Source organism: Gopherus evgoodei, chromosome 12 (assembly GCF_007399415.2).
Source record: "Gopherus evgoodei ecotype Sinaloan lineage chromosome 12, rGopEvg1_v1.p, whole genome shotgun sequence".
NCBI classification, from domain to species: domain Eukaryota; kingdom Metazoa; phylum Chordata; order Testudines; family Testudinidae; genus Gopherus; species Gopherus evgoodei.
Window position 1 is genome coordinate 11,020,594 of NC_044333.1, and position 72,089 is coordinate 11,092,682.

Below are 72,089 nucleotides of genomic sequence, written 5' to 3' on the forward strand. Positions count from 1 at the left end.
AGCATCAGAAAATGGGCTCCTTCTAGCCACAGCTGTAGACAGAGGAAGCGAAGACAGTGACATATGTGCATGCCACCATGTGGCCAAGAAGAGAAAGGCAAATTTTGGAGGCAATAGAAGGATTGAAGGTCACCGAAGCAATCAGTTCTAATAGGGCCAGAAACCTGTCCCATGGTAGGTAGGCACACCCAAAGACCATGTTGATGAACTCCAGAGACTGTGTGGAGTTGGTCAATTTTTTTGACATTTACACTGACGGGGCTCCTGGAGTGAAACCTGGACTGTGTGACCACAGAGCCTTCTGTCACACCACTCTAGTATCCCCCTCACACTTCGATGCTGTTGGCAAGCTACAGACCTCTGGCAGGTACTGCACTTACCTTAGGTAGCAAACAGAGAGATCAAAGTTGGTTTTCTAATAATAAAATAAATTTGCAGTCTAAGTTCTATAAACTAAACAGGATTTGAATCAAACAGTGTCTCGCCCTGATAGATGGTACAAACAGATCACAGATTCTCAACACACAGGCTAGGACTCCCTCCCAGTCCAAAGTCTTTGTCCTCCATACATTTCTTCCAGGTGTTGAGTTGGGGGTAGGGGGAGGAGAGAGAGGCTAAGTCATGATGTCATTTCCTCTTCTTTTAAGATCTTTTGCTATGACATGGGTCAAGCAGTCTCCATATGTATATATACTGTCTCTGAGATGATCGTTGGGCAAGTGGATTCCCTTCAGTGGGCTGTCAGCATGTCTAGCTATTCCATTGTTTTACCTGAAAGCCTGGTTGTGGGTGTTCCCAACCTCACAACATATTTCAGTAACACACACAACAAAACTTCATAACTTCACATACAATGCTAGCACATACAATCCAATAGGATATTAATATTCAACAGATCAAGACTTTTAAAATGATACTTCACAAGGCATACTTTGTACAAAACATAACTACATAGTATATATCATTGGTATGTCATAACAATGATATAAGCATATTATTATATGACAGTGGTGAATATGGAGGTTTCAGGGTGCTGCTTTGAGGTACAGAGTGCCACACATTCACCCCCAGGAAGCAAAGGAGTAGAAGCAGCATGGAAGTCAATGCTTGGGGCTCACATCTGGATCGCACTGCCAGCAGCCAGTCATTAAGATAAGGGAAGATGAGGACCCCTTGATGCCAGAGGTATCTGGCTGCTAAGAAAGGGAATAAGAATTTGGTCACTAGGCAGAAATTTTTACAGGTTGGTGCAGGGAAACTGGATTAGGATGCTTGTCACTGTGGAATGTGTTGGGATGATGCCAGATTGGTGTGACCATGCTGAATGAATGGTGTGAGCATAACTTGACATGACTTAAGCATAGCTGAAAACTGCAGAGGATCCTGGGAGCGGAGCCCCTTTAAGCAGAAGCAGATTTGATAAAGGACTGGCAAAGCCTGCATGTATGATCAATATTGAACCTGTTAGTCAGCAAATATGGGCCCATGCAAAAGTAAATATCACATGCATAAAGTTCCAGCATGCCGCACAGGTTAACCTGGTTGTAGTGACCCTATAAGAACACCACACAGAGAGCCAGAGTGAATGATTGATGAGTGAGTAAACATGGACTGGTCTTTGTTTGGTACCCCTGCAACCCCTTCCAAAAATACTAATCAGCTAAAATTAATAACTACACACCCACTGGGGATGCTTTTGAGACATGTGACTCCTTTGAGTATAAGAATCAAGCAAAGTAAATTACTGGAGAGATGATTCCTTAACTGACACTTGAAGTTGCTAGACAGAGTAGCCAAAACTCTGCTCCATGGGCTCGAGTAGAACTGTGACCAGAAGGTTTTCCAGGCAGCTGGGACTCACCTCAAGGGAAATCTGAGACAGAGCCTAGGGCTGAGACCAGACCTGGAGGGAAGTCATCATCCATAGAATTGGTAACCACAACCTCTGTTTGACAAGCAGGAACTGTGTGAGGCTAGCACAGGGCCTATTTATGTATGTTTGTGAAAGAGAGGCTTGCTGAGAGGAATGTATAGTTATTTAATGTCTAACATAGGAGTTTTGTGCTTTACTAATTGTGTAATTCCTTCTTGAATAAACTGCAGGGTATGCATGATAATTACTGTGGACCATTTTCATTGGTATAACAGTAATCTGATCCACTAGGAGCCATTAAAGATCCATTCAAAGATAGTAGCCCCTTAGTGCCAACAGAATGGTGTGTTTCTATCACAACTGTGACCTTACAACCTCCCTATCACAGCAAAAGAGGAGATCCCAGTGACTAAAAACCACTACAGCCTACATCAACAGTCTTGCCAAAGCTTACAGTCAGAGGTAGTTTTAGTGTTCCTTTTATGGTATTTGCTCTTTGAATAAAATCAAGAAGATCATTTGCTATACTGATGCTAATGAACAGTAGGTAAAGTATACATTGCTTAATTTTTCTTGTTCTAGAATTAATAGCACCACTTCCATTTGGAATCTCCATCCTCACTTTCCCTCCCCTCCCCCCCATGAGATCTTTTCTGCTTGGCAGAAGTTGTTGTCCTGAAGTGTATCATTTAAATGTTTGGCATCGGATAAAGTTTGTTGGAAGGTACCAAGGGTTTAACTATCACAGTTTGAGCTCTCCAGTTTGTTCTCTTAAAATTTATGAAAGGAGATATCAGCTCTATAAAGCTTGATAAGCATGACCGACCTGGATGGAATGGTACACACTGCAGGTTAGTTATGCTTATGTGACAGGTGTGTATGTTCAAGTTCTGATAAAGGTTGTCTGCGCCTGACCAGGAATGCTGCATATTTTGAAACACAAGGTTAGTAAAGACTTGGAGCAAACCATGTTTTTGTGTTCTTTCATTTGCTAGCCGGTGTTTTGAATTTGCTTTGGGCAAAGAAGCCGGCTTCTAGGCCTACAAACATAACCAAACTTTAGATCTGAAATAGGTATGTGTTTATACTAGTCTTACGTACAATGAGCTATTATTAATACTTGGAGGTTTAAGTTAAATTAGTTAAACTACTTGGCAGAAGACAGAGTAAACAGTGCAAGGACTTGCTAACTAAATACCTGTGGGGCTTAAGAGCCCATCAATAAATGAGGTACAATACAACTGGCTGCCACTAGGGGACTTTATTCACATAGTCAAGAGATGTCCAAAATGCCTGGCACATGTCAGGCTTCAAAATGGTTCCCTGCAGAATTTACAAGAGTGTTGTATTAAAGGGACAAGGGGGAGTAGGGAAAAAGAAAATCAAGATTAAGTCCCCAGAAGTCTTCTCCCTGAAACTCTTGTCTTACTGTAAGAAAGCCACACTGGGTCACACCAATGGTCCATCTAGCCCAGTATCCTGTCTTCCAACAATGGCCAATGCCAGATACTTCAGAGGGAATGAACAGAACAGGTAATCAATCCATCTCTTGTAGCCCATTCCCAGCATCTAGCAAACAGAGGCTAGGGACACTTCAGAGCATACTTTTGCATCCTTGTCCATCCTGGCTCATAGCCATTGACGGAACTATCCTCTATGACCTTATCTAGTTCTTTTTTGAACCCTGTTATAGTTTTGGCCTTCACAGCATCTTCATTTTGTTTTAAACCCGCTGCCTGTTAATTTCACTGGGTGACTGACTCCTGATTCTTGTGTTATGTGAAGGAGTAAATAACCTTTTCTTATTCACTTTCTCCACACCAGTCAAGATTGTATAGACCACTATCATGTCCCTCTAACTCATCTCTTTTCCAAGCTGAAAAGTCCCAGATTTTTTTAATTAATCCTCATATGGAAGCTGTTCCATAACCCTAATAATTTTTGTTGCCCTTCACTGTAGCCTTTCCAATTCTATCTTTTTGAGATGGGGTGACCAGATCTGCATGCAGTATTCAAGATGTGGGCACACCATGGATGTATATACAGGCATAATGCTATTTTCTGTCATACTTTCTATCCCTTTCCTATTAATTCCTAAGATTTTTAGGTTTTTTTTGACTGCTGCTGCATATTGAACAGAGGTCTTGAGAGAATTATCCACAATGATGCCAAGATCTTTCTTTAGTGGTAACAGCTAATATACACACAAAATGATGGGGTCTATATTTGGGATTATGTTTTCCAATGTGCATAATTTTGCATTTATCAACATTGAATTTCATCTGATATTTATTGCCCAGTCACCCAGCTTTGTGAGATCTCTTTGTAAGTCTTTGCAGTCTGCTTTGGACTTAACTGTCTTGAATTATTTTGTATAGTTTGCAAATTTTTCAACTTCACTGTTTACCCCTTTTTCCAGATCATTTATTAATATGTTAAACAACATTGGTCCCAGTACAAACCCCTGAGGGACACCACTATTTACCTCTCTCCATTCTGATAATGGACCATTTATTCCTGCCCTTTATTTCCTATCTTTTAAGCAGTTACCAAACCATGAGAGGACATTCCCTCATAACCCATGACTGCTTACTTTAAGAACCTTCAGTGAAGGACCTTGTCAAAGGCTGTCTGAAAATCTAATTACACTATAGCCCCTGGATCACCTTTGTCCACATTTGTTGACCCCCACTCAAACAATTCTAATAGATTGGTGACGCATTATTTCCCTCTTCAAAAGCCCTGCTGACTCTTCCACGTGTGTGTCTGATAGTTCTGTTCTTTACTATAGTTTCAACCAATTTGCCTGCTGCTGAAATTAGGTTTATCAGCCTGTAATTACCTGGATCATCTCTGGAGCCTTTTTTAAAATTGGGGTCACATTAGCTATCCTCTGGTCATCTGGTACAGAAACTGATTTAAATGATTGTGGTTCATACCCCAGTCAGTGGTTCTGCAATTTTATATCAGAGTTCTGAAGGAACTCTGGAGTGAATACCGTCTGGTCCTGGTGACTTATTACTCTCTGATTTATCAGTTTGTTCCAAAAACTCCTCTAATGACAGCTCCATCTGGGACAGTTCCTCAGATGTCACCTAAAAAGAATGTCTCAGGAGTGGGAATCTCCCTCGCATCCTCTGCAGTGAAGACTGATGGAAAGAATTCATACACCTTCTCCACGATAGCCTTATCTTCCTTGAGTGCTCCTTTAGCACCTTAATCATCCCGTGGCTCCACATTGTTTAGCAAGCTTCCTGCTTCTGATGGACTTTGCTGTTAGTTTTTTAGTCTTTTGCTAGTTGCAATTCAAATTCTTGCTTTACTTGTCTAAATATACTTTTACACTTGCCAGAATTTATGCTTCCTTCTATTTTCCTTAGTAGGATTTGACTTCCAATTTTTTTAAGGATACCTTTTTGCCTCTAACCGCTTCTTTTACTTTATTGTTCAGCTGTGGTGGTACATTTATGACCTTCTTACAATTTTTTTAATTTGGGTTATACATTTAATTTGAATGTCTATTATGGTTTTTAAAAAGTTTCCATGCAGTTTTCATTTCTGGGACTGTTCCTTTTAATTTCCATTAAACTAGCTTTGTCATTTTTGTATAGTTCCACTTTCTGAAGTTAAATGCTACTGTGGTGGGCTTCTTTGATGTGTCTCCCCTCCCCCCAGGGATGTTAAGTTTAGCTATATCTCTTGGACCAGGTCATGTGCTCTTCTTAGGACTAAATCAAGAATCATCTCTCTTGTTGTAGGTTCCAGGACTAACTGCTCCAAAAAGTAGTCATTTTTGCTGTCAAGAAACTTGCTCTATCATGCAGAAAACTAAATGGAAGTACCAAGACAGATTTAAAGGAAAAGTGAGGGTGAACAGCTGAAGTTGAGTGGAGAGAAAGCAGGTATAACTTGGAGGAAAAAGTTAGGAAAAAACAAATGACAGTATGAGGAATGAATAAGAGAGGAAATCAGAGCCGTACAAAAAAAAGAGAACAGAACTGAACTATAAGGTAGAATTAAAATAAAGGACATTAAAAACCTGGTCATTTAGGAACAAAGCCATGAGCTAAACTGAAATGACTAGAAAACAGCAAAGGGGATACATGGTAAATACTGTTCTCCCAGCCCACCCTTCACTGATTTCTTAAGAGGGAAGGAAAACAAAAAACAACCACACACGTTTCTCTCCTTTCTAAACACCTGCCTGATCTGCCCAAATGAAACTACTCCTGCAGCCTCTTCCCCAATCCCTATCATGACAGTTTTGTCAAACTACATGAAGGAAGGTAAAAGGGCAGAAGATGAAGGGATATCTCCAGCAATTGCACCCCCACAATTTTTGTGTCACCACTGATCTAAGAGGCCTATAAACAAGTCAATGTATTTGAAGAAAAGCTACTGAGACAAGAGGCCTGTCATAAACAGATAGCTAAGGGTTAATGTCTCTTTCACCTGAAGCACCTGACCAGAGGACCAATCAGGAAACTGGATTTTTTCAACTTTGGGTGGAGGGAATTGTGTGTCTGGGGTCTTTGTTTTCTGTCTGCCTGCTTTCTCTGAGCTTTGGAGAAGTAGTTTCTGCTTTCTAATCTTCTGTTTCTAAGTGTAAGGACAAAGAGATCAGATAGTAAGTTATATGGTTTCTTTCCTTTGGTATTTGCATGAATATAAGTGCTGGAGTGCTTTGATTTGTATTCTTTTTGAATAAGGCTGTTTATTCATATTTCTTTTAAGCAATTAACCCTGTATTTGTCACCTTAAATACAGAGAGACCATTTGTATGTATTTTTCTTTCTTTTTTATATAAAGCTTTCTTTTAAGACCTGTTGGAGTTTTCTTTTCTGGGAAATTTCAGGGAAATTGAGTCTGTACTCACCAGGGAATTGGTGGGAGGAAGAAATCAGGGGGAGATCTGTGTGTGTTGGATTTGCTAGCCTGATTTTGCATTCCCTCTGGGTGAAGAGGAAAGTGCTTTTGTTTCCAGGACTGGGAACGGAGAGGGGGAGTCACTCTGTTTGGATTCACAGAGCTTGTGTCTGTGTATCTCTCCAGGAGCACCTGGAGGGGGGAAGGGAAAAAGGATTATTTCCCTTTGTTGTGAGACTCAAGGGATTTGGGGTCCCCAGGGAAGGTTTTTCAGGGGGACCAGAGTGCCCCAAAACACTCTAATTTTTTGGGTGGTGGCAGCAAGTACCAGGTCCAAGCTGGTAACTAAGCTTGGAGGTTTTCATGCTAACCCCCATATTTTGGACGCTAAGGTCCAAATCTGGGACTAAAGTTATGACAAGGCCTAAGAGGAACAGGTTGGAAACTATGGATGAAAGCTTCCGCTCATATCGAGTAATACTGGCAATTTGTGCTAATTGGTTTGACTTGAGCATTTACTTTAATGCAGAATGATGACAGTATTTGTATTTTCAGTTTCCCTTCTAAAGCAAGAGGTTGCTGTACATTGGAAGGAAGCAATGCTGCTATCTGGTTTAGCTTATAATTTAGATAAATGCTACCTTTTAAGCAGCAATAAGCATGAATACATTCACGACTTGTAGCACATTTGAGAGAGAGAAAGCGGCATCTGTAGTTGTGTTATCCATGACAAAAGGCATTCAATATTAGATAAAGTTTATTGTTATCAAAGTCTGACAATAAAATATGCAAAAATCTGTAACTCAGTCATTCATACACAAAGAGGAAAATATATAAAATGCTGGGTCTCACCAGATCATGTTCCATATAAAATACTGTTAAATTTAGAGCAGCAAAGTAACTGCCAAACATTCCCTGAATTTAAGAGGGTCTTGAATACACCTTGCTCCAAGAAATATCTTAATACCAAATATTCCTTCCTTTGGCCTGCAACTCCTTTGCAATTATTGCTTGATATTAAAATCTTCTGTTCCGAGCAGAATCACATAGGGACCCTGCAGCAGCACTACAGTAACAGCTGAAGTTCCTCCAGCATTCTCTTTACATTTTGTTGTAAATAAAAAAATACATTTTGGTCCTTAACTACTTTTGGTTTCTGAAAATATCCTGAAAATGAAGGTTAGGAGAAAAATAGACATTCACAAATGGTAAGTAATTTTCCTCTTTCCAGCAATAATTATTTCCTCAGACTAGTTTCTCCACAAGAATGTAGAATACTTAAGACTGCATACTTTAACAGTCTTACAGCCAACCTGAAGAAGAGTTGTGTAAACTTGAAAGCGTGTCTTTCACTAATGGAAGTTGGTCCAAGAGATATTACATGCCATCCATCTTGACTGATAACCTGGGACCAACATGGCTATAAAAACACTGCAACCAACCCTACTAAAGTGATTCTAAATAGACTTGGGTTTGCCCTCTAATGCAGAGGGTCATGCAATAAAGAAAACAGACTTCTAGTAGAAAAGAGAAATGCACAATTTAACTACTTCCACCTTTTGGGATGTATACCCTTGTATTTTAGGTACTCCATTTATTTCACACTGAGGACATCTCTATCCCGGGATTGCATGGTAGAGAAAAGAGCAGAGCTCAGGAGGATTTGATGGAAAATGAGAAATCAGAATTGTGATCCATCTTACAAAGCACCCCCAACCAGGTAATCATCAGATGTGTGAATACTTTAACTACGGAGTCCTCCACAGTCACACTTTAATGTAAGAGGTGTGCAATTCTGCTCAGGAAAGGAACAAGGATTTATGCTGACAAATTACAGCATGTCTACAAGTTTGAAGGGCTGTCAAATCCACTTTACCAGTGTTAAGTAAAAGCAAGAAAGCAGACTTATTGAGCACAAAAAGCAACTGGAGGGTCCATCTGTTAATGGAAAGCTAAGTGAGTGTGGACTAAAGGGTCATTGGGATGAAGGTAAAAGTATGAGATGGAATTAGCTAGAAACACAGAGCTGTGCATTTCCCAAAGAGAGAAAATACAGTAAATATCAAATGCTAAATCAAAACAAAATAATCTGGTGCAGCTCTTTTAGAAGTGTCAATGTTTCTGCTTCTTCAAGTGTACAGAATACCAAAGCCAAAGAAACCTCTTGCTGTAGATTTTTAAGCATTTTACAGATTAAGCACACAGCGCTGGACAGCTTCGTAAATAAACCAGTTCTAAAAAAAAAAATCCTCCAGACCAGGTGGAGCCTGAGTCCTTTCTACAGCCCTACCCATACTCTTCAGTCTATGCTGGGAGCCAGTACAGATTCCAGTTCCTCCCATAATGGTGCTAGTTAGCAAGCTTACAGTCTACCTGGGTAAGTATCATAGATTTGAAAAAGCTGGACTTTTGAATCAGTTGCTTTGCATAGTTGTATGTACTGCAGACCAGTCTTACAGTAGTTTGTTCACAATGGAGTTAGACCATATGAAGAGCCTTAGACTAGAACTGTGGTTCTTGGTACAGCAATCTGCAGAAGCATACCAAAAAACAGTCCGACTAAAAGGATTTCATCTAAGATTTAAGCACTCAGCCATGTGTTACACATAGCCAGTGGGCAACTCAGATCTGGCAGTGGACTAGCGCACACAGCTGAGGCAGAAAAGTCTGAGCCATATAGTTGCCGAGCACTAGATCTTGAGTAAGTGATTCCAAGAGACAAACCTTCAATTCTACTGGGAAATGCTGCTCCTCCCTCAGAGACAGGGAGTTAGTCTTATTCTCTCTTCTGTACAGGGAGATATTTAACTTACCAGTGATCCCAGTCAGGATTTCTAGAAGTGATTAGCTAATGCAAAATACATTAGAACCTTGAGCACTCTAGATCCACCCTGTGCCAGAGTGTTAACATTGTGCAGTTGCAAACACTCATGAGAGAAAGCTGTTAGATCAGCACATCCTAATCAAAGATTTCAATGGCAGCAAACAACCTCTATGCACTACAAGAATGGTTTAACTTTACCTTTTATACAACTGCAATCTCCTATCATTAGAAATGAATGGATTCTTAATTCTGTAGGATTTCTGATAAGCATAACTCTTAAGGTAACTTTTTTTCTGAAGAACCCTGCACCCTGGAAGCGTTCATAGCAGTTTTCTGAAAAATGCAATGCCAAGTGGTCTACCATGATTAAGCTACAGAAGTATTGTTTCATGGAGGGGTTGCATGCTATACAATTTTCGGGGCCTAATACATAGTGCCCCTTTTAAATGTTTCTCAACCCAAATTAAGAACTCATTACCCCTACAGGAAAGATTTTACTCTATAAATACTCTACAGTTCTAAGCTTTTTTTTTTCATCTAAACATAATTTTGATCCAGTAGGAGAGATGGTTAGTTAGCTGGAAACTGGATCACAGCAGAATTTTACTTGCTGAAAGCAAGATACATACAAAGGGGTTTTTCCCCATTGTGGGAACTTTAATTTTTACTTGTTTTGAGTAGGAGGGGGCTTTGGTTTTTTTGAACTCTATTACCATTTGAACTAATGGAGATAACTTGTCACTTTGACAAGCGAAGTCAGCACTTCACAAAATTTGCTGATACCAAGTTCCTGTGGATTTCAATGTACACACCATGCAGCCACAGCCATTGTACGAGGAGTGACAACTACTAAGCTTTTATTTTAATTTTTTTAATTAAGGGGGGGAAATCTAAAGCATGAAGCCAGCAGCCTTAGACTCTTGATGCTAAGTCATCAACTTACTAAAGTTAAGGACAACTGGATTCTCTTCAATTTTTCCAAGACATCAGATAAGGAACTTCAGGTAATTAATGCACTTTCCCTCTTCTCCAGCAGCAGTACAAATGAAGAAACAGGTAAGCTGGATATGACCAAAGTCCTGCAATATCTTAACTCCATGTCTATAACACCTGCTTAGACCTTCATATTTACTAGCTTATTTATGGATAATGATTCAGAACTTGTGACCCTTTTGGAAAGTTCCTGTACTCAAAAAATCCTTCACAACCTCTCCCTTGCTTTAGTACAGAACTGACAGTAACCAGCAAGCAATTGTTTTCCTCACCCCAGCTCTCCAAAGATCACAAGTAAAAACCGGTGTAGGCTGCACATATTGCACATAGGGTGTGAAAAATGTTCAAGTGAACTTCTGTATGAACACTGGACATTTGTCTAGCAGCACCAGAATGCACATATGACCAAGCCTTTAGAACGTGAAACACTATGATGCATTATGAACACTAATCCAAGAGGCAAGTGATCATTAAGGACAAACAGCTTTCTGAACACGGCCTGAAAAGAGACCAAATAAATAATCCAAGTGTTTTAAAACCAAAGGATCAAAAGGCATTTTCCCCTCACTTAAGGGAAGGCATCACAGGTGATGGAGGAAAAAAAACAAAACAAAACAAAAACACTGTCCACATGGAGTGTCACAAATCAAAAAGAAGTTTTTTCACATAGGAAATAGTTGTAGCATTAGACAGCATCTCAATATGCTCATTTCCTGATAGCTCAGACAATATCACCTCCTGCTTTTGCATGTCCACCCACTTTTTACATTGTAAGGCACTCTCCAAGTTCACTGTACCATCACCATCGCTGTAATAGATCTTGGGCTCTTTATCAGGAAAGGCCTCATAGTAGAATGAGTCAGGTGTTTCTACACCAGTGCCAAAGAGACAGTGCAAACGCACACCAGGTGGTGTCATCTGGTAGACCAAGGGCTCAGTGTCTTGTCTCATGAGCCAGCCGTCCTCAAAGTTGATGTCCTTATAGAACTTTTGGTAATCCTGGAGAGTGTAATTAACTGTGGGTGTGCTTACAAAGATCTTATCTGGAGGCCATGTGTAATTGTAGGGGAGCAGCCAATTGGTTGAAACTGCAGATCTCTGCTGGTCTCGGATCTTAAGTGAACTGATGACAGGTATCCTGTTGTTGTCACCTACAAAATAGATTTTTGTTTTATTTATTGTACACTAAAATATCAATTACTGCTTATAATGATGGAATGAATGAGGAACCTACTTTCCTTACTTAGAGTTTGACTGGAAATACATTAATCACTAGTAGGAAACAGTCTGGATGTTTTAAATACTGTAGATACAATTCCAATATCTGCTTATACCTTATAAAGAGGAACAAATTACTTGACCGAATGGCATTTTCCTGAGGCTACCCTTCTGACATATTCTTTAAGAAGAAAATATTTTCGACTTGGGCTCATTTGGGAGCTTTGGGCCCAAAACTTCTTCACATCATCAATCATTAGGCAATCGTTCTGGCCATCTGTAAAACTATCTTAAAATTCTTTTTCTAAAGGAATCACAGGTGCAGATTTTGCAGTGATTCACAGGGACACTCTTCCCTTAATGTTTTTGTTGGGAGAACAGGCTGGTGTTACCCCCTGTACGTTCAAGAGATCTCATGAGACAGCAGAAGAAACAAGGTGGACACCCAGGTTTTCACAGTTCAGTGATAGAACAGAGCAGCAGCTCTGGGCCAGTGAGGGAGGAGAAAGAGTCTGCCTTCTTCACAGCGACTGTTGGGCCAGGTCAAGAGACAGATGCTATGGGGAGACAAGACAGTGTGGGGCTGCTCAGCAGTCAGACGGGACTCATAAGGGCTGGTGATGGTGGACAGGCTGGGGCAGGGGCTGAATGGGAGTAGAGATGCAGGGCCACATGAGGTGGGGGTGAGTGGGGGCTGAGTGGAGGCACAGACACATATGGGGACAGGGCCACGGCGTGTAGGGCCACATAGGGATGTGGAGAGAGGGTGTCTGAGTGGGGGTGGAGGGACATGTGGGCAGGAACACATGGGCACAGGGGGAGATGTGCCTGACAATGGGAGAGGGTAGGGGTCAGTCAGGGTCTGCATGGGAGAAGCTCCCTAACAATCCCTCTCCCTTCTACCCACCACCCAAAAAAAACCCTGTTCCATACTTTTCCCATTCACACCCAACAACCCTCCAAGTTCACATGCAGGCTCCTTCCCAGTAATTACTTCCTTCTCCCTCAGTTCCTCCGTTACCCCTGAATCTCCCAAGTCTTTGCACTGCTTTTGAGGGGTGCAGGATATATGGTTCTGTATTGTAGTTAAAAGAATTACTCAGAGTTCTGTATTAATATGCCTAGTAAGGAATCTATTTGTCAAAAAACATTTCCTGAATCTTTTTTGTGGGCTATATTGGTACAGGCATGCTTACTGACAGGTATTTTGAAATAAATGATCAAAAATAATTGAAACTGGTGTGATTATATGGTGTTATTTCAGCAAATAAAATTTGCAGAATTTGAAAATAGTGTGTACAGAATTTAATTTTTTGTTGCAGAATTCCCCCAGGAGTAAAAGAGTGTAAGTAACCCAGAAGAAAGTAAATAGGATGCTCCTATACATGAACAAGTGCACTTTCTGAACACTTACCCATGCTGTACCCCCCAAAAAACACAAAAAAACCCACCATCTTGCAAAATGTAGTATATATACCAAGTCAACAGCTATACAATGCCTTGAAATACCACCCAAAGTGTGCAGGAAGAATGTGAAACAACCAAAAAAAGATATTTTAATTGTTTTTAATTTGCAAAAAATATGCTGTATTTTTAAACTCACTAGATGGCACTATTGATTCTCTGGTACAGTAAGGAGGGCTGTAACACAATACCACTGGTGCCCTAACTATGCTTACCAGCATTTCCATATAATTGCAGCTAATGGTCAACATACCACCACCTGAATCTGATTAAGAAAGGAAACTGGAAGAGAGCAGAGTGACCACCACAAGGTCCTGAAGATACTCCTGTCACATTCCTGAGGAAAATGTTTTCTACCTTGACTAACATGGAAGTTGTTCCTTGTAGCTTATTTGAAAGCAGTTAGTAGACTTGTGCTTAAACACTTTTCCCTTGCTTTATCTTTTTGTATGACATAAAAAGTTCAATTGTGCCTCAAAAGGCACACCTGCCGCTAAAGCCTAACACATATTAATTGCAACATTGTCAGTTACACTCTGCCCACCTAACTTTCCCCTGCACTATTGTTCACTTCCTGTTGATACTGTTTCCTGCTGCTGTACACTGTTAGTGACTACATCCTGTCCCAGTGATGGTGTATTTCAGTAGAAATTGAAGTGATTCTTCTCTTATGCATATGTACGAACAGCCACTTTGTGATGAGATGCTACATACAATAAATATTGCTCATGCAGTAACAAGAAAGCAGCAAAACACTAAGTATGGGGAGATCCTAAGTGGTGCTGTTTAATTCTGCTCACATCCTGTATCACCTGGACACCATGCAACATTAGTTATCCAGTAAAGCCTCCTGCTCTGAATATTTAGAGTACACCACATGAAAAAGTCAGTTTCTGCAGAAGCCTGCAAGCCACAGGATGCTATTTGGGGGAGGGAAATCAATTTTGCAATGCTATGTTGACAAAAATAAACAATTGTAGGCACCCAAAGGATATATGCATTTTCAGCTTTTTAATTAGTGGCTTTGAGTTGTACATTCCCATTCAAAACAAGTGCCTTATTTAAGCACATTAAATGTTTTTTTGAAGCACCCACTCCTCATAAGCACCTTGGTATATGTCCTTCCTAATTTTCTTGATGTAAAAAGTGTTTCAGGAACAAAAACTGCAAACAAACCTATCGTAAGTTAGTAGTGAACTAGAAGGAAGCCAAAGGTCTCAATAGTTAAGCAGCAATATGCAAAAGTTAATTCACCCCTCTGCTACAGGAGATGTTTAGGCATGACCATATGATTCTGAAATTACAAAAGGGTACACTGTGTACTGTATGTTCTTTTTACTCAGGAGCAATTCTTTGAAGATTAGTGATAGAACAGTGTCTGTATTAAACAAAATGAGGATAAGGAAATTTAAATCTCATGGCAGGCGTCTTTGATATTCACTTCAGCTACCAAACAGTATCACCAATATATAATGCCACACATTGAGAGATTTGTTCTCTTAAAAACCACTTTAAAATGTTAAGGTGTGTGCGCCTTGCAAAGACTTTTGCAGGTGGCCATGCTTCTGCCATCAGTCAGGATTCCACATACCTCAAGAACTGCCAAGTCTGCAATTAGAAGCTTCCAAGTCAGTTTTGCAATACAAAATTGAGAATAATAAGAGCTTGGAATAGCCCCTTGTGCCCCAATTCCATCATCCCAAAAAGAAGGAAACAGGACAGCTCAATACTGGGATACAAAAATTCAACCATATTCTATATAAGGAGAATGGAGTTTGGAAATCATGCCTGAAACTGGGGCAGTTATAAGCTTATGGGCTGAAAGCCATTTTTTAATTGAAAGTTGATAGCATCTCAAACTCAGTTCTCTAATGCTATGGTTAACAGTAACTAACATCCTGTGGTAGCTTCCATTTAAATTCAAGTATTTAAGCAGGTTACCTACCTGAAGCCAGCACACGAAGGGTTTTAGCCACTCCTCCCCATGGAGCACCCAGTGACACATAGTCCTTTATGTACTTGTCTTTCCAATCCTGAGTCTGATGGTTGAGGAAATATAGAGTATACATATTACCCATACTGTGGGCAATTAAGACCACAGGACCTCCATTTTGTTCATACATCAACTCAATCATCTTCCGAAGGGCCACAAAATAGTCTCCATTCTCATCTAGAAATATCAAGACAGTATAGTTAAGTAGAGAGGTTGTCTGCAAATGCCAGTCTTTCAACATACAGTGCTTTAAAAGCTTAGTTTTTGATGCTGTAAGTAAAGAGAACAGGTTCATACCATTAATTCAAACAGCATGTTGCTAGAAGCCAAATTTTCCTCACTTTTCATGTGCTTAGAATTGTTTCTAAAAATGTAGAAGTGAATTGTTTCAACCTCAGAAGACTATTTATACTGCTTCTCTCTCAGTAGCATGTATTTATCAAAGGGCAAGCTTTTCAAAAAAGTCTACATTGGTCTAATGTCTCCCGCTGAATTCAGTGGTAAAACTCACACTGACTTTAATGGGAGCAGAATTAGACCAGCACCGAGCACTTCTGAAAATCCCACCTGAAGCTACTTGGAAAATCACCTTTATTCTTCACTTAAAAGACAGTAAGTTAGAAGCCTTAGAAAAACTCCCATTTTTGCCCACTGAGTAAAACCATGGCATTTCAGTCCAGCTGTATTTTTGACCTTTTTAAAATTCTATAGGCAGCAGTTGCCTGCCAACTTGTTTCATTTTGTCAATGGATTTAATAAGATTTAACATGACTAGTCACTGCTAATTTAGAGATCCTGTTAGTGCCTTCTGAGACGATACCACTCCTGTCTGTAACATGTAACTAAATATTCATCAAACCGAAGAAAACCTAATAAAATGCATCTCTCTATCCTCATAATCCTTTTAGGCCAGCTGCAGACCAGTCTGTTACCAAACAATCAGGGTTGTTTATTTTCATCAAGAAGTTCCCTGGATTTCAAAGTAAGACCATGTCTCAGTTCTAGATCTTTCAGAATTAAAAACTCTTCAGGGCAGGGCAACAGCCTGGGACACTAAAATGTTACATGCATGAATGTGCTGCTGCTTCATTTTGTCTTCACATGTAATATGAAGAGTATTTTTTATCTCAAACTATAGACAGGAGATAGTAAAGTCAGACTAGAGTGTGATAAAGAGTACAGGGTGTCTGACCTTCTTACACAGCTAAAGGAATGTGTAAATGCAGCATACAGGTTTGAACATTACCCCTTAGCCTTGAATTTTAATGACACTACACACGGGGGAGCCGATTTCTCCAGACAAAGCAATTAAGTAACAGAGTTAGACTTTGAGGCAACATTGTGGTCCTGTGGATTATGCCTTGCTAATGACCAGGTTTATTTCAGGGAGGTGCTGCAGAACTTTCCAATATTACTTATGGGGCTTTGTTCCATGTGTAATGTCATTTTATCAAAATTCCTGTGGAGTTTTCCCTGAGTTAGGACCCTAACAGTCACTGTAATCAGGATTAGGGTTGTAAAAGGGATCTCATGAAGAAAAGGGTAATAAATCCAGCCAAATTTACTGCCTAGGAAGTCAATAAAATGACTAATTCAGGTAATGAAGCTTCATTTACTTGGTGCCTTCCGCCAATCATAGGGAGCTCCTCTTACATCTTTATCCCGCTGGTAGCCCCAGTCTACCAGACTCTGCACCAATGTGTAAAAGTAAGTGCCTGTAGACAGAAAAAGAAGAGATCAGCATCACAACAGCCTTATTGGGCATCCATCAATAGTGAAACTGAAGTTTAACTCCAGTTAGATTATTCTGCCTCCATACAAATGTAAGATTACTTTAGTCCAAGGGCTGGTCCACACTACGGGGGGGGAATCGATCTTAGATACGCAACTTCAGCTACGTGAATAACGTAGCTGAAGTCGAATATCTAAGATCGGATTACTCACCCGTCCAGACCGCGCGGGATCAATGTTCGCGGCTCTCCCTGTCAATTCCGGAACTCCGTTGGGGTTGATGGAGTTCCAGAATCGATATAAGCGTGCTCGGGGATCGATATATCGTGTCTAGATTAGACGCGATATATCGATCCCCGAGCAATCGATTTTAACCCGCCGATACGATGGGTAGTCTGGACATGGCCTAAGACACAGTTTAAACAGCTGGCTGCATTAGGCAAAGTGAAAGATGTTAGTTAGGTATGTAGCAAAGATACAAAAAGGTTTTATTCTTCTGAAAAATTCTCTAAACTGTTGAGACAATCCCTACAACTTTGTTTTCCCCATCTACCTTCCTTTTGTACATGCTGCACTTAATCATAAATATGGTGGCTTACCAATGTGCAGATAAGAGTGCAATAAACTATTCTCAATTCTAAGAGCTCGTGTACACTAGAGTTTTTACAGTGAGCTGACCACGAAATAACTGCAGGAAGATAACATTTGTACAGACTAGTCTGGGCCTTCCAAATACATTTTTTCCTGGATTTGCTCTATGATAGGAACTACTCTGAAACTAGTTTTATTTCCATCAAAAGATTAGGAATTTTAATCCACTTGAGTTGGCTGAACACAATGCTTTGATAGCAAACAATGGACAGAGTATGTGCAGACTAGTTATCTCAAGTGATAAGGTAAACTGCATTTTATTTAACTTTTTATTTATCCCTCTAGTAAAGGAGTAAGTACAGTTATATCCAAAACAAACACTGCAACAAAAGATGAAACCTGGAGACACAGGGCTGCATATTAGAGCAGAATCCCTCAAAGCCCATTTAACTGGAGGCCTAAAACATCTTTAAGGCCATGAAAATTGGGTTTTTTTATTTTAGATTAGTACCTTCTCTACCAAAGGTCCTATCAGCTGTTTGGGCTGATTTAAATACTGATTTCTAAGGTAACTGGGACTGCTGTTTAAGTGTGTCCTATATTAAAAGGGTCAGAGGGAGATTGTAAATGCACTATTATCCCTTCACGGACTGTTTAAGGCTACAAAACCAATTTTAAAAGATATATATTAATTAGCCTTTCAGCCAAGAAAGGACAATCACACACAGCAAAATCAGTTAGCAGCCGATTGTGCTTTTAAGTACAAGCTGCTCCCATATGCTCTTCTCACCAAGACTTGAATGACAAAGTGCACTATGAATTCTGGTCAACCAGTAAACCCCATTTGTAAAGTAGGCTACTGGATGTTCAAGTATCATCCTACCACCAAGTGAACACAACATTTATTTTCCATCACTGCAAGTACACATTCTGTGAAAGAGCTGCTGTATTAGTCTAAGAAATCTTTGTATCACAAGTGGCAGTAACAGGCTAATACATCAAATCTAACCCCCCATTACTTCAACTTTTGGATCAGAGATTTAAGCATCTCCCAATGAGATTGTGCTATGAAAATTGTCAGTACATCAGATGTATTTTTTTCAGGAATTCATAGTCATGAGATACAGCAGCTGGGGCGAAATTATCCCTCTATTTAGAGTCATTACTGTATGAATTTTCTGAGGGAAAAGGGAAGAAAAGGAAGAGTGCCAGATCTCCCAAATTCATATAGTGGGTATAGAAATCCATTCCACTGAGGGCTACCTGGCCTGGGGCTGCTGCACCAAAGAGAAGGGGTTTTTTATTATTATTAAAAAAGCTTCCTGATTATTTTCACATAGTTTGTCAAGCCCCTCTTGCAGAGGGGTTTTTCTATGCACTCCGTCTCACTTCCTACAGAAGCCTTTAGGATGACTGTTGGAGTTTCATTCTGAGAATTTTAATTCTGAATACATTTTAACAGATTGGCGAGCACTCGGTTCTGCCCCATTTGTTCATCAGACAAAGTTCTCAAGTTAGCCACATGACGTAACATATGCACAATATTTTTTTTTGGTGGTGGTAGTGGTGGTGTGTGGGTGGATATTTCTCTGACAGGACAATACACCGGGGCTTTGGAGCTATGCTCCGGCTCTGCTCCAGCTCCAGGCAAAAACCTGCAGCTCCACTGCTCTGGGCTCCACTCCAAAGCCCTGTGAATACACAATACTAATGTTTATAAGCAAAATGAACACATGTGCTATCCTACTTCATAAAAATGCTACATAGCTTTCCTTGGACTTCAGTAGGGAACTGTGAATTGAAATTGCGGTCCTCTAAAGTGTTGTATATCAGATGTAATGGAAAAGGTATTAAACATGTCACAATGAACAAAACTAGTACATACCAACACTTCTTTTACTAGGGTCAAGGAATTCCAAGGAAAATGTTTGTCCAAACCCTGGGACTTTGACATCCACTCCATCTGGAGGCTCTGTGATCTTACTTGTTCGATTGTATATTAACCTGAGGGGGAAGGAAAAACATAATAAATATGAGACATACCATCTTACTACTTAGCACAGCGCTCTTCGCTATTTTTGAAGTGGGGGCCATTTTGGCAAAAAACCTTCAATGTGAGAGCCACATGGGGTGGGGCTGAGGGGTTTGGAGTGTGGGAGGTGGCCCAGGGTAGGGCAGAGGGTGCAGTGTGGAGGTGAGGGCTCTAGGGTGGAACTGGGGATGAGGGGTTTGGGGTGTGAGCAGGAGCTCAGGCAGAGGGTTGGGTGCAGGGGCGAGGGGTTCAGGATGCAGGAGGGGGCTCAGGGCTGGGGCAGAGGATTGGGATGTGGGGGGGGGGAAAATGAGGCTCTGGCTGGGGGTGGGGACTCTGAGGTGGGGCCAGGGATGATGGGTTCAGGGTGCAGGAGGTGGCTCAGGGCTAGGGCAAAGGGTTGGAATGAAGGGGTGAGGGATGCAGGGTGGGGCCAGGGATGAGGGGTTTAGGGCTGAGGCAGAGGGTTGGGATGGGGGGGCAGCTTTGGCTGGGGAAGAGGGTTGGGATGCCGGGGGAAGAGGGGAGGGCTCTGGCCAGGGATAAGGAGTTTGAGGTGCAAGCAGGCTGCCCCAGAGCTGGAGTCTGAGGACTCCCCACAGCCCTCTCCCTACCAGCAGGCAGCACAGGAGCTCTGGGGAATGGGACCCTCTCTCCCGCCTGCCAGGAGGCAGCACAGGAGCTTCGGGGCCGAGGGAGAGGCCCACAGCAGCCCTGCAAGCCTCAACTTGCTCCCCTCCCCTGTTCCCGCTCACCCCCTACCTCTCTACTCTCCAGGTCCCTGCTGCCTGGCTCTTTAGAGCTGCTGCGTGGCTATTTACAGCCTGCCGCGCAGCTTACAGGGAATTTAGGGAGCCACACTCTGGGTCAATGGGAGCCTTGCAACAAAGAACACCAACTTAGCAGCTCTCAACTAAGATGGGACTTATGTTTGCTGAATACAATAAAGAGGATTAAGAGCTACTTACCTACATGAACAGCACAAAGCCCAGGCACTACTACAAGGGCACTTCAATACACAAGTGGTTACATACAGTGCAAACAGTTTTCTGTACTCTTCTGCTTAGTTTCTGAACAGAAGAGCATAGATCTCTATCTTCAATCTATAGAAACTGGGTGTATGGTAAAGGGCACAAACATCAGTCCCAGGGCGACAGTATGAAATGCCTTGTATGGTCGGGGATGCGTCAGTCTGCGTCTGGCAAGAAGCCAGAGAAACTCGTTATGAATATAAGTAAAGTAATGCAATAGTGGAGAACAGAGCACTAAAAGGAGACTTCAGTATAGGTGCCCTAAATAGAAGTAAACTAATCATGTCTAACTAGGAATAGCCATCCAGCTGGAAGGAATATTTAAAAAGCCATAACCAGCAGTAAAGCAAAGGCCTCTTGGGAAACAACGATTACAAGGACAGACAGACGTTAAGTATTTTGTAGCTCCTGTTCAGGTTCCATGTATCTCAGGAGGGTCTGAAGTGTCTGGAATGCAGATTTTTTACCCCCACAGCAACCAGTCTGCTTTACTTGGTACTTCAAGTCTGCAAGCTAAACATTTGTTTGTCTCTACAATAAGTGAAATAATTAAGCTATTTTGAGTAATCTGTCAGAGAACAAATGCTCAAAACAATTAACTGTAAAATAGACCTCCTGTAGGTAATGCAAACCTAGATTTCAGTTAGATTTCTGTTGGCCCAGGGCCCCAGCAAAAGGGAAGTGTTCTGAGTACCCATGCTTCTCTATTAGGCTCTTCTACTTGCTAGATTTCTCTCTGGTCATTCATCAAATAGCAATGAAATAGCTACAATAAGCCACTTAAGAGTATACTGACACTGCAACTATAACCTTGTTGGGTGACCTGGTTATATTTGTCCTTTGACATAGTATATGTGAAGTGCAGATGAGTCATTACATGTGTTTGAGAACCAATTTAAAGTCTTAGACCAAGGAAGCCATTAACATAGTTAGGTGTCATGTTTACATTACAAAATAGAACTGACTTTACCCAAGTTGTAATAAGATCTGCTTCAAAATACTTATTTGCAGTATGAGGTGCCTTATAGGGAACAGCATTAAAAAAGGCCATCTCTAAGGACATGCCTACGCAGGGACACTCAACAAAGTCAGGGACTACCAGCTCTCGAGGGATTTTAGTCTGCATCCTGCAAGATGGGTAGGTTACCAGACAGAGCTCTAGCCTGTACCTCAAGTCAGGTCAACTAGTCTAGATTAAAAGCACCAAACTTGGTAAGAGCAGTGGTTTTCAAACTGCAGGTTGCAACCGAGTATTGGGTTGTGGAATGTAAGGCACTGGGTCACGGTGGCTCTGGTCAGCACCGCCACCGGGAGGCTAAAAGTCCTGTCTGTGGTGCTGCCCAGCTAAGGCAGGCTAGTCCCTACCTGTTCTGACACCCTGCTGCGCACCAGAAGGGGCCAGCAGTAGGTCTGGCTCCTAGGTGGGGGGGCCATGGAGCTCAGCGCACTGCCCCCACCCTAAGCCCCGGCTCTGCACTCCCATTAGACAGGAACCAGCCAACAGGAGCTGGGGGCGGCAGTGTCAGGGGGCAAGAGCTGCTTGCGCACCTCCGCCTAGGAGCTGGACCTGCTGCTGGCCGCTTCTGGGGCACAGCAAGGTCTGCCGTGCCAGGACAGGCAGGAAGCCTGCCTTAGCACCCCCACAATGCTGCTGATGGGGAGCTGCCAGAGGTAAGCCCATGCCCCAATCCCCTGCCCCAACCCTGAGCTCCCCCCAAAACTCAGAGCCCCTTTCTGCACACCAACCTCTCATCACCAGCCCCACCAGAGAGCCTGCACCCCAATACCCTGCCCCAGCTCTGAGCCCCCTCCTGCACCCCAAACTCCTCATCCCCAGCCCCATCCACAGCCCTCACCCTGCACCCCAACCCTTTGCCCCAGGGCTGAGCCCCTCCCCCACCCCAAACCCCTCATCCGCAGCTCTGTTGGGTCATGGGCATCAACAATATTCTTCACCTGGGTTGCCAGAAAAAAGTTTGAAAACCACTGGGTTAAAGGATTTTAGTGGGGAAGGAGGGGTTAACACTCATGTAAAAGCCCAGTGAATTCAGCAGTGAAAAAAGACACCCTCAGGGTGTGTACACTAGATTATCTTGGAGGTAAAAAATACTTAACACATTTGTAACCTCTGTTGTGCACACTCCCCACTTGTAGGAGTCATCCCTTGAAGGTAAAAAAAAAAAAAAAGTCCAGTGTGGATAAGCCCTAAAGGGGGCCATTTTTGTGTCCAAAAGGTGTTAATGCATACACTACAAGGGAATAGGCAGGGGTAGGCAACCTATGGCATGCGTGCCAAAGGTGGCATGCGAGCCGATTTTCAGCAGCAATCGCACTGCCCCAGTCCTGGCCACTGGTCTAGGGGGCTCTGCATTTTAATTTAATTTTAAATGAAGCTTCTTAAACATTTTTAAAACCTTATTTACTTTACATACAACAATAGTTGTTATATATTATACTTATAGAAAGACTTTCTAAAAACGTTAAAATGTATTACTGGCACGTGAAACCTTAAATTAGAGTGACTAAATGAAGACTCGGCACACCGCTTCTGAAAGGTTGCTGGCCCCTGGAAAAGGGCCATCGAAACTATATATTTTACATTCAAAAGGAAAGTATTTAGTGTTGGGCTATTTTTAACTGAAAGGGATATTGTAAAATATTGGATCCTGACTCTTCCAGTGGGCAGAAAGGGGCAAAATTAGTTTGTTGGGGATGCTTTCAGATCCTCATTTAGGGGCTTCAAGTGACTATGGCCAAAAATGTCTTTCATCTGGTCAATTTCCCTAGTGTAGGTCTTAGACTTTATGACTTCCATACTGGAGTATTGCAAGGCACTCTACCTACGACTATCAAGTGACTGTAAATGCCTACCTACTTGGTAGCATTAGCCAGGGCTGCCAAGAGGATTCAAGGGGCCTGAGGTCTTCGGTGGCGGGGGTCCTTCCACTCTGGGTCTTCGGGGCCCTTCGGCAGTGAGTCCCGGAGCGAGTGAAGGACCCACCGCCGAACTGCTGACAAAGACCTGGAGTGGCAGGAGCCCTCACTGCTGAATTGACATCGAAGACCCAGAGCAGAAGAAGTTCCGGGTCTTTGGCAGCAGGTCCTTCACTCGATCCAGGTGTGTTCAGCGGCACTGAAGGACCTGCCACCAAAGACCTGCCAACAACTCTCATGGGGGTTCCTGAAAACTCTCATGAGGGCCCCAGCAGGGCCCTGGGCAAATTGCCCCACTTGCCCCATCCTCCCCAGCATTAGCCACAGAGAATAAATAGCTTCCTGTCGGTTTCCACATGCAACAGAAGGTGCTGACATCAATCCAGAAATTCCTATATGGTTTGGGTCTTGGCTGGCCTTTCCCTACATCCTGCCAAGACAACAGAGGTGCTCTAAGATTTCCTAGATTTGAGCATTTTGACCTGGAGACCAGACACTCCCTGAAAACCCTTCAGCTCTAGAAGTTGCTTCTCTTAGACACAATTGAGACATTCAGGACATGGTGTAAGATGCCTTGTTTACAGAGGCTTCTGCCTGAGGCAGAGAAGAGGATTGAGAAAAATTATGCTGAGGTGCTTTTAAGTTGCATTTAAAACATCAGATTCATTTCATTAGCAGAAGAACATTTCTGAAAGTCCACTGGCTAAAATGTGGGCTTGTAATAATGTTAAAATGCCATCCCCGACATGGGCAATCCATCTACCAACCCAGGGAACCAAGTTATGGATTTTTGCCGAGTCCAGCACCTTTCAAGTCCAGTACATAGACAACAGCTAGAAATGTGCTAGTGTAGTATTTTTATAGTACTGCACTATACAAGAAGTTAACACCTACTAGCTGGGGATTTTGATTTGGTATATAGTTTTGTATACCTAGTAGTAGTTAGAAGTTTAATAAGGGAAGACACTAATGCCATATACAGATATTTAAAACTATTCGAATGAAGCAGGTTTGGTATTTTAATTGCCAGTTGTAGGTTTCTTTTTCAAGAACCTTCATTGCAAATGTTGAATTCTTTAGAGCCTATGGGACAGTAGAGTTATGCCGTTTTTTTAGAACAAAGGCACTTAAAGGAGACTTTTCTTGATATGCAACCTGAAGATTCCTCACTTTTATCCCATTATCCTACCTAAGGCTTCCCCTCCCCCTACATGCCACCCAAACATCTAGTGAAAAAATCTTCTTGCTACTCCTGAATTGGAAGAAAGATGTACAGATTGCATATATTTATGTAAGGTGTTTGAGCCTGATGGAAGGGTGCAGGAAAAATCTGAAGAACTCAATATTTCTCCTGACAGGGGTGTGGTCCTACCTGATATTGTCTATCCAGCAGTCAATGATGACAGGCAGAAGCAATTCTAAGTTCAGCCAGAGTGTAAAGTAACTGTCTGTCTTCTTGGAGCAAAGGTAGTGCACCACTGTGGGTTTGTCCAATTTGGCTTCCAGCTGGTTACCCAAATCCCCTGGGACTGCAAGAAACACATAAAAAGCAGAAATATACTACTATCAGACTACAAGTAAAAACCTGTTACTGAATTAGTGATTATATATGCTTGTTTTCTATGCTCCTCTACCACTGTATGACTACAGTTATATTACTGCATCAGCAAAGATACTTGCTAGATTTTGTAAATGGATGAAAGGCGTTATTATAGGAAGACAGGGCTGGTGCGGAGAAGCTACATGAATTCTTTCCATTGATTTTGACCGCTGAGGATGTGAGGGAGATTCCCAAACCTGAGCCATTCTTTTTAAGTGACAAATCTGAAGAACTGTCCCAGACTGAGGTGTCAGTAGAGGTTTTTGAATAAATTTATAAATTAAGCAGTAAGAAGTCACCAGGACCAGATGGTATTCACCTATGAGTTCTGAAGGAACTCAAATATGAAACTGCAGAACCACTAACTGTGGTGTGTAACCTATCATTTAAATAAGCCTCTGTACTAGATGACTGAAGGATAGCCAATATGAGTGATTTTTTAAAAAGGCTCCAGAGGCAATCCTCGGAATTCCAGGCCAGTAAACCTAACTTCAGTACCAGGCAAATTGGTTGAAACTATAGGAAAGAACAGAACAGAATTCACATACACACATAGATGAACACAAAAAAGTTGGGGCTTTTGTAACGGCAAAACGTGCCTCACCAACCTATTAGAATTTGGGGGGAGGGATGTTATCTTAAAACAGGAGCATCACAAGCAGATTGTATCGAAGCTTTATCAAAAAACCTCTGTGTCCCGTAGAGAGTAATCCAACAGCTTTTGGAAGACAGAATTTTTTCCTTCAGAATACTGCAACACTAACTGGTGACAATTTCTTATTTAAGATTTTCACCACTACCCACAGAAAAATGAATGTGGATTGTTGTGTGTTTTTTTTTACACTTCATTATTAGAGCTTTATTTTCAGTACTTTGTATCTGCTGGCATAACAGCCTCATTTCATTTAGTCGGGTTATAGTTCACTAATCTGCACATATATCCCTTCTCCTTTGCATCCAGGTTTTAGAACGGATGTTATGATCTGACACTAACGTTATAGTATCTATCCCTAGTCAGCATGCAGATGGGCTACTATTTTTAACCTTTTTTTGCAATTTATTATTCTCTCCAACACAGAAAACTGTCAGCCTTCGTATGCATTTGTCAACCATTAGTGCCAAGACTTGCACAAAGATGACTAAAAACAAGCAAGATATTGAGCAACTAAAAAAAGCTCTGAGACTCAGTTCAGGCAGAATTACATTACTACTTTCCAGTGTGTCTTACTCTGCAAGAGAGGTTATTTGCTCTCTTGGAGAACCCAAGCCAATGAATATTATAACTACCCAGCGCTATTTTAAATTTACTGAATTTGCCTTTTTTTGCTGGAGACATAACAGGCCATGTGCTGCAACAGCAAGTTCCTACTAGACTTAATTCATTCCATTTTACTACACTTGTCAGATTCACTGCTGTTCTAATTCTGACTGGCCATATGGCTGTCTCAAGCACTTCAGGTGAAAAGACAAAAACTAATCAGATTTTGCTCTAGAACAGCTTACGACAACAGACAAATCAAAGACCAATATGGATTAACTTCCACCTATATAACAATTTAAAAAAAAGACTTGCAAAGAGAAAGGTGTGGCAAAGTCAACCAAATAATATTCCAACTCCAAAAGCAGTAGTGGGTTTGCTCAACAGTCATCATGAAACTTTTTTGACTCAAAAAATGAACATTCTGAAATTTCCCTTCTACACTCTTCCCAATCCACTTTCTATTCCCCCTCTTACCATCATGCAAATGAAGTTAAAACAATTAGGGACACTTTTACAAAAAAAAAAAAGCGCAGGACCACAAGTAAAAATGCATGTGCATTTACTGTGACTGAAACTGAGCTTCCAAGTGTAAGTGGGTTTCGCAGATTACCAGCTAGTGGTGCAGCAGTCCATTTAGCATGTGTGTAGCTGTATACTTTCCAGCATGTACACCTGGATCTTGAGACTTTTAAATGCAGGACTGCAGAGTTTAGTTTTGAGGAGTGAAAAAAATCAAACTCATCTAATCAATCAAAACATAGGATTTTACTATTTATAGTGTCCTGTTATCCAAAAAATATTAACTGTGTGCTGCCAAGTTTCCTCCAAAGGCTAACAGGTGGTACATCAACCCACACAATTTTTTTACACAGTACTCTCCCCACATACTCCTTTCCAAGAATTCACACCTCTAAAATAATAAAACAGTAAAAGATTTTTCAAGTATACACATACTTTTTCCTACTTTTGGAAAACACTCGGAAATAATTGGTTTCCCATCTCGGTAGACTAACAGGGAACCATGTATAGCCAAGTGAAGACAGCCATATAATCTGTTTAAAACAAACTTATAATAAAAGCAAGGTCATGCACAGCTTGCTGCAATAAATTGGCAGAACTTGCCTGAAGGCTTCTGAAAACAGCCTCGGAACTTAAGTTTTCACAAACAGCAGCAAAAATTAGATAGAACAGGTTACATAGCTTCCAGGCAACAAGGCAGAGCTGGAACTTCAATTATAAGAGCAAATATAAGTTCTGGCACTGTCTCTAGTCAATAAACAGCTGCATATCTATTTCTTGACTTCTGTATCTTTGGGTTAGACATGTTAAGGAACGGGGCTTTGAAATAGCGGAAATAGCAATGGTTCAGCAATTTGTATTGAATCTTAGGGCATGTTAATTTATAGCATTATTTTATTTTTCCTTCATTAATTAAACCTTCTAAGAAGCTCACTCTGCTAAAGTGCTAGACTGGAGCAGCACTCTGCATGTGCAAGTCACTTGTTTTACTTTCTTGTAAAGTGCTGAAAGAGAGTGATGACCCAGGAATAAGTGTTGAGATAGATAAAAAGAGCTCCTACTTTAAGCTGGCCTACTGAGAGCAAACCACCATCTCATACTAGGATGTGGAGAAATTTAAACTCTCGCCACCACCTCCTCCTCCTCCTCACCACCACCCTCCAGTTCTTTTCTGTGAAAATTTTGGGGTACATATATAGTTTAAAATAGATTCCTAAAGGTATCTCAAAGTCACCAGTGATAAAGAACTTCAGTTGGGTATGCAAGACAGTAAGCAAGTCTGTTCCCCTAGCCCAGCAGTTCTCAACCCATGGCCAGCAAACTTGCTGCTCTGATCTGAATGGGAATGGGGCTGGCTGAGGGGGAGACAGCATCTGGAAACCTGCTGGAGGGCTCCTGCCAGCAGAGGGCTGCTGACACCGGGGGGGCGGGGGGAGGCAGAGGCAGAAGAGAGAGTCTCTGGGCAGGTTTGTGGGGAAGGGGGCACTTGGGCAGTGGGACACTGGGAACTAGGGGTGCCACAACACCCTCAGGCATTAGGCTGCCCGGGTCAGGGTCTGGGTCCTAGCTTCCCAGTTCCATGTCCAGGGCTCCGCTCCTTGTCATAGCAAACTGTGGGGGAGGGTGCTGTGGTTCTCAACCTGAGGGCCACATAACACATTAATAGGTTGAGAACCACTGCCCTAGCCTATTCTGTCAAGAAGGTGTAGGAAGGGGGGGAAAGAATTTGGATCTGTTGTCTCAAATGTTTTACTCTGTATTTCTCTATTAACTTCCCCATCTCTCATTAGACCTGACACACACACACACACACACACACACACACCCCCCAACCACACACACACACTCTCTAAATGAAATTGAATTTTGGGTTATTTCAAAAACTAATATAGTGGAAAGTGTAGCAATCATCAGTAGTAGGGTGTTATAGCACTGCATCACACACTTGAAAAATGATAATGTTCAAGAAGTACTGAAGTTCAAACTCAGACCCCCATAAACTGCTGTTTAAGTCTCTGCTTATAGAACTAACTGGCCACATGTTATTCCACAATCTCGTGCTTTTTTGGCTGCTGCACCAAAGGTCTTCACTAGAAAGAAGCACAAAAACATATCTATATTTAGGTTAGTTACTCATGGCTGGTCAGTTTCAGTGGCAGGCCTGCCAAGATGATATGGTATTTTCCAGTGCAAAACAAAATAGACAGGTATTTGATACTTATTCTCACTCAAAGTTTTGGCTTCTTTTTAAAAAGAAGCTCTTTCAGCGAAAGGTACTGTTTGGAAGCCTGGATATGGGTGAGAGATATTAGGGAATGATTGTTTCTAAAGAGCAGCTCAACAGTCACACTTCTGCACAGATTAGCAAGGGCCACAATTCAGAGGATGAAGGAACAAATTAGACATTTAATTACTAGCTTCACTGTGTTAATGTAAGTTGTACAGAAGTTTCACTTGTGACTACGGAAGAGAAGACGACACCCTTACTACAAAAACCTAACTAGGTTGGTTATAATATTCACTACTGATGTTATTGAACAGAAATGTCATCGTGTTCCACAGTGTCTGACAACGTAGAAGACAAGAAAAAACTGCCTGCTGACTACTGTGAAATCTTTTAAATTAGGGTATGGATGCATAAAGTAGAGAACTAGCAAAGTCGAAGGCTGATAAAATTTTAAAGTCATTCCAACTAACAGTGAAGGCACAATTTCCACAACCCTGAGACACTACACGTTGCAGTTTGAAGACTGGAGCCCATACACACACGTGTGCATCAGGGAACAGCTGCCAAGTTAGTAAATATGAAAACTAGTAATGAGGTAGAACCAGGACAATTTTGGGACAGCTTTTCTCCAAATTAAAGAGAAATCTAAAAGGTCTCCATATTGGCAATGAAGCAGTTTCATCACTATATGCTCACAACTAAAATTTTACAAATATAGACATCAATTTGCAAAAGAAATCTTGTGAGAAGATTCATGGGGAAGTTAGAACGTACACAAAGCCAGCAATGCTAATTTAGATAAATTTTTGGATTAAAAAAAAGTCAGATTTACAATCCTTTACCAACATAGCTGAAGAGTATTAATGGTTTAAGTTTTGGTTACAAGAGCATTAGCTGCATTTTGAATGGGAGACTATGAAGTAGAAAGCAATCAGCAGGAATCAACCATACAATGATAAGCTCTGCAGAAGAAAACCAATAATTTTTTGACATTTTCACAAGAAGATTTGATAGTAGTTGACAGAAGCATTTCCTTTAGGTTTCAGACCACCTGGGAAAAGTAAAATGACTCCAAACAGACTTCTATAAAAAGGTAAATTTTTTACCCAATGGTTTTATTTGTCATACCTTATATTCTTGCATTTACAAATGCGATTTCTAACTTTTTTCACTGGAAAGGTTATATAAAGCTTAAAATTTTTTAAGTCTGCATGTCCAAAACAAATACTTTATTAACAAAAAAGAATGCACAGGTAAAGTTTTAGGAAATGTGAAAGTGCTAGTTAAGATGGGATCTTAAGACTGATACACCTCTACCCAGATATAACGCTGTCCTCAGGAGCCAAAAAAAAAAATCTTACTACGTTATAGGTGAAACCGCGTTATATCAAACTTGCTTTGATCTGCCAGAATGCGCAGCCCCGCCGGAGCACTGCTTTACCGCGTTATATCTGTAGAGGTGTATTTCAAAGGCTTCTCTAATTTTCTGACTGCCCTCTGAGAAAAGACATAAGATTAGGACTACAGACAAGAAAATGAGAGATGCCATAATGAATATATAAAATACCTCAAAGAGAAAGAAAATCAGATGCTCCTCTTTACCTTCTCGTTAGACAAGAACAAAGTGATATTTATGCAGCAAGAGATAACCAATTATATTAGATAAAAATGTAACAAACATAAAAGCACATGGCTTGGGGCATAAGCCAACCAGCCCAGTTTGCCCACAGTAGCAATTTCTTCTCAGTGCCTGTTAGTGTGGTTAGCCAAAGCACTATCACGTCCATGAATCAGTTTGCAGATCAGAAGTTGGGACTTTTATATGAATGTTATTCCAGGAAGCTGTCCTTCCTTTACTGTACTATACTCAGTTTTCCATAAGAACTTATGTGAGTAACTTGCCATAGTTCTCCAAGGAGGAGGGCTCATTAAAGCCACTTTGTACACCCCAAACCAGTTTACCACAGAAAATGCTTGTTTTATTATTAGGACCAGCAGGGCAAAAAAAAAAAAAAGGTCACACAATGCTTCTGTTATTCAAGCAGCAGACAGCTGTTTTTAGAGTTGAACCACCAAGAATCCAGACTTGGTTCTACAGATGTGTTTTATTGTAGAGGAGATAAGGTTGCAATAAATTACAAAGGACTTATTTTGATCCTGTTTGTAATTCCAGGTGAATAAAACTCCCCTTACAACTTCTTGTATTTTGGAGGGGGTTAAGCTACAATTTTCATACAGGTTAACTAAGGCATGGCCAGTAAATGACTTGGCTAGAATGCACTATTGTCTAGGATTATGCTTAGACTGTAAAACTAAGCGTCTGTCTAAATAAAAGATACAGGTGCTTTCAAAGACTGAGTTAGCTAATATGATTTGAAATGCTACTTACTATCCCTTACAGGCCTAGTCTAATACCATCGAGTTTCTCAACCAGCAAACTTGCATTCAAACCACAACTTGCTTTTTCTATACTAGTATAGCAATATGCTGCCCTTAGTCAGCATGTGCTGATAGCAAACCTTTTTTCCCAGTGAAGGATCACAGAAAAAGCAAGGAGAAGAAACCAGAAAGAGATAGGGAAACACCACAATAAGTCACCCTTCATGTGTCAAGATCCAAAATCAGGGACAATTATTCATGCAAGAAACTTCAAAGGATGTGATATACTCTGTTTTAGTGTAAACAACTCTATAGCGACAATTTCACAATTCTTTATTTCTTATACAAGTAGTTTTCAACAAAAAAAATGAGGACACACAAGGTTTCTGTGGAACACCAGTAACTTTGAGTCTAAAATGAGTGACTGTCAAATAAAAGGAGAGCCATTCAAAAGGTATGACACAGTAGCCTACAACAGATATGGTAAAGCTAGCAAAACAGAATTTAGAGGAATACTTTCAGCTTGATTCTCTTATTTAATTAGGCTAATTTTAAAAAAAGCCAATTTCTGATAGAGTACCATTTAAACAGTGTGCTCTGAAGTTTCTTCAATTCCTTTTTGAAAAAAGTAGAAATTTTTTCTGCTCCCCTGTTGATGTTAGCAAGGATCTTTTCATCAAAAGAGTAAACTATGCAGGGAAACAGTGAAACCATACACAAAGTGCTGTAAAACTGAAATTAGTTTTCTTCACCCTTTCATTTCTTTCAGTTACAGTACTCTTCAGTGTTACTTGTAGCAATCATGAACAGAAAGTTTTTAGAAAATAATTTTCACATTGACAGTGTCCTTTAAACATGGTCCATGACAATAAGGCAAAATTATGTCAAAAGCAGTACAAAGTATCACAGTTCACAAGTCAGCTTAGAAGGGTTAGATTTTTATTGATAACTGTCAGTAAACGCTGATTTCATAACTCAAAAAATATTTTCATCTATAAAAATTTATAGATAAGAAAAATGCTTCTTGAGAACTCTGATTTAAGGATATTTACTCTGCATATTTTGACATGATGTTGACAATGTGTGTTTTAACAGTTATAAAACTAACTTTTGAATCAACTTCTACTGTCATTAAATAACTATTTTCAGACACTCCACCTATTTCCCCTATAATTTCCCACAACTATGAACAACAAAAAGTTTAAAACCCATAATTTTGCGAGTTACATCATTCAAAAACTTAGTGGCCCAAAGTTACTAATGAATGTGAATTTACATGACCACACTTACCATAAAGCTACAAGAGTAACAAATCTCCCACAATATATATGGTGAAAACAAGTGCATAAAGGAAAGGCTAAGAAAGCAAGTCAATCAATATATGCCCTGCTCTGAACTGGAATACAAAGCCATCGCACATCTATGTAGCCCTTCATTACATAGCCCCAGCCTATACCTTGAGTTAGTTTCCTTTTCGCCTACTACACTCCAACAATTCCAATTTTAATTCCACTTTTCACCACCTCCTTCAAAACATTTCCATGACTTCCTCCATGTTGCCTCTGATTCTTGTTATGTCCTCACCAAATCTTACTTCCTAGCCATCTCCTTTGTTTCACTGAAATCACCTCTAAAAGCTCATTTTTGCCATGTCACCTATGCAAAATGAGAATAAAAAGAAAGGTAATGATAGGTTAACTGGAATCAAGATGTATACATCCTTTACAGAATTACCAAGAGAATTATCATGGGAATAAGGACAACTGAGGGAAATATAGACCATGCAGCTTAGCTTTGGTACCAGAAAGATAATAGAGCAAATAATCGGTTTGTAAGCACCTAGAAGAAAGTAAGGCAGTTAACAGTCAATTCAGATCTGTCAAGAACAAATCATATCAAACCAACCTTTCTTTGACAGGGTAACAAGCCTTAAGGAGGGGGTGAAGCAGTAAGTGGCATATCTTGACATTAGTAAGGCTTCTGATACTGCCTCACATGACCATCTCAGACTAAAGAAATGTAGCATAGACAAAAGTACCATAAGGTGGGTGCATGACTGGTTGGAAAACTGTACTCAAAATAGTTATCAACAGTTCCCAATCAAGCTAGAGGGCATATCAAGTAGGTTCCTGCTGGGATCAGTCCTGCATTCAGTTCTATTCAATATCTTCATAGAAAAATGTGGATAATGGCAGAGGACACTTATAAGTTCAATAATGACAAATGCAAAGTATTACACTTAAGGAGGAATAATCAATTTCACAAATACAAAGTGCAAATAACTGCTTAGGAAGGAGTACTGCAGAAAAGGATCTGGGGCTATAGTGGATCCCAAACTAAACAACCAACAATACAATACTGTTGCCAAAAAAAGTGAACATCATTCTTAGATGTATTAGCAGGCGTGTTGTAAACAAGACAAGTAGTAATTATTCCACTCTACTCAGCACTGATAAGGCCTCAACTGGAGTATTGTGTCCAGTTCTGGGCATCAGACTCCAGGAAAGATGGAGAAAGTTCAGAGGAAACCCAACAAGTATGGTCAATGTTCTAGAAAACATGACCCACGAGGAAAGACCGGCAAAAAAAAAAGCTTGCTTAGTCTTGAGAACAGACAAATGAGCGAGGACGTAACATTCTTCAAGTACATAAAAGGTTGTTGCAAAGAGAAGGGTGGTAAACTGTTCTCCATAACCACTGAACATAGGACAAGAAGCAGTGGTCTTAAATTGCAACGAGAGATTTAGGTTAAACATTAGAAAATGATGGAGATTCCACAACCTCCCTAGATAGTTGGTTCCAGTGCTTAACTATCCTAACAGGAAGTCTTTCTAATCTGTCCTTAAAAGCCTACAAATACTTGTCATGGATCAATGGTTCTCAGCCAGGGGTACGCATACCACTGGAGGTACAGAGAGGTCTTCCAAGGAGTACCTCAACTTATCTAGATATTGCCAGTTTTACAACAAGCGACATAAAAAGCACTAGTGAAGTCAATGCAAACTAAAATTTCATAGAAGCAAACTGAGAAAGTAAGCAATTTTTCAGTAATAGTGTGCTGTGGCACTTTTGTATTTTTGTCTGATTTTGTAAGCAAGGTGAAACCTGGGGTACACAAGATAAATCAGACTCCTGAAAGGGATACAATCTGGAATGGCTGAGAGCCACTGGTCTAGATAACACTTGGTTTTACCTCAGTATCAGAGACTGGCCTAAATGACTTCTCGAGGTCCCTTCCAGTTCTATATTTCTAGGATTCTATAGTCACCTTCCTTGTCCTTTGTTTATAACCTTCACTTGCTACATCATGTTGAATTTAGACTAAGCTCTTTTGGACAGGTGTTTTTCCAAAGCACATAGCATTTCTGATGCTCCAAAAATAACGCATAGTATTTTACCAGAGTGAGCTATGCAAAATAGGTCCCAACCCTGAAAAACCTAGTATCCTTTCACATATGGCATAGACTGTACACTTATAAAGTCCAGCGAAGAGCAACAAAAATGATTCAAGTCTAGAAAACATGACCTATGAGGGAAGATTGAAAAAATTGGGTTTATTTAGTCTGGAAAAGAGAAGACAGAGGGGACACAACAGCTTTCAAGTACATAAAAGGTTGTTACAAGGAGGAGGGAGAAAAATTTTTGTTCTTAAACTGAGGATAGGACAAAAAGCAATGGGATTAAATTGCAGCAAGGGTGGGTTAGGTTGGACATTAGGAAAAACTTCTTAACTGTCAGAGTGGTTAAGTATTGGAATAAATTGCCTAGAAAGGTGGTGGAATCTCAATCACTGGGGATTTTTAAGAGCAGCTTTGATAAACACCTGTCGGGGATGGTCTAGATAATACTTAGTCCTTGCCTTGAGTGCAGGGGTCTGAACTAGATGAATTCTCAAGGTCCCTTCCAGTTCTATAATTCTATGATATACAGACAATAAGAAACAATTGCATATCATCATAAAACATGTGGAATTTTAGCCATTTTGTTTTAATGGTGGGAGGTTAGAAGGTGGTTACTTCTATTTCCTGAGGATTGTACCAGGCATGTGGCAAATGGGATGAGAAGCTTGCTGGAGAAAGGGAGCAAAGGAATAGATTAGAACAGAGACACAGTCAAGACAAGTTATTAATTTTACAAATGCTGGCTGACAACTCATTCTGATTATGTAGAGAAGAGCTTTAACTTTCTTTTTTTTTTTTTTAAACCTCCTCTCCCACCTGCCAAATCATGTTCAGCAACTGAATCTCTGCTACAATCTTCTCACAAAAGAAACAAGATCTTATAAATTAAGGAATATTCCTTTACCAAGCTTGATGAATTTGTATACCCATAACTGTTTCAACATTGTAACAACATTACAGTCCCATGGACAACAACATCTGTTTATCACATGATTGTTACCCAATCTCATTTACTTCTTATGTGGCTGGAGTCTGATTTGGATCAGTGGTTATTACGCTGTCAGCTTTATCATGGAGAAACTTGCACTGGAATGTAAGTAACAAAGCTTATTGCCAAGATTCAGTGTTATTAAAAAAAAAAAAAAGGAAGAATTGCGGTAGATGAGGAAAAAAGCCTCTTCCTAATCTTCACGAACATGGCTCACAGCAAATTGCTTTGCTTGCACTTATTTCATGAGTTTAGCACATTACAGCAAACTGGGGTGCTAAACTTTTCCCACCACCACCTATTTATACCATCCTAGCCAAGTCGTCCAGATATCTACTTAAAAGCTGTAACGGTATCTTCATAGCAATACAATCCATTGAGCAGCTAAGTTACTATCTAAACTAATAAAAGCAGAAAAGAATCCTGTGGCACCTTATAGACTAACAGATGTTTTGGAGCATGAGCTTTCGTGGGTGAATACCCACCTCGTCAGATGCACGTATTCACCCACAAGAGCTCATGCTCCAAAACGTCTGTTAGTCTATAAGGTGCCACAGGATTCTTTGCTGCTTTTACAGATCCAAACTAACACGGCTACCCCTCTGATACTATCTAAACTAATGTGCAACATACATTTTTCCAGAATGTGTGCAGCGAAGGAATATTAATAATTCTGACCAGCAGCATTATAACCAACTAATCTGTGTAAATCAAAATAGACCTTGACATCTATGGCAAGCCAATAAAAACTCTTCCCAGCTTTTTTCTCTGGAAATAATTTGTTAAAAGCATCAGCATTATTTGCATACTGAAAATGCAGAATATACTGCTTGTAGGTGCATGTATCAGAATCAAGAACAAATATATCTCTATTTAATACATAAAGTATGTTTTACAATTTCTATTCCAATAGACACCAATGTGTGCATATGCACTGGGAAGTTTCAGGAGCAAACATGCCTGACAACTGTTTTAAATGAAGTGAAACAATATTCAAACAATTAGACTTGTTCATTTTTTTTTTAAACTGACACCAAATATTTACCCAAGAAATTCTGCCTCAAGGTTTTTATTGCTTATTAGCACAGGACTTGTAACCCATTTGCTGCTGCAACAAGCAGCTATGAATTTTCTGGGTTGTGTGATGAAGTAGAATTATTAATGTTACTTTCTAACAACTGTGAAGCCAGATTCCTCCACCATCCTCTTTTTGGATTTATAATTCCCTTCTCTCAAGAACAAGTTTCAACTTGAATAAAAATTTGAGGAAAGAGAGTTTTTCCTTGTTAACATGACTTAAATTGATTTAGGGTTTGAAAAAATCTAATGGCCCACATGCCACTGACAACTGGGAAGCCTGCTCTGGTAAATGGAGGGGTTTAAAAATCAACTTCAGCCGCATACACATTTACATTTTAAGAAAAATTCCCAACCCATATGATTGAGAAGACAGTCTACATGTGAACTGAATGAGCCACCCCATGCATCCTCTGCTTTGGCTCCTGACTAGTGGTTTAACCTTTTGGTTAGTAGGTCTCGTAAAATTTTCAGTCACTGTTTTGAAATGCATAAAGAGAGGAGAAAAATGAAGGAGGGGGAAAATGTGCCCCAACTTTTTCAGATGGCCAGAATCACTGTCTCCTATTTAATTCTCTGCTACTTAAGAAGAATCATTAAGCCTAGAAAATATCACTACATATTAGGAAACACACAAAAGGACACCCCAGTTTTGGCATGTTCACAATAATGTAAACAAGAAGTGGGGCAGGTCAAATATAAAATTAGGTGCAAATTTAAACTGCTAGTTATAACACTATAACTCCCTGTGCAGACACACTTTTCGCTATGAAACTGCTTTTTGCCAGTTTACTTTATGCTGCTTCAGAAGCAGCTTAAAATACACTGAAAAAAGCCCCTCTTATTCCCCTGCTGTAACTCCTCAATGTGGATGCTCTTACTCCAGAATTAGTGTCCACCCAGGAACGTATAACATCAGCAGTTTAACTGGAAAAATTTTCAATGCAGTCCGGTCCTATGTATCGTGAATTACACACCACAGCTGTAGTTTTCACTTCTGAGATCATTTCAACTATACTGCAAGTCCGCCGATATGCATCTAAATATGTTCAGTTAAGCACAGTAAAGCCTGGTCTAGGGCAGAATTTAAAGATATGAAATTAACAAGCATTAGCCAAAAAAAAGTTTCAAAAGCCTAATATAGACAAGGCACACTGTCTATATTAAAGCCTAGGCTGCCCCAAGGCAGTGTGCCTTGTCTGAGATACTTTTAAAGTGTGTTTGTTTATATTTACGAACATTACCCCTTAAGCCCTGGTCTACACAAGGCCTAACTCAGAGCAGCCCTGCAAACCAAGTGTTTACACTTAACACAGGTGACTTGCATGCAGTGCCATCCTACAAGCAGCACTGGCTGCCTGACCAAAGAAGTAAAGGACAAGACACAATGGAGATTCACTAATAAACCATTAATTAAGCCTGGACCGTCTGAACTAACCTGACAACCCCAGACAACCTTCCACCCCTCTCTCCATCCCCAGGACTTGTCTGCAGCACCCCCTCAACCTTCCCCCCCAGCCTGCTGTACCGAGTGCCCCCCCAGCCTCTGTACCCAGTCCCCGGCCCCAACCTTCCACCCCCACTGCGCCACCAGCCCCCTGCCCACAACATTTCCCCCCCCAGCCTTCCTCCTCAGCCCCCTGTACCGAGTGCCCCCCCAGCCTCTCTCAGCCCCTGTACCTAGCCCCCGGCCCACAACCTTCCCCCCCCAGCCTCTCTCAGCCCCTGTACCCAGTCCCTAGCCCACAACCTTCCCTCCCCCCCCCCAGCCTCTCTCAGCCCCTGTACCCAGCCCCCGGCCCATAACCTCCCCCCCCCAGCCTCTCTCAGCCCCTGTACCCAGTCCCTGGCCCACAACCTCCGCCCCCCCAGCCTCTCTCAGCCCCTGTACCCAGTCCCCGGCCCACAACCTTCCCCCCCCCCAGCCTCTCTCAGCCCCTGTACCCAGCCCCCGGCCCACAACCTCCCCCCCCCAGCCTCTCTCAGCCCCTGTACCCAGCCCCCGGCCCACAACCTCCCCCCTCCCCAGCCTCTCTCAACCCCTGTACCCAGTCCCTGGCCCACAACCTCCTCCCCCCCAGCCTCTCTCAGCCCCTGTGCCCAGCCCCCGGCCCACAACCTTCCCCCCCCCAGCCTCTCTCAGCCCCTGTACCCAGTCCCTGGCCCACAACCTCCCCCCCCCCAGCCTCTCTCAGCCCCTGTACCCAGTCCCTGGCCCACAACCTTCCCCCCCACTTCGCCCTAAGCCCCCTGTACCCAGCCCCCAGCTCCCGCTCTTACTCAGCACGACGGGCGGCCCCGGGGGTCTGGGGGAGGCGCTGCCCCCGCCCTGCTGGCGCGCCGGGGGGCCCGGCAGGCAGCTGCCGTCGGGGGCGAGGAGCAGCAGCAGCAAGAGGCCGGCCCCATCTCCCCAGCTCATGCCGCGAGCCGCAGGGACGGGGGGAGCGCGAGGACACCAGCACGGACCCCTCCGCGCAGCCGGTACCAGAACCTACTGAAGCGGCGCGCGGCGCAGCCGGTGCGGCCACGAAAACGGACTCACCCAGCCAATCAACGCCCCGATCCCACCCAGCCAATCAGCGGGGACACGGCGCCCCTACCCCTTTGCCAGGCGCTACCCGCCGAGCGCAGAGAGGCTGATTCACACAGGTTCCCTTCCCCCTCCCCAAGAGAGGTCCAATCGCAGGCCGAGCCAAGCGCCTGCCCGCCCTCGCTTTGCCTCCGGCTGGGGCCCTAGCCCCGGCCTGTGAGCGCTGGGCGGGCCGCCTCCCAGGACGGTCCATTACCTCCACAGACAGCTGCTCCCTGCACTGCCTGGTGTTTTAGAGGCTTATAACAAGAGATGGCCCCTCCATGAGCTGTTTACACTTCAGAGCAGATAACACCAGGAATAAAGATGCCAAACAGGGTGGGGAATATTTGGGAGTAGAGGAACCAGCCCCACCCTTCTGTCCTGCACCTCATGGCCAGTGCAATTTTGACAGCACCGTTTACATTGTAAACTTCAAAACTTACCTGGTTATTCATTGCTGTAGCTACCGCACAAGGTCTGTCAAGGTTCACCAGACGTTGGCCTTCACAGAGACTGCAGTGGATATTGAACATGGAAGAAGAACAGTTAGGTTCGGGATAGCTCTGAGGGAGGTTAACCAAAAAACCCATCACACATGGAAGGAGATGTCATTGGCAAATCCTACCAGGAGGCTGGGTCTGACCTCAAAAAACTATTTTCTAGGGTATCTTCCCACCCATGGAAAGAAGAGAGAGTGACAACATCTAACATTTAATGGAGGCTAATCCCAAAGGTTCATAGATATAGCCTGCTGAAACCATCACCTGCTCGGTCTTCAGAGTTTACGAACACCAGTAAAACTGACTGACATCTGTGTATGCAAAACAACAATATGTTGTCAACACTCTTCAGAGCAGGGTGGCTCCAGGCCCCAGCACGCCAAACCTGCGAGAGGTCCACCAAAGCCACGGGACCAGCGGACCCTCCGCACGCACACCTGCGGGAGGTCCACCGGAACCACCTACCGCCCTCCCGGCAACCGGCAGAGCAACCTCCCCCCCGGCATGTTGCCCTGCTTGGGGCGGCGAAATGTCTAGAGCTGCCCCTGCTTCAGAAGTATTAATTCACAAACATCCACCCATCAGTCTTCTCTAAGGGATAATACATCAACAGGCCTTTGAGTCTAAAGCACACCAAGTACACAGTGTCTCATCCTTTATGCTGAGGACAGAGGTCTTCTCAGCCCAGGGAGTGGGTAGAGTGTGTACTTTTCTGGAACCAAAAGACTCATCTGCAGCCCGAATACATTTAAAGGTTTGTCTCCCTAATAAGGCCCAGCTGTTTGCCCATCTCTCCAGGAATGTCAGCTTCTTCTCTCACACAGGAAAGGGAAGATATTTTTCCTCCACAAGGAAGATCAGTGATTCCTTTCTCCCCTTGCCAGAGTACATATACCTCATTGCAATCCCAAATAATATCTATTGCTCTGTTTTGAGAGTTCAGGACTATTCAGATTTAGGGATTTTCCATTCCAGTTACACCATGGGATACCAATAAAGTTGGCCCCTTACCTTCCTACTTGTGTTTATATGCAAATAATCTTTTTGGCTTTATATAAACAACAGTAAAGACCACCATATAGTGATTGCAGCTGCCATTACCACACTAGTAAATAGTAAGGAAAACAGGGTATGTAATGTGACTCTCCTCCGCACCACAATTGAATCAGTGGTCCCTGGCCATTAGAAGATAAACTCAGGTGTTTTGTAACTGCCCAGTAACAAGAGACCAACTCAGTTCTCAGTTCTTATCCTCAATTAAGAATGGCTTGACAGCAGGGCATCTGCTGATTAACTGACCAATACAGCATACAACCACGTGATAGATTTAGCTAATCACCCTGCAAGGACAATTTAGGAAATATAAGAACTGACTCCAGCCAATTTCAGACACCAGTTAAGCACAAAGCAGCACAGTAACATTATATAAACCACATGACTCCAGAATGTTTTTTTCTGGGCTTCTATATCACAACCTTACCCTACAGTCTTTGATGAAATAACTAAAGAACTGGTGTAGATAGAATCATTTATCAAGACAACAGATGAATTGTCCCTACTCCTAAACTGACTCTATAATATATTAAAATAATATAACATGCATATCTGATCATCCTTCTAATTAAGATTTTTCTTTGTCCCATTCCAACAAATTACCACTATAAATATGTTTCTTTAAGCAACTAAAACTAGGATTTCAGAGTTTTCTATTCATTTTCAAGATGAAGGATTTCACTGGAAACTTATAAGGATCCCAGTGGCCACATCTGATGTACTTTGAATTTAAATGCTGATCATTTAAAAAATAATCTTTCCCATAAAACTAATATTTACTTGAATTTGCATTTTCCTTGATAGGTGCACAGAAATTTTATAGTAGTATCTATATTGTGGCAGTGCTTACAGGCCCTAATCAGCATCCCATTCTGCCAGACACCCATAATAATAGATTTGAAGGTTAAAGTATTAGCTTTGATTGTTTTTACTGGACCTGGTCTATTCCTGTAGGCTGTATTTGGAGACTCAGCAGGCCTGATATGACATTGAGGCTGCATACCAGAACTGTGGAAGACTTTCACATTTTTTCTGTGTTTGGGTTATACTAAGATCACGATTTTAAAGCCAATGTGAAACATTACTATTAATTAATGAAAAGATTTAATGAATGGATTTGATGTGGCCATATAAAGAACATTACTACTTATCATCCATCCTTCCAAAAGAAAGTCCTGTTTTACTTAGCTCCCAACATAACAAGATTTTAGCAAGCTGCCTTTCAGCAATATTCAATTTTCAGAGATTAAATTCTATTTGAACTAATATATACTACCCTGATTGCCAGAACCAATGTTTTACTAGGTTCTGGCAAGAAGTAGGTTATTTGAGAGACCAGATTATAATATCCACCCTCGCTAAGGAGAATTGAAATTAGATTTTTGCAAAACTTCTTTCTGAATTAAAAAAAAAAGTCATAGCTTACATTTACAGTTTTACTACCAGGGCTCAAAGTCCATAACATTCACATTCAGAGCAGCAAACTTATCTAGCTGACCTTGAGTATCTTTCCAAGAAACAGAAAGAATATATTTTTCCCTTAAGGGAGCAAAAAAATATTTGTGCTTATACATCTCACTTCTACCTCACAAATAATATGCAGGCATCTAGCCCCTCTACTAGAAGAGAGAGATTTTTAGGTTCCAACACTGACCTACTTTAGTAAGAATCCCAATTAGATTGTCTTTGTAATTTAAATGTTATTCTATACTGAAAAACAACAAAAAGCAAAGTACATGATGTTTCAATGACTCTAGATCAAATGTGTGTATCTAACTACTAACCTGGAAAACTCCACTTTGGATCTGAAAGCCATGACTGATTAGTTTTTTTCTTAACTGTCAACATCAATAAAAAAGCTCTGAAGGCCCAGCTAAACCCTCAGACACATCTGTACAACCTCATCATTAGTTGGTTTGCACAGGTGTAAGTAACTGTCTCTCTAGAAAGGTAAGAAGACAAATTTATTTTTGTCACTAAAGTCAGGAGTTCTGACTGAATATGTGTAGGGGGTAGATTTCTTGAATAATAAGCTGACATTTTTGCATAGATATTTTTATAGTAAAATTTCATCTTAAACATTCTACACATTTATTTCTTTCCTTGACTCATTGAAGAATCTAATAAAATCCTACCAGACTTTCAAAGCAAGTCAGTGCCTGTATTTGTTGAGTCATGTAAGGAAGCAGAAGCAGATGCTTGTTCTTTAAATCTTCTAACCAAGCTTGATTGGGGGGAAAAAAAACAAAAAACACAAGTTGAAATCCTCATGGAAAGATCTTTTTGAAGAATTAATTCTATTATTTGCAGTTAGTAAAGATTTTCTAAAAGCCCCATCATATAAATTATTACACACACACACACAATATTAAAAGAACATTGCTAAGGTTGCAAAGTCAAGCACTCAAAAATTAGGAAAGCCAAAATTAAGCTGCCTATGCAACCTCCTTTCCACCCTCACTGCCCGTGGCGAATGGGAGCTTGGGGGTACGCCACCGCCCGCGGCGGCTTGGAGCTCCAGGGACTGCCAGAGGCGACAGGGGTAACCTGCAATTTTCCTGACCACCACGGGTTGAACTCACAGAGGTAACTGGAAGTCACAGATTTCATGACTTCCAGTGACCTCCGTTATTAAATCATAGCCTTAATTATGATAAGGTCGTTAATTACATGTTTCCTCATGAAACCTATCTCTTTCAAAGAACAGGGTGGATTTGCTCTGCAGATGATGGTTGTGACGGAGGCTGTTCTTTGTAGGACCCCTGCCTCATCTGTTATAGAAGTCGGAAGGTGTGTAGGGTAAGACAGTTGAATGCTTCACTGGAGTATCGGATTCTGTCCTTGCCGTTGCCACAGAGTTCCTTTGTGATGCTAAACAAGTCACTTAAATCAAACTTTTTACATGTGGTCACTAACGGTATGTTCCTGGGGCCTGAAGTGCTGAGCCTTTATGACTACAACTGAAGTCAGAGGATGCTGTTCTTGAATATATAATGCCAAGTACTCTAAAAAATGAGGTCCTAAATTCTCAGATTGGAAACACCAACGTTAATGAATATATTTTACTTTAATCTCTCTGTGCCTCAGCTTCTCATCTGTAAAATAAGGATAATGCTATGCTCTCGCCTGACAGGGTTTTTGTGAAGATCAATTAATTAATGTTTGTGAAGCACTTTATAGTGTAGCAATGAGCTCTGTAACACAGCCCAACAGGAAATTAATAATTCTGTCTTCAAAGCAGAGTTTCAATAGTGTGCAGTAAATAAAGCCTGGAGCTATCCACCGAATGATGAAGAAAACAAAACATTTCGTAGCTGCTCTTTCAGTGAGCATCGTCCATCCTGTACACTGAATGAGGCAGGGTTCATGTGGACAAAATAGTATGTGATCACGTCATTAAAAACTGTATCATAATGCATATGCACAAGGGGGCTGAAAGGCGGTTGCGCAGGCAACCTTAATTCTGGTTTTCCTAATTTATGAGGCATGACGCATGACTTTGTAACCTTAATAATTTTCTTTTAACATATTTTTGGTGTCTAATTTCCTATATTTTAAAAAGGGAAACCAAAATTAAAAAAAAATTCCAGCACATGACATTATAATGACACTCACATGCATCATCAGCAGGGTTATAACCTTTATATCAACCACATGGATTTCTTCCACTTGGGCTAACAGAGTAATGGATAGCAATAACAGGATGTCATCCTCTATGTGGACAAGCACTAGAGGCAGATGAGAACCACTTTGCCAGTGGGTTTCACAGATATTTGCTGACAATAGAGGAATGGTGAGATTTAGGAATCAGGGGTCCTTCCCAGGCTCCAGATGGAAATGTGTCTAGTAGGCACAGACTTCTGCCTATTCCCCACATGTTTGACCCCCTTCTGCCCCATTCCCTACAAGCTGTTCCAGTTCTGTCTCTACCTCATCCCTGACCCCTTAATCCAAGTCCCATTCTACTTGCCTACCCAGTCCCAGTCTGCATTCTTCAGGCATCGCGTCCCAGTTCTGGTCTCCCTGCACAGCCAGTTCTAGATTCTCTCTCACAATCCCAAATCTCAGTCCCTCCTGACTCCCAGTCTCTCCACATGTCCATACCCAGTCCTAAACTCCTTGCCCAGCCAGTCTCATTTCCCCCTTCCAGGTCCTCAGCCAAACTATTGCTCCCCCCCGCCCCTTCACTGGCTTCCAGCTCCAGTCTCCCTCCTTAGGCTGCTCTTCCAACTCAGACTTTTCTTCCATTTCCTCCCTAGCTCCTTGTCCCAGTCTCTCTGCCTTGTCAGTCCTAACTCTCCCCCTACACCTCAGCTCCTTGTCAGATCCGTCTCTCCTTTCCACTGCCCCCAATAATTCCTAGTCCCAGTCTCCTCCTCAGCCTATTCCCTCATCCAATCTTAGTGTCTTCCCCCATTTTCATCACTGGATTTAAGTTCCACTCTCCCCAGCCCATCTCACAGTCCCAGCCTCCCTGACACTATCCGGCTCCCACTCTCCTTGTTCAAGCAGTTCCAGTATCCCCATTTCCAGTAATAGTTTCTCTTTGCCCCCCCCCATCCACCTCCAATCCCCGTCTCATCAGACACCTTGTCCCCATCTACTCCTGTCCCTCCCCTGGGCTTTTATTTATTCCCTATGCATTAAAAACAGATCGCTTCCTCCTTCATATGGGCACCACAAAGGGGTAATTGAAAGCAAAGAGGAGAGAGTTCTGCTCTCAGTGATGGTGCCTAGCCCCACCCCAGCCTAGACCACCTGCAAGAAACCATTACAAGGAAAGTTGGGCTTTGCACCCATAGCCCTAGACTGGACCATATTTAGTCTTTCTGTGCAGATGGCACACACAGAGTCTGGGCAGCACTGCAAGCTGCAAGAGGCTGGAGCATGCTCAGCGAGGATGGAATCACCAGAGATTTTAGCTGTAAAACTCTAGCAAGTCTCTACTAAACGTGTGAACTGAGATTTTTCAGTCTTATAACTTGTCCAGACTTGGGTGGATTTTCATGAGAATGGCTGTCATAAACAGATAGTTAAGGGTCAATGTCTCTTTTACCTGTAAAGGGTTAACAAACAGGGAACCAAACACCTGACCAGAGGACCAATCAGGAAACAAGATACTTTCAAATCTCGGTGGAGGGAAGCCTTTGTTTGTGTTTTTTGGGTTTTGCTTTGTTCTCTCTGGATCCTGGAAGGGACTAGATGTGCAACCAGGTTTCTTGCCATCTCCCTGCTACAGTCTCTTATATATTCAGAATAGTGAGTATTTTAGTAAGAAAGGCAGTTATAGTCTTTTAATTGTTTTTCTGTATTTGCAAATGTGTATTTGGCTGGAAGTACTTTAAATTGTATTTCTGCTGGAGGAGGCTTTTTCTCCAGTTTCTATAAGCTGACAGACTCTGTAACTTTTACCATCTAAATTACAGAGATAACTTTTACCTTTTTCTTTCTTTTTTTTAATTAAAAGTTTTGTTTTAAGATCTGTTTGATTTTTTTCCCCTTGTTGAGGCTCAAGGGAATTGAGTCCGTACTTAACAGGGAAGGGGAAGGGAGGGGAGAAGGGAGAATCCCTTTGTTTTAGATTCATGGAGCTTGAATCTGTATTGCCTCTGGGTGAGGGAGAAAGGGGAGGGGGGGAAGGGACATTCCTCCTTTTTTTAAGATTCAAGGAGTTTGAATCACGGTAATTTTCCAGGGTAACCCAGGGAGGAGGGTTCTGGGAGAGACAATGGTGAGGGAAGGGGTTTACTTTCCTTGTGTTAAGATCCAGGGTGTCTGGGTCTTGGGGGTCCCCAGGGAAGGTTTTGGGGGGACCAGAGTGTATCAGGCACTGGAATTCCTGATTGGTAGCAGCTTATCAGATCTAAGCAGGTAATTAAGCTTAGGGGAATTCATGCTGGTACCCCAACTTTTGGACTCTAAGGTTCAATTGGGGAAAGATACTATGACAATGGCAAAAAGCACATCTATGACACAAAGGCCATCCTCCCCACCCCCATCCCACTGCCAAATTTCAAAGTCAGGAGGGAGCTAAAGGATTTCAAAGAAAAGGCCTCAAGAATTTTTTATCTTGGGCAAAACCATGTCTTTTCCCCTAGCCTCTCTCTCAGAAACTGCTGATCCATTTTCGCTGAAATTGTCCAGAAAATACTCAGCCTCAGGTAGTGCCCAACATGGAAAATTTCAGCCGAAACAGTTAAACAACTGAAAACAAGGCCTTCTAATGGGAAACCTTAATAAGACAGGTGAGGCTACCAGCTCCATTATAATTTCTGCCTTGCATTCTTTACAATGGTTGCCTATTAATGGCCTGATCTGGTCCAGATATAGAACCTAATGTGGCAGACTGCTTTCAAGAATGATTCTGTTGTCGAAAAGTGACTATTTAAAAATGGAATCTTCTGACTCAATAGGCCTGTGCCCCAGGTGTATTAAGAATCATGCAGTGTATGTTTGATTTAGTGACAAAAATAAATTCTACTGCTTTTGATTCCTGTTAGCAATGTAGAGCTATCACAGCTATACCATCAGAGCAAGCTAGTGTCTATTTCTTCCTGGGCATCACAATGAACAGAATTCTTTAATAAATTACAGTTACAAGACCAATCAATCATTTATATCTGTTCTAAACCCTGAGCACAGGGTTTACATAGGGCCTAACTGGACTTCAGAACCTTTATTACGGTTTATGATGCAGGAAAGTGAAATAAGCCAGCTTGATACTCAAATCCCAGGCTGACTTTGCAGGGCTGTGGGTCACTGAGAGACAGAAATCCTGAAACCACACAAGGCCATTTTTTCAGAGTTACTCTTCAAAGTAGACCTACACTTTAAGTTGGACTTTTTGATCTTTTAAGCCATTAATGCTGTAGGCCCTGGCTATATCTGAGGTCATCCGCCTGAGCCTCAGTTTGACAGATTTTTGTGTACTGACATCATCTACCTTTTAGAGATTTTTCCATAAAGAACTGTTTTTAAAATAAATCTATTCATTTTCATCCAGTACAGAAGGATTGTTCACCAGGTGAATTCACTGTATAGTAAGGTTTGACTGAACACTACAATTCTAATCTTTAAATGCCAAATCCTGAACTCTTTACTCAGCTTATTTTCATTTCTGACCCTTGCAAAACAGCCAGTGAGTCAAGGGGCCAAATCCTGACATCTGAATTGCAAAACTTCCGGTAAGTCAGTGGGAGTTTTGCCACAGTCAGGAATGAGTAAAACCTGAGTAAGAACTTTGGATTTGGGCCTACTGGAAGTTTTGCAGTAGCAAAGATGGTGAAGTGGGATCCTAAACAGTTTTTACTGAAATCAGTGTTTAAAGCCCCTAGCATCATGGGGGTCTGGTATTTGGCTAGGGCTCCTAGATACTACAGTAATACAAATAAATAATAATTAATAAATTAGGAGTATGCAGAAAAGGAAAAGGAGTAATAGAAAGATGCAAGTGGGAGGGACAGAGCTGAGTGAGGGCTGCAAGTTTGATCTGTGCTTTTATGTAGAATGAGTGGGTTGAGCCCTCAGGGACAGATTACATCTTGCATGAATTCCCATGACTCTCAGCATCTCCCTAGAGACAGAAAGCGGGTGAGGTAATATATTTTATTGGACCAACTTCTGTTGGTGAGAGGGACATACTTTTGAGTTTACAGAGAGGTCTTCTTCAGGAGACCAGCACAGAGCTCTTCTTTAGGTCTGGGGAGGAGGTCGTTAGTCTTACATTCTTATAGATATTTAACAAGTATCTTGATCCAGGGTGGCACCCAGTTCTGTGTCCCACTTGATTTCAGAATCAAGGAGGTTATTGTGGCATATTGGGTTTAGCCAGTGTCAAAAATGTCTAGTAAAGTAGGATTTTCATACATATATAAAGATAAAATGTATCTATCTAGAGCAGGTGCAATTGTTTGGTGAAAGAGGAACTCATATCCTGATAATACAAATGTATCTAGGAGAGCAGAGAATGGTGTCAATGAGTCATTAATGTTTCATCCATTGGAACTTTGATGTTTGAGTGTCATTAAGATTCCATTTCTTCTTTTTTACTGCTAGGTTTTTCCAACGCTGAAGCTGAGGGATGGAGAAGGATCTTGACTCTGATAATGTTAATTTTTTGAAGACTCTTTTCATTCAGCCTATGGGAAGATAATTTCTGGCCTCCTCTTTAGTGGATAGGAAGGGTAAATGAGAGAGAGAATTATTATTAGGTGTCTGCTTGATATGGAAAGAATAGTGTTTACCCAAATATGTACTGCAGTATCTCTCACTTTGGAGATGTGTACATCTGTGATAATACTAAATAGATTAATATATAGTCCATGATATTTTGAAGCCAAACAAACATTAAAATCTAGACCTGAGTCAGAAAAATGACTATTATTCAAGACTACATTTAAAGGGCTAGATTTAGAGCTAGCATAAAATGAATTGTCCGGGTCTGAATATGCGCCATCATAATAGACGTGCAGCCTGCAAGTGTACATTCATTAATATCATGTTCAAGCTTCATCTGGCTGATATGACTTTACCAGGAATAGTATGTCCTGAACATAAACCTAAGTAACTCGTCTTTCCGGCTGTGGTTAAAACATCCTCATGGGGATGGTAAGACAAGCTGGGTGTTGTCTTCAGGGAGACAATGAAGAAATGCTGATGTTATCATGGAAAAATGGGTGCAGTAAACAGTAGGGAACAATTACTTGAGCAACTGCTGGGAGGGAATAACAGTACTTTGTTGTGTGATGTGTCATGCATATCAGATAAGACAACCCTGACAGTAAGCAGTAATTAATCACTAAACAGGGTCAGTCAAGGAGATCCTCAGCTCCCAGTGAAAGCTCAATAGTCCATAATGTTTTGTCCACAATGGCAAAACAGAGCATGGACAGAAATGTACACTCACAGCCCCAGGCCATGTCTACATCTAAAATTTTGCAGCGCTGGTTGTTACAGCTGTATTAGTACAGCTGTATAGGGCCAGCGCTGCAGAGTGGCCACACTTACAGCAACCAGCGCTGCAAGTGGTGTTAGATGTGGCCACACTGCAGCGCTGTTGGGCGGCTTCAAGGGGGGTTCGGGGAACGCGAGAGCAAACCGGGAAAGGAGACCAGCTTCGCCGCGGTTTGCTCTCGCGTTCCCCGAACCACCGTGCAAACCGCAGGGAAGGAGACCTGCTTGCTCGGGGGTTCGGGGAACGAGAGAGCAAACCGGGAAAGGAGACCAGCTGCGCCGCGGTTTGCTCTCGCGTTCCCCGAACCACCGTGCAAACCGCAGGGAAGGAGACCTGCTTGCTCGGGGGTTCGGGGAACGAGAGAGCAAACCGGGAAAGGAGACCAGCTTCGCCGCGGTTTGCTCTCGCATTCCCGAACCACCCTGCAAACCGCAGGGAAGGAGACCTGCTTGCTCGGGGTTCGGGGAACGCGAGAGCAAGCCGGGGAAGGAGACCAGCTTGATTACCAGAGGCTTCCTCAGGTATGCTGGGATACCTGCTTATTCCACGGAGGTCAAGAAAAGCGCTGGTAAGTGTCTATACTTGATTACCAGCGCTGGATCACCAGCGCTGGATCCTCTACACCCGAGACAAAACGGGAGTACGGCCAGCGCTGCAAACAGGGAGTTGCAGCGCTGGTGGTGCCCTGCAGATGTGTACACCTCCTAAGCTGCAGCGCTGTAACTCCCTCACCAGCGCTGCAACTTTCTGTTGTAGACAAGCCCCCAGTGTTCAAATCTTACAACACAAAGGTGGCTATATCCCTCAGATCATAATACTGATCCATCCTCAAACTAACACTCACACACAATATAGGAAAGATCATGGCCAGGCACATTTTCAAACCTGGAAACCTACAATTAAGGTCTGAAATCCATATTTAGACATCTACATAGATGTGGCCTCATTTTTCAAAGGTGTTGAACACTTGCAGCTGTTAATGACTTCAGGAAGTGACTGTTCTGATAAAATCTATTAAATGCCACTCCAACCCGTGGGACAACATGCAGCACCCACATTTCTTTCCGGGATTAACAGCATACTGGACAAAGAACAGTTTGAGGAACAGCTGTGTTACACAGTCAGGCATCTGAGAAATACTACTTAAGAGGCATTTCTGGGCATGTTCAGAAAAAAGCATTTGCCAAAGATCGCAATGAGATAATGGAGTTTACAGTTATTGGACGCTTTTATATTGTTGCATAAACAGTGTAGAATACCTTGTATGCATTCCAACACTCTGCCTCACAAATGTATTACTAGAACAACGCTCCATGTGGGAAATGGGTTCTCCATTTGCTGGAAGCTGTTTGGCCATTCAGGCACTTTCCTTATGCTGTGCACAAGTTGCATAGCCTCCACTGTCCAGCAATCTGTGAAGTAGTACAAAGTGGAGACTGCAATCATGTGGCATATCAACCAGTTCTCTGGACCAAATTCCCTCCTGAAGAAAATTGGCAAACTCCACTAAGTTAATGGATCTTTGCCCTTTTGAACCAGCAGATAATTTGGCCCCCAGTCTCTAGTTAATGAAAATGCTGTGATGAGGGAATTTTCTTTTCTCTCTCTTAACTCACAACCACATAACCTGTGGAAACAGTCTTACTGCATGGGGCTGTATAGCCCACTCTATAACATGGTGGAAACAGCTCTCTTTCAGGCTTCTGAGCCTCCCTCCTTTCATAATGTCTGTCTTTGGAAATCTGCTCAACTGCCAGGCTGCTCACTAGCGCTGAGTTGCATTACTCTGCTCTGAAACCAACACAGCCACAAGTGGCTGGCAGGGGGATATGATATAAGAAGCAGAAAACACACCTGACAACACTGTACTCTGTGGTGGTTCCCATCTGTTCACATATATCTACATAGAATTCATGTCAATCACATACTGGACAGTAAAAAGCAAGGAAAAAATTAGTGATAGCCCAAAATAAAAGTTCAGGTCAAACAGATGGAACTCTGACGTATGGGTATTGAAGCTGGATTCAAATTTTGTGGCTTTTGCCGATCTCTTTAGTGATAGTGACTAAAACATGGATCAGAGACCTTGAACTTGGGGATAGTTTATATATGAACTTTATAACTTAACTCCATTAATGGAAAAAATATAGGATTTAAGACAGATAAAGGGCAAAATGCACCCCTAGACCAATTAGTGCTACCAGAGTGAAGCATGGTCAACTAACACTAAGGCCTGGTCTACACTACAAGTTTATGTCGAATTTAGCAGTGTTAAATCGAATTAACCCTGCACCCATCCACACAACGAAGCCATTTACTTCGACATAAAGAGCTCTTAAAATCAATTTCTGTACTCCTCCCTGATGAGTGGATTAGCACTGAAATCGATATTGCCAGTTCAAATTAGGGCTAGTGTGGACATAATTCAGTGTTATTGGCCTCCGGAAGCTATCCCACAGTGCGCCATTTTGACCACTCCAGACAGCACTTTCAACTCAGAGGCACTGGCCAGGCATACAGGAAAAGCCCTGCGAACTTTTGAATCTCATTGCCTGGCCAGTCGAGCTCATCAGCACAGGTAACCATGCAGTCCTAGAATCGAAAAAGAGCTCCAGCATGGACCATACGAGAGGTATTGGAACTGATTGCTGTATGGGGAAACGATTCCATGCTATCAGAACTACGTTCCAAAAGATGAAATGCCAAAACATTTGTAAAAATCTCCAAAGACATAATGGAGAGAGGCCACAACAGGCTGCATGAAAGTTTGGCTACTTGCATACAGTGCTGCATGAAAGTTAAGGAGCTCAGACAAGCGTACCAGAAAACCAAAGAATCAAACAGACACTCTGGGGCAGAGCCGCAGACATGTCGCTTCTACGCTGAGCTTCATGCAATTCAGGGGGGGCCACCACCACTACCTCACCCCGACTGTGGATTCTGAGATGGGGGTACTCTCAGCCATGCCTGAGAATTTTGCGGACAGGGAAGATGAGGAGGAGGACGAGGACAACCTTGAGGAGAGCACATAGCATACCGTTCTCCCCAACAGCCAGGATCTTTTTCTCACCATGACTGAAATACCCTCCCAACCCAGTATCCTGGACCATGAAGCTGTAGAAGGGATCTCTGGTGAGTGTACCTTTGTATATATAATACATGGTTTAAAAGCAAGCATTTTTTAATGATTAATTTGCCCTGAGGACTTGGGATGCATTTGCGGCCCCTGGCCAGTACAGCTACTGGAAAAGTCTGTTAACGTGTCTGGGGATGGAGCAGAAATCCTCCAGGGGCATCTCCATGAAGCTCTCCTGGAGGTACAGCCTTTGCAGAAGGTTTCTGGGGAGAACTAGCCACACGGTGGGGGGAGGGGTAAAGCAATGATTCCAGAGAATTGGATTGTGGGGGGTGGTTACATGAACACGAAAACTGCAGCACTCAACGGGCTTTGCTTATTTGTTTGGGAAAGAAGGGCGCTGCTTTCATGAAGGTTGCAGAAGCTGAAAGACTATTGCTTACCATGGCCACCTGCAAGCTGAATTCTGTTGCCCGGCCCAGTGTCTGTGATCTCTAACACCAAAGCCACAGGCACTCAATATAAAAGATGCAAAATGCGACCTTGTACCGAAATCATATATGCTATGTAATGTGAATAGTGGTGTTTACCGTGAAAGAGTATACTCATTCTTCTGTAAAATGTATCTTTTAAATACTTCTCTCCCTTTTTTCCCTCCCACAGCTGCAAATTTTTCAAGCCTCCCTCCTCCGTCCTGAAGGCTATCTCAGAAAAGGCAGCTAAAAAAACACACGCACAATGAAATGTTCTCTGAGATCATGCAGTCGACCCGCAATGAAAGAGCTCACCCGAATGAGTGGAAGGACACAGTATCACAGTACAGGAAAGCAGCAAATGACTGTGAGAACAGGAGGGATGACCAAGATGAGAGGTGGTAGCGGGAAGATCAGAGGAGACAGGATGCAACACTGGGGCTACTGCAGGATCAAACGGATATGCTCTGGTGTCTGGTGGAGTTTCAGGAACAGCAGCAGGATCACAGAGTGCCGCTGCAGCCCCTGTTTAACTGCCCTCCTCCCTCTCCAAGTTTCATAGCCTCTTCACTCAGATGCCCAAGAACGTGGGATAGGAGGGAGACTCCGAGGACCCAACCACTCCACCCCAGTGGACAGCCCAAGCAACAGAATGCTGGCATTCAACAAGTTTTGAAGTGGCCTTCTCCTTCCACACCCCACCTGGGCTACCTTGTCAGTTATCTCCCTATTTTTATAATCAATTAATAAAGAATACATGGTTTTTAAACTATAGTGACTTTATTTCCTTTGCAAGCAAGCTGTGATCGAAGGGGGGAGGGTGGGTGGCTTACAGAGAATGAGTCAACCAAGAGGGTGGGTTTTCAACAAGGAGAAACAAACAGAATTGTCACACCGTAGCCTGGCCAGGCAGGAAACTGGTTTTCAAAGCTTCTCTGATGCGTAGTGCTTCCTGGTGTGTTCTTCTTTGGCTGCGCATAATCAGTGGCCAGACAATTTGCCTCAGCCTTCCACCCTGCCATAAACGTCTCACACAGATTGTGGAGCACACAGCAAGCAGCAATAACAATGAAAATATTGGTTTCGCTGAGGTCTGAGCGAGTCAGTAAAGTGCGCCAGCGACTCTTTAAACGTCCAAATGCACATTCTACCACCACTCTGCACTTGCTCAGCCTATAGTTGAACAGCTCCTGACTACTGTCCAGGCTGCCTGTGTATGGCTTCATGAGCCATGGCATTAAGGAGTAGTCTGGGTCCCCCAGAATAACTGTAGGCATGTCAACATCCCCAACTGTTATTTTCTGGTCTAGGAAGTAATTCCCTTGCTGCAGCCATTTAAACAGAGTAGTGTTCCTGAAGACATGAGCGTCATGAACCCTTCCCGGCCATCCCACGTTGATGTTGGTGAAACGTCCCTTGTGATCCACCAGTGCTTGCAGCACAATTTAAAAATACACCTTGCGGTTTACGTACTGGGTGCTGTGGTGCTCCAGTGCCAAGATAGGGATATGGGTTCCATCTATCACCCCACCACAGTTAGGGAATCCCATTGCAGCAAAGCCATCTACTATGACCTGAACATTTCCCAAAGTCACTACCTTTGGTAGCAGCAGCTCAGTGATTGCTTTGGCTACTTGCATCACAGCAGCCCCCACAATGTTTTTGCCCACTCCAAATTGATTCCCGACTGACTGCAAACTCCCACAGGGCTATCGCCACTCGCTTCTCAACTGTGAGGGCTGCTCTCATCTTGGTATTCTGGTGTTTCAGGGCAGGGGAAAGCAAGTCAAAAAGTTCCATGAAAGTGCCCTTACACATGCGAAAGTTTCGCAGCCACTGGGAATCGTCCCACACCTAGAACACTATGCGGTCCCACCAGTCTGTGCTTGTTTGCTGGGCCTAGAATCAGCGTTCCATGGAATGAACCTGCCCCATTAACACCATGATCTCCAAAGCGCCGGGGCCTGCGCTATGAGAGAATTCTGTCCTCATCACTCTTGTTGCCACGCTGCCGCCTCCTCCTCTCCTGGTTTTTCAGGTTCTGGTTCTGCATAAACTGCACGATAATGTGTGAGGTGTTTACAATGTTCATGACTGCTGCGTTGAGCTGAGCGGACTCCATGCTTGCCATGGTATGGCATCTGCACTGAAAAAAGGTGCGAAATGATTGTCTGCCGTTGCTCTAGGGAGGGGCAACTGACAACATGACTTACAGGAAATTAAAATCAACAAAGGGGGTGGCTTTGTATCAAGGACAAACACAAACAACTGTCACACAGAATGGCCCCCTCAAGGATTGAACTCAAAACCCTGGGTTTAGCAGGCCATTGATTTCACAGAAGGAGGGGGGAGCAAATGAATATAAAACAAATCGGGTCAATTACTTGTTTTGATCCACTTCCTCTATCTTTTACATCTTAGGCTGGCAGCAGACGGTGCAGTACAACTGCTAGCCATTGTCATCTCCTGGGTGCTCGGCAGAAGACGCTTCATTACGACTGCTAGCCATCGTAATCTCCTGGGTGCTCACCAGGAGATTGTTCAGTATGATTGGTAGCCATCGTCATCTCCTGGGTGCTCGGCAGAAAATGGGAATGACCTGGCTGAGTAACTCCCATGTCTGCCCAGGTGCCCCTGACCGACCTCACTGAGGTCAGCTAAAAGAGCACTCAGGAGTATGATGACGATGGCTACCAGGTGTAATGCACTGTCTGCTGCCAAAAGGCAATGAGCTGCTGCTGTGTAGCAATGCAGTCCCAAGTCTGCCAGGACCTAGGAGACATACGGTGATGATCAGCTGAGCGGGCTCCATGCTTGCCGTGGTATGGCGTCTGCACAGGTAATCCAGGAAAAAAGGTGCGAAACGATTGTCTGTGGTTGATTTCACGGAGGGAGGGAGGGAGGAGAGGGGGGCCTGATGACATGTGCCCAGAACCACCCGTGACAATGTTTTTTGCCCCATGAGATATTGGGATCTCAACTCAGAATTCCAATGGGCAGGGGAGACTGTGGGAACTATGGGATAGTTATGGGATAGCTATCCATAGTGCAACTCTCTGGAAGTCAATGCTAGCCTCGGCACTATGGATGCACACCGCCGATTAATGTGCTTAGTGTGGACGCATGCACTCGACTTTATACAATCTGTGGCCAAAAATCGAATTCTGTAAAATCGGAGTAATTTTGTAGCGTAGACATACCCTAAGGGAAGCAAAACTGATAGAGCTAGCATACCCAGTTTTAACGTTGTGGTTAAATACCACACAGCTATTTTAGCACATTGTGGCTCGAATTACAGGAAATTGGCAGTCATAAGAAAACAAAACCTGTCACACATCATTGACAAAGTGTGGAGAAAGGGCTGACATCAGAAGCTTGGGAGAAGAAACTGATCACTCTTATCAAAATCACATAAGAAAAAGAGCATTTCAAGATCAAGCCTGTCCCTTGCACAATTTCAAATGGTGCAATCAAGGCTGGCAAAGCTGCCGCGTGCACGTGCTGCTATGATTAAACGGCAGCACACACGGGGGACCCAGCCACATACACCGAGCTGAGAGGACAGTAAGTCAGTTACATCACACGGAAGCTTCTGTGGTCATGCAACATCCAGGGTAAACAGAGGAAGAATGACACAGCAGGTTCTCTGGTCTGGGGTGTGAAATGACCCTTTGCTTGTTTCTTCAGTGCACAAGCATGCTGACAGTAATTTAAATATATATGGCCAAATTGTCCTCAGTTACATTGGCACAGGATTGCACCTATTGAAATGAATGGAGAAGCTGGCCCACCAGATGCAGCCATGCATGCCTATAAATAAGAGGCAGAAGGGTAACCATGTTAGTCTGGATCTGTAAAAAGTGACAGAGTCCTGTGGCACCTTATAGACTAATAGATGTATTGGAGCATAAGCTTTCGTGGGCGAATACCCACTTCATCAGACGTCTGTTAGTCTGTAAGGTGCCACAGGACTCTTTGTCGCTATCAATAAGAGGGGAGTACTGTCTAGTCAGCACAGCAAGGAATTACAAGAAAGGACTCCTGGATTCTGTTCTTGGTTCTGCCACTGACTTGCTGTGTGATCTTGGGCAAAACACTTAAATGCTCTGTCCTTCAGGTCCTTCTCATGTATAATGGAGATAATGGTTACCTGCTTCATAGAGATGTTTTGGGGCTTAGTTAAAGCTCTTTGAGAGCCTTGGGTGAAATAGGCCACAATGAAAATAGTAATCACACAGTAAGTGAGGTAAGGGAAAAGTACAGGAGCTCCCAGTCCTGTCCTATATGCACCCACACTTTAAAGGATTTATCAGCAAGGAATGAATGACAGGTGCAGGTGAGGCAACACACCTTGCAACATGCAGTATATCACGTATGTACATGATGAGAGGAAGGGCTGCCACGCAATGCTTTATGTTCACATTCAATTAATAAAACAACAATAATACCTAGCACTTACATGGCATATTATATTTTATAGCACTGCATGAACCCTTAATTAATCCATACAGTAATGCACTGAGTCCGTAAAAGAGTATTATCTTCTGTTACAGATGGTGAAATTGAAACACAAGAAGTCAGGGATTTGCCCAAGGCCACCTTAAGACACTACAACGTTGCAATGTTGCAATGTTGCAGCTGTGCCGCTGTAGTGCTTTAGTGTAGATGCTACCTATGCTAATGGGAGGGGTTCTCCCATCAGCATTGATAATCCACCTCCCTCAGAGGCAGTACCTAGCTTGACAGAAGAATTCTTCAATCAACCTAACACTGCCTGCACCAGCGGCTAGGTTGGCATAGCTACATCTCTCATGGGTGTAGATAGTTCACACTGCTCAAAACATATCCATGCCGATGTAAGTTCCCAGTGTAGACCAGCCCTGTGTCAGTAACTGAACTGCAGTGAGAACTCAGGAGTTCATGGCTCCCATATTTAATTCAATAGACAATGTTGCCTTTCTATCAGCAAAGGTACTATGATCATCAGTGCTTGAAGTGAAGGAAGGAGTACTGCTGTGACCACACACTCCCAGGCCACAATCGACCCACAGATTCTTCCTTTTCTGCCACCCCACAACCTCACACATCAGTTCAGTCCCTTCTTGCTTTCCTGGCTCCATCATCCTGCTACCTGGGCATCTCATTTGTCTCTTCAGACCAGGCCAGTCACTTCCACAACTACCCACACTCAGCAGCAGACTGAGACCTGCAGGAAGGGATCTTCAGCTATGCCAGTGTAGTCTACGGTCCATGACTAGCACTCAGGATAGACTTCTAGGTATAGGATCTTCAGCCAGTCAGGTCAGCCTCCTTCCCCACGGGCCATACTAGGGTACAGGCTCCCCAGGGAAGTATTCCCTTGTTAGCCCAGCCAACCATCTCTATGCTGCTGCCAGACCTAGACTTTTTATCTCTCCAGATGGCCTCCCTGCTCCACTACTGCTCACGCAAAAGTACCCCTTGATTTTCTGCTAGCTGAACCCTTGAGTGAACCATGTTTAATAAATGTGTTCTAGGATGGTTCACAGGGCCATCACCATCCTGAGCCATCACATACACACAGTCTCTGGACAGACAACCTAAACTCCCCACATATTTGCAGCACAGATTCAGCAACCACCTCCCATCCATCAAACTCTCTCTATAACACTCCCACACTAGTATCAACTTCCTGGATGCAACAATCAGCTTCAACAATGGAACCCTATGGAGAACTGTTTAAAAGAAACCCACTGATCACCACACTTACCTCCACAGTTCTAGAATCACCCCAGATACACCAAGAAATCTGTTATCTACAGCCAGGCATTCAGATACCACAAAATATGCACCAAGGAGAAAGTTCAGGATACACAATGAAACAGGGTTTCTAAACCAGCTCTGATTACATAACAAGTCCCATCCTAGGGGAATCAATTGGTCCCAGGGTAAAAGGCAGCAGGAAGCTTCAACAGATTAGATGTGGAGAGGGTAACTGAGACTGCAAGAAGCAGGAGAAAGCTCTCCAGGAAGTGAAGACTGACAGTAGACCCTGAAAGAGGAGGGAGGCTTTGCCCAGCTGAAACTGGGGTGAAGACTGTATACATTTGTGTTTTGTTTTGAAAGACTTTGTGTTGGACTGCCAGGAGAGAGACACTGTACTAGTGTTGAGGCTTGGAGGTCTCATGTGCACCTGAGGACTAAATAAATGGGGATCCCTTCTGGGGACTGTCTGAATAACTGTGTGAACTGTGAATTCTTAAAGGGCCCCTGAGCAGAAAGGATGGGCAAAAGAGACAGGGTGCATCGTGGAATAGCATCATGGAATGGAACACCCAAATACCCTGAGAGAACCTGCTTCAGTACAGAACCACCTCCCACCCCACCCCACCCCCACTGACCACACAGCCCTAATTGTCACTTACCACCCCACACTGCATCCATACTCAGTATCAGTAAACAGCTACAACCCTTAGTTGATGGGAATCCCATCTTGAAAGAAATCTTTCCCGACCTCTTTTTCTGGTCTTCAAACAACCTCCCCTCCCACAGCCTTTCCAAGCTCATTATCAGAAGCAAGCTCCCCACAGATCAGGACACACCAACTCAAAACAGCACCAGTCTCTGCCAGAACAACAGATGCAAAACCTGCAAACATCTCTCTACTGCTATGATGATCAATATCCACAACACACCTTTCCAGATCCATGGGTTTTACACATGCCTATCGCATGTGGTGTACCTCACCCAGTGTGCACTAAATGCCCTAACAACAACTAGCTAGGTGAAACCAAACAAACGCTATGCTCTTGCATGAATTCACAGAAAAGTAATAAAAGACAAAAACACTTTTCACAAAGTGATCACTCCATATCTGACCTCTCAGTCCTCACCCTCAAAGGAAACCCGCACAACACTTCCAAAAGATGAGCATAGAAACTTAGAGCATAACTCTGCTAGACACTAAAAATCATCATTTCAGCAAAGACTGGTTTTATGGCTCGTTACTATCATCTGTAACCTACTAATCCTCCTTTGTCCTATGACTGCAGAGGTGTTAATTGCCCACTTCATTTTCAATGGTTTCTTGCACCTTGTGTTAACCCCTTACACTTAATCTGTGCCACCCTTTATTTCGCTGTGACACTGTAGCAAGCTTTTCCAGACCTAAAGAAAAGCTCTGAAGCTAGAAACCTTGTCTCTTCCATCAACAGAAGTTAATTGAGTAAAAGATATTACCTCACTCACCTTGTCTCGCTCATATCCTGGGACCAACATGGCTACAACAACACTGAAAATCACATACACAGGCATTTTCACACACTGAGGGGAGGTCTGCACTTAAAAAGAGGCAGCGGTGCAGCTGCACTGTTACGCTTTAGCAAAAATGCTACTATGCCAACAGGAGAACTTTTCCTGCTGGCATAGTTAATCCACCTCTGTGAGAGGCGGTAGCTACATCAACAGGAGAAGCTCTCCCACTGACATAGTGCTGTCTACATGAGGGGTTAAATTGGTATAACTGCATTGCTCAGGGATGTGAATTTTTCACAGTCCTGAGTGACATAATTATACCGATGTAAGTTTGTAGTGTAGACCTGGCCAGAGTCTATAGTGTATAAATAAAGGAGTGCTTGACAAGGTGTTGATACAAGTTTATCCATTGTACACAAGGTCCTACATATGGCTATAGTCCATGAATATCCCTGCAAAAACAATTACAATAATAATGCGAGTTGCCAAATAAGCAATCAAGCTCAGAAAGCAATACACTTGTTACAGTACACTAGGGCTGGGACAGAGCTACAAAATTTGTATCTGGACTTGTAGCAGTGCGAGACTCACCACTATGGCACCTCCTGCTGGCCGTTCTGGAATTAGCTCAAGTCCTTCCTCAGGGTGCCTTCTTCCGGTGGTGTCTTGCGCGCCGTTACTCCCTCTTTGCTGTCTCCACCACTCTGTGACCCGCGTCGCTCCCCAGACTGCGACGTCCTCTTCTGGGCACAGCCCTCTGGCTGTGCCCCACTCTGCTGTCTCCCCCACTTTCAGGGGACCTGGCAGTCTGTAGTCCAGCCACTTGCTTCGGTGGCCTTCTGCAATCACCAGTCTAGTCCCTTGCTCCAGGCGCAAACTGAAGTCTGTGTTGGCCACTTCCCTCAGGGCAAGTTGGGGCAGCCCTAGCACCTTATCTGCCCTTCCTCCAAGGCCTCAGTTTGGCAGTGGTCAGTCAGATGCTCCTTCTGCTTTGCTACCCTGCCTAGCACTGCTCTAGCTATGGTGCTCCTAGGCAGCCTGTCATTCTCCCTAGCAGGCCAGGAAGGGACTTCCTTCTGCTCTGTTGAGCAGCCCTATATATATGGCCCCTGCTGGCCATCATTGGCCACTGCAACAAGTCACCTCCCAATTGGCTCGCATAGTGAGCCCTCTTCTAACTGGAGGGTTCTGTGCAGGCTCCCTCTGGCCTGCTTTAATCCTTCCTCCCTGTTTGGGATAGCTGCCCCACCACAGGACTCTTACACAGTCTTGGCACGTTCAGTTCCAGAATTTGATTCAGCCTATTATAGAGCTATTTGGACCTAGGTCACTACTTTTCCTGTCCAACTATGTTTGGATCTGAGGTTTACAGTCAAGTCCATTTGTACTATATATAGTGTCCATCATAAAATCATACATAAATACCAATTATAACTAGGGCTCTCAAGTGATTTAAAAAAAAGAATCACGATTAATCGTGCAATTAAAAAAAGAATTGTGATTAATTGTGCTGTTAAACAATAATAGAATACCATTTATTTAAATATTTTAGATGCTTTCTACATTTTCAAATATATTGATTTCTATTACAACATAGAATACAAAGTGTACAATGCTCACTTTATATTTATTTTTTATTACAAATATTTGCACTGTAAAAACAAAAGAAATAGTATTTTTCAATTCACTTAATATAAGTAATGTAGTGCAATCTCTTTATCATGAAAGTTGAACTTACAAATGTAGAATTATGCACAAAGAAAGAACTGCATTCAAAAATAAAACAATGTAAAACTTTAGAGCCTACAAGTCCACTCAATCCTACTTCAGCCAATTGCTCTGACAAACAAGTTTGGTTATAATTTGCAGGAGATGGTGCTCCCCTCTTCATACTTATAATGTCACCTGAAAGTGAGAACAGGCATTCACATGGCACTGTTGTAGTTGGTGTCACAAGATACTTATGAGCCAGATGTGCTAAAGATTCATATGTCCCTTCATGCTTCAATCAGCATTCCAGAGAATATGCGTCCATGCTGATGGTGGATTCTGCTTGATAACAATCCAAAGCAGAGTGGACCAACGCATGTTCATGTTCGTTATCTGAGTCAGAGGCCACCAGCAGAAGGTTGATTTTCTTTTTTGGGATTTAGGTTCTGTAGTTTCTGCATCGGAATATTGCTCTTTTAAAACTTCTGAGAGCATGCTCCACACCTTGTCCCACTCAGATTTTGGATGGCACTTCAGATTCTTATACCTTGGGTCGAGTGCTGTAGCTATTTTTAGAAATCTCACATTGGAACCTTCTTTGTGTTTTGTCAAATCTGCTGTGAAAGTGTTCTTAAAACGAATATGTGCTGGGTCATCATCCAAGACTACTATAACATGAAATATATGGCAGAATGGGGTAAAACAGAACAGGAGACAAACAATTCTCCCCCAAGGAGTTCGGTCACAAATTTAATTAATGCATTATTTTTTTAATGAGCATCATCAGCATAGAAGCATGTCCTCTGGAATGGTGGCCGAAATACGAAGGGGCATACAAATGTTTAGCATATGTGGCCCATAAATACCTTGCAATGCCAGCTACAAAAGTGCCATGCGAACGGCTGTTCTCACTTTCAGGTGACATTGTAACTAAGAAGCGGGCAGCAGTATCTCCCATAAATGTAAACAAACTTGTTTGTCTTAGCGATTGGCTGAACAAGAAGTAGGACTGAGTGGACTTGTAGGCTCTAAAGTTTTACATTGTTTTGTTTTTGAGCATAGTTATGTAACAAAACAAAAAAAAATCTACATTTGTAAGTTACACTTTCACGATAAAGCGATTGCACTACAATACTTATATGAGGTGAATTGAAAAATAGTATTTCTTCTGTTTATAATTTTTACAGTGAAAATATTTGTAATAAAAATAATAATATAAAATGAGCACTGTACACTTTGTATTCTGTGTGTAATAGAAATCAATATATTTGAAAACGTAGAAGAACATCCAAAAATATTTTATAAATTTCACTTGATATTCTATTGTTTAACAATGCGATTAATTTCAATTAATTTTTTCTAGTTAATTGCATGTTAACTGCGATTAATTGACAGCCCTAATTATAACCTCCATGCAGGAACACTCAGTCAGAGGAAAATGCAATGTATGTGCTGACACTGTGATCCCAAGCTGGTCGTGATACACTTGACTACCAAAGAAAGCCCTAAAGCACACATCCAATCAGCCATAAGCAGTATTGTTGATGTCTGTAAGAAGTTCTCTACAATAAGCATGATGCTATGAGTGATTCTTCAGCTCTACTCTGCGCTCATTAAGCCTCAACTGGAGTATTGTGTCCAGTTCTGGGCGTCACATTCAGGAAAGATGTCAACAAACTGGAGAAAGTCCAGAGAAGAGCAACAAAAATGATTAAAGGTCTAGAAAACATGACTCGTGAGGGAAGATTGAAAAAATTGGGTTTGTTTAGTCTGGAGAAGAGAAGACTGAGAGGGGACATGATAACAATTTTCAATTACAGTTCTACCTCGATATAATGCTGTCCTCAGGAGCCAAAAAATCGTACTGCATTATAGGTGAAACCGTGTTATAGCGAACTTGCTTTGATCCGCCAGACTATGCAACCCCCACTCCCAAGCACTGCTTTACCGCGTTATATCAGAATTCATGTTATATCGGGGTAGAGGTGTACATAAAAGCTTGTTACAAGGAGGAGGGAGAGAAATTGTTCTTCTTAACCTCTGAGGATAGGACAAGAAGCAATGGGCTTAAATTGCAGCAAGGTTGGTTTAGGTTGGACATTAGGAAAATCTTCCTAACTGTCAGAGTGGCTAAGCACTGGAATAAATTGCCTAGGGAGGTTGTGGAATCCCCACTATTGGGGATTTTTAAGAGCAAGTTGGACAAACACATGTCAGGGATGGTCCTAGATAATACTTAGTCCTGCCTTGAGCGCAGGGGACTGGACTAGATGATCTCTCGAGGTCCCTTCCAGTTCTATGATTCTATGCAGAAATGAGTATTGGGTTTAGGTGGCATGCATGTTCCTGAGTACAATAAAGCCCAACCCAAGTGTTAGGAAGTTAGTAATGTAAGTGTAGCAGTCGTCTGTACACTGCCATCTCAATAGATATCATACTGTAAGGATGTCCTGTATAATGAAATTCCACACTGTCCAGAACATGCCTGAGTCAGAAATGCCCCCAAATGGAATTGTGTTTATTTAAGTGCAGTTTAGGTGCTGTGCTGATAAATGGTTAATGCTGCCAAACAAATAAGCATGCAATATGTAATGAAAGGCAGATGCACAGTAATGGAAAGTGATACTTGTTGGAACTTAAATACTTCCTTTGGTTTCCTGTCTCTTATCACATAAAATTTAAGTTTCTCATCCTGAACTTCATAAATTTGTCCCCACCTATCCCTCTGTTCTTATCCTCCTTTATAAGCTGTATGGCTTCCAGTCCTTTCACTTTATTGTTGCTTTCATCTCCTTCCTTCCTTCTATCACCAGCCCCCTATTCCTGGAACAATCTCATTCACTAAGCATGTTGGCCCAGATCCACAAAGGTATTTAGGCTCCTAACATCCATTAATTTCAGTGGAAGCGAGAAGCCTAAATACCTTTGAGAATTTGGGCCCTTCTGCCTCTTTCTTCAAATCTTTCCTTCAAACTCATCTTAACAGTAAATGCTTCCTCTCGTCTACTTCTCATTAGTAACTGCCAGATCCTCCCTCTCCATGTCCTGTGTATTTTTGGCTTATGAGGATTGTAAACCCCTCATGGCAGAGAATGAGTCTAATCTCTGTTCCATAAGGATATGTGTAAAGTTATGTCATTAACTAAAATAGTTTTTAATAATAAATACACTCAGTATTGACAAAGTATTGTTAATGGCATATTCAGTCCCAGTGAGTACACTTATTGTTTCATTAATAATAAATCATGAATGCTGTATCAATGGTAACAGGTACTGTTACAGAAGCACGGCAAATGATCAGTGCATTGATGCAGTCATACGTTGTCCATACATTAGCTAAACATGCATCCCAGATACAGCCGTAACCATGATAACATACAGAAATACACAAGCAATCCTCACTAGCCTTTGCTTCCAAGTAAGAAACCCAAATAACCCACACCAAACAAGTTTGCCTGGACAAGATTATCTATCCCTGACACACTCCCTGGTCAAGTGGAACAATTCACATGCCTTACACATACTAATAGTGAAGTGACTGGGGTTCTAAATGGTGTTCTGTAGTTGTCTAGGGTTAATTAATCTACTGTAGGTGTTACCTAGCATGAAACAATTCCTGTATCTCTCACAAAATAGGGACAATCCTGCCAGTTATATTAACATAATTAGCCAATACTCTGGCAATAGCCCACAGCAGGAGTTCATGTCACCAAAGTCATAAAAATATACTTCACAACTGCTGACCTGTGTACTGGGGTAATTCAGTAAAATCCTTAGGCCCATTTAGTTCTATTCAGTGGGGATGCACCAGTGTAAGTGAGAGCAGAATTGGCCACTTCTGCTTCATACAAAGTCCAAAACCACAAATTGCTGGAAACAGAGCCAAGTACCCACCAGAGGCAAATGGTACTCATTCACATGAATGGGTTGAATAGGTCAGGATATTGATCTGAGAAACAACTGACATGAGTGGATTTGATGGGCCAAAAGTGGACATTTTATCTAAAACTTTCTCAGCTCTGGTGGTTCAGCTCTATGGAAACCCAGATCGGAAACCCTGATGATTCCATTCACTAGCTTTTGTGCTTGCCCTGATATAAGTGACAGCAGAAATTAACAGAATATTACTGGTCACACACTAAATGTAGAGCAAAGTGAAAGCCTAAATAACATGGGAGTAACCAAACCAGAAAAGAATGTTATCTACATGACAGAGATAATGTTGAAGGTCGCAATCACGGTCTGGATACCTCACATTACTATGTAAAGGAATCATTTTTGTGGGCCTCAGCCTTCCAATCTTGTGCACTATCTATAGAGAAGCCCTTCAGAAAATACACTAGTAACTCTGCTTAAACCAGTAATCTCAGCTGCAGGTACTAGTGACATAAGTGACTGAAGGAAGCAACAGCTAACCATGGCTGGTTCAGCAGTGCCCCCAGGTGCAGGGATTTTTTATAGCACAGTGCATGCATATGTTTTTTTGTGTTAAAAAAAAAGTGCTTATTTTACTACCATAATGCAATATGCAACACGTTCGTGGCTCCCCCTGTTCCCTCCAGGAATTACAGCAAGACCAGATTTGCTAAGCACTGCCAGTCATGATGCTGATGACTTGTAGTGGTGATTAGGACTTTGAGATGAGGGAAGTACAGTAATACGATACGTACATGAAAGTTGCTCTTTTGTAAAGGGAAAACAGACAGCATGGAGGCAATGGGCTTAGATAAGTAGAAAGCAAATCAATTAGTTCTGGCACCATGTGTCCCCAATAATGTTAGTAATCTTTCATTTCCTGTGCATGAAAGGGCTGGGTAAAGTCAAACACTCAGTGTATAGTTAGTTCAATGGCTATTATGGTCTCAGACACACAGATTACTTAGAGTGCCCAGGAGAATTTAGGAGAGCTTTGGCACCACTATTTATATCACCATTGAATTCATCTCCATAAATCTGCGAAGGGCTGCTCTAGTAGTTCCTACAAAACATCATCTCGGTTTGGTTCTTTAAGAACCCAAGGCTTTGGTCCAGCAGCTTCCTGCCTCCTAACCCTAATGTGCAGACAAGTTTATCGGGATTAGTTCCAGGTTTCTCATCTGATGCATGATGTTTTCTGTTTATTATTTTAGGTTCACAAATCAGACTTTAGAAAGGCCGAATAGGTCAAAGACACCATCTCTTTGAAAGGGAAGGATACATGTTGGAGAGGGGGTAAAATTGTTTAAAATTCTCTCCATCTGACACTCCAGGGAAAGACAGTTTTCTCATTGGTTTCACATTGTGCTTCTCACAAAGATGATTGTAAAGGTTATGCGTCAATAAGCTTCATTTGCAGCAGAAACCAAGGACTTTGTTGTATCTTTTAGCGAAATTCAGATTCTCAAAATCATTCACATGTCCAGGTTTTGCATATTTACTTATCAGTAAACTCATATAATGACCTAATCACATGATCTCCTCACAGTGTTGATGTAAATTATACACTTACAGTTATAACTTACAGTTGTAGAACAGCCAACAGAGTGAAGCACATGGCAATAAAGAGGAAAAGTGACAACTTGAAGGACGAAATTCACCTCAGGGACTCCACTCAGTCTTTTGGCCTTGTCATTCCCACTTAACAATTTTGTCTTAGGGAGGATTTATAGGAATATGACTTGCCCTAATAGACTGGCTGTCCTCGTTTTAGGGATTTCCTCTGAAGGTGATCTAGAGTAGTTATTGTCTCTATATAACACTCAAATAATCTGTAGGAAAAAAGTTTACCCTGAACCTCTTCTTCTTTCTGACCTCGGTCAGAATCTGAAAGCGGGCCTTCCTCCCACGAAGAATATTGGAATTTATGCTATTTGTGGGAAATAGATTTCACTTTGCACCTCCTAGAATACCTCCTAAATCAAACTCTTCAGAAGATGAAGGGAATTGAAGGGAGAGGGAGGCTTTTTTCTCTTTTTAGTGCCCTGTCTTTTCTTTGTCACCAGGGCCTTATTGGACTTACTCTTTTTTCCATCCATCTCAAAAACTGATGATAGGGAGGAAGGAGACAGATCCTAAGCACGTCTGTGATTTTTGTTGGGGGCAATTAGTGGGGTCTGAACATCTGTGAGACTTCTTTTTCATATGCCTCCTTTGATTCCCTCCTCAGATGGGAGAGAAGTTCCAGACTGAGAGCCCCCTGGAGAGGGGAGAACCTTGTAGTTACCCTTTTGAGCAGGTGTCATGCCCTGAGAAAGAGGGGTTTCAGGCCGTAGGGAGGAGCTGGCCTGGGCTCCCAAGACTGGAGGGAGCTAGGATTCCATGCTTTGTTCAAGGGAGATTCCTGGACATGGCTCATCCACCTATTCATTATGTATTTATATATATTGAGTTGTATCTTAAGAGCACTCTATATTTTTAAGTACATTTGGAACAAAAGAAATCCAAGCAGTGGTGCAGGCTCATTAATAGTTGGAGCTGGTAAAATTGTTAATGATATTGAAATAATTATTTCTATTCTGTATTTAGAAGGAAGAAAGATGATGTACACATTTCACATGAGAATGATGAAACACCTTCCAATCCATTAGTAACCAAAGAAGGTGTTACACAACACCTAAGGATAGACATTTTAAAATCAGCAGGTCAGGATGACTTGCATTCAACAGTTATAAAGAGGTCTCTGGCCCACAGATGTTAACTATCAGAGTGAAACAAGGAATCTGTGAACACTGCTTGGGGACCTTGTTAGTGAGTGTCTCCTCCTACATACAGACCAGAAACAACGAGCTGCTTGCTGGCATCAGGGGTTTGTGCCAACACCACATCCCACAAGGGGAAGAACAGTTTCTCACCCAGATTCATTCACTTATTCAGTTTCTCACCCAGATCATATTCTCCTCTTTCATTTCTCTTAGTTAAATGGTGTTAGTGGATGGGGCTCTGTACATTCTGGATGCTGAGACTTGGTGAACTCACATCAATGGTGACTGCAGTGAATTTTCAGCCTTATTTTAGCTTCTTACCTTGTCCAGTTGACCTGAATATCTCCCAATGGCTTTTTGGGCTTCCAGGTTCTTTTCAAGTCCTTGGATCAGCTTGTGTTTCAAGCTTTCACTCTGGGCTCCAGGACAACCTGTAAATTAAATGTCACTTCTTGGTAGCAACACAACAGGCCAATGGAGATTTGCTAATGGAGCATTTAGGGTCGGGCACTTCAACCTGCCCAGGAAGTTCAAAATGATCACAGCTGGCTGGAAACCACACCAGGGAGACACCATATTAAATCTATTCCAGGTACTATGTCACCCTCTCATCCTAGATACTCCCCTGAGCTACCCAAAACAAATCTCCAACCTTGAGTTTCAGACTCGTCTACAGCCAGTGCTGGATAGAATGAGTCGGTCACCTCCTCAGCCAAGCTGGTATCAGCAGAACCATCCAGGAGCCTCTGCAGCAGGTTGATCTGTCCTCTGGCGAGCGGGCTGCAATCCACCACCCTGTGGGAAAGAAATTACTGGGTGAGGCTGGCGCCTTTCGCACAAAGGATTTCAATGCACAGCTCCAGAGACATTAAGTAAAGTTTAACCTTGAAAAGGCCTTTCTTGTGAGCCTCCCACTAAGATCTCAGACCCTTTGGTGACTGCCCTGGACAGCTTCTCCATCTCCTCGACCTGCTCCCTTAGGGGGTTTGGTGGCTTATTTCTCTGCAAAAGAGAAAAAGATCAATTGAGTCTCCATGGACGATCACCCCCATAGTGTCAGTTCCAAATATTTCTGCTCAGATTGTGCCAGGCCAAAGCAAAATTGTACCCCAGGAAGTGAATGAGTTACCAGTGCATGGGAATGGAAGGCTTGAGTAGGCAACAGGGATGTGACAATCACCCCCTCCCCCAACTCCCCTTTTCCTCCTGTGAGAGAAGGGGTCTGGGAGAGAAGGGAAGGAAATAGCTGTGTTAGGGGCACTTTCCTGCCCCTGGCCACCTTCCTGCCCCTGCCTGTCCAAACACTGCTGGCAGGCAGGGACGGTGGCAAAAGCAACAGCCTCTCATCTCAACTGGCACTGAACTAAAGGAGAAAAAGCCCTCTCCTGCTTGCAGATCCAGAAGTTGGGGCAGCAGCAACTTCCTTTTTGGCAAGAATAGCAACCTCTCTCCTCTCCACCCAAGATAGCAGCTGGGCTCCCTCCTGCCTCAGTCCCCCAGTAAACAGACAGGTTCGGTATCAGGGGTCCCTCCCTCCCCAAGTCTTGGGAAGAATCAGGGTACCATCCCCCACCAGAAGTGGAGGCATGAGGGCTCCCTTTCCCCCAGCAATGACATCATCACATAGGCATTTCACTCTCTGGGATGGGGTCTAATATGGGCCTTTTGGGTCTAGTACTTGATCCAGGCCTGCCTAGAAGTGAGGGAAGCTCAAGAGCATGCTGGCTGATTTTAGATGTGTTTGAGGGGGTTAGTGAATTGGCCACTCAGCTGATTGGATCCCAGCTGTACTTATCCTTGCATCAATGCCCAGATGGAGAATGTCTGCCTGGAGAATCGGGATCCTGGCCACACTGTCCTTTCACGACATACTGGGCCTCAGCGAGGAGGTGGAAACACTGTGAGAAGAAAAGTGTTAGATATGAAACCAAAAGATAAAGCAGGAACCTGCTCCAGAATCACCAGCAGCTGAAATCTCACTCCCTGAGCTATAAAGCAGATTATGTTCATGCATTCTTGAGTGATAACTCTGATACTGCGCTTCTATCCATTCAATCTGTCTCTCGCTCTACAGCTTTTCTAGTCCATCCTCTATGGATTATCACACTCTGAGCCCAGGTCTGTGCTATGAACACTTTCGATCTACTTTTCAGGAAGTGGGTGCAGACCTTTCCTGTAAAGAGCAACCTCCTTGAAGTTGCTGTGCTCAGCAATGCTGCCTCCCTTCTTGGGGATGGTTCTATGGAATTATTTTGGTTTCAATGGGAAAGAAAATGAATAGATTTTCCAATCTCTCTCTCCTGTCTGCCGCACCTGCAACCCTGGACATAGGGTTTATCATCAGCTATGGAAGATAGTGTTTGAGGTAGCCTCTTATAAAAACTTCAAGATAAAGAACTACGTTAAAATGGAGTTAAGGTTGAGAAGGCAGTATCAGTAGTTTAAGAGTAAAAACATTGCAGGGCTATTATAATTATCCCAAACCAGGAAATTTAGAGTTACAGTTACACTTAAAAGAAATCCGTTCATGTTAAGTCATGGAAATGCACAGTTGTGGTGTCCAGACAACCTTAACTCTGCTCTTTATTGACACCATTGTCATAAACAGATAGTTAAGGGTTAATGTCTCTTTTACCTGTAAAGGGTTAACAAACAGGGAACCAAACACCTGACCAGGGGACCTATCAGGAGACAAGATACTTTCAAATCTCGGTGGAGGGAAGCCTTTGTTTGTGTTTTTTGGGTTTGGCTTTGTTCTCTCTGGGCTCTGAGAGTGACCACACGTACCTACAGGCTCTCTAATCTTCTATTCCAATTTTGGAAGTCTTTATTTGCAA

General features: G+C 42.5%; 1 protein-coding gene across 1 annotated transcript; it reads right to left on the reverse strand.

The window, feature by feature from the left end:
• Positions 1 to 7,478: 7,478 nt before the first annotated feature.
• Positions 7,479 to 39,497, reverse strand: PLA2G15 (phospholipase A2 group XV). Its single transcript, XM_030581721.1, has 6 exons — positions 39,283 to 39,497; positions 24,923 to 25,079; positions 19,439 to 19,557; positions 16,848 to 16,946; positions 15,184 to 15,408; positions 7,479 to 11,707 (listed from the first exon to the last, which is right to left on the reverse strand). The coding sequence occupies exons 1-6, from the start codon at positions 39,419 to 39,421 to the stop codon at positions 11,196 to 11,198; spliced, it is 1,251 nt and encodes a 416-aa protein (XP_030437581.1). The 5' UTR covers positions 39,422 to 39,497; the 3' UTR covers positions 7,479 to 11,195.
• Between the last annotated feature and the right edge of the window lie 32,592 nt (positions 39,498 to 72,089).

Bases quoted from the DNA above. Each gene is read 5' to 3' on its own strand.
- PLA2G15 (XM_030581721.1), bottom strand. From the start codon at position 39,421: ATGAGCTGGGGAGATGGGGCCGGCCTCTTGCTGCTGCTGCTCCTCGCC. The intron at 25,080-39,282 runs GTAAGAGCGGGA...TGTTTCTTGCAG, and splicing joins GGGGCCGCCCGTCGTGCTGA to TCCCAGGGGATTTGGGTAAC. The intron at 19,558-24,922 runs GTAGGACCACAC...CTTCCCCCTCAG, and splicing joins TGCTGGATAGACAATATCAG to GTTAATATACAATCGAACAA.